Source organism: Aegilops tauschii, chromosome 3 (genome assembly GCF_002575655.3).
Source record: "Aegilops tauschii subsp. strangulata cultivar AL8/78 chromosome 3, Aet v6.0, whole genome shotgun sequence".
NCBI classification, from domain to species: Eukaryota; Viridiplantae; Streptophyta; class Magnoliopsida; order Poales; family Poaceae; genus Aegilops; species Aegilops tauschii.
Genome location: NC_053037.3, coordinates 388,413,380 through 388,485,468, shown reverse-complemented (window position 1 = coordinate 388,485,468; position 72,089 = coordinate 388,413,380).

Sequence of the window (72,089 nt, the reverse complement as noted above, 5' to 3'; positions counted from 1 at the left end):
GTATGATAAGCCGGCAGTGTGAGCAAATATCACAGGTATGATATTTTGTTATGATTATATGAGGTTGTGATTAAGCCGGCCCTGGTTATGAACTTTTATAGTCACCAGTGGTTTTTATCTGGGGTATTGTGACCCGCCATGGGGTAAACCGCCAGGGCACTTGTGATCTGTTTGTGTGTAGGAAAAATGATAAATCTGATTTGCATACTTGATGATATTATGAGCATAAGTGGCAGATTTCCAAATGACGGATCAGCAGTGTTATGCAAACAAAACGTGCACGATGGCACGGAAGATCACAGTTTAACTAGCCTATTACAAGGCCTCCGATGGCCCACAGAGGATAAGTGTTTTTGAGACATAAACATCAAAGCGCTATGACCAATAAAACGGCTCATGAATCTTGGCGAGTTGAAGCCTCTGGATCATCATGCGCCTCTTCTTCTTCTTCAGCTCCTTGATTATCCATCAGCTGGAAGTCAGGCGAAGCCCAGTTGATACCGGTCAACGCTCTAAACACAGCTTCATCATCAATAAGGTTGGATGGATCAATGTCAGGAGCGAAGGTGTGCTTACAAATCGGTGGGATGAGATCTATCTCCTGATGAACCGGCGCCTTCACTTTCTTGTTCTCATCATCATAAGCCGCCTAAGATGTGGATAGATGGTTTCTTCAGCCAGCTTACTTGCTAATGGATGCATTGCTCTTGCTATTTCTGCAAAGTCATCAGCACTGAAGGCAGATCCGTCTTCTTTGACATCTGGGCAACCATTGGCCAAATCTTCTGGATCCAGATCTGCTTGCCACGCCTTTGCCCGGCTTAAAGCAGTCAAATCGCCGGCTCTGGCAGCTGCCCGCTTTAAGTCGTCGATCCTTTGGGGCAGCACTGATAACTTCTCCAATGTATCCTTGATGAGTGTGGGTGGAGATTTCTTATGCATAGCAGCAGCAATGGTCCGTTGAGCGCCAGTATATAACTGTTCTACAAGAGTGTAGACAGCTTTAAGCCTGATGTGCATATTTGAGCCCAACTTGACGCTTCGGGAGCCTATATTAGTAAATTTGTTGATAAGCCGGCAGATGTTTATAATACGTTTATTGGGTTGACAGGAGTTATGTTTGTTACTTACCGAAGATGGCTGATGACATGTTATTGATCTGTTGCCTTAAACCGGACAACTCGTCAGCTACCGGCTTAAGTGCGGCTTCAGCATCCTCTGCTCTCTCCAATAGAGCCGCCTTCTCGGTCTCCCAACCGTTTTTATCAACATTGAAGCTTTGTTTAAGCTACTCAATGTTTTCCAAAGCAGTCTTCAGTTCTGGCTTGGTCTTGGATGTCTCGGATTGCTGAGTTTTCACGTTGGCCCTTAGATCATTAAGCTGCGAATCCTTCTTAGTCAGTTCAGCCTGTGACATGAACAAACATGGAAGGTATTATAATCATGATTAACTTTTGAAGTCCCAAGCACAATACAAGTATTTTCCTTGGCACTTGGGGGCTAATGCCTATTGCTCTTTTTAAGACAAACTTATCTGCTGACCCGGCCAAAATGATATGATCCGGTTTATAAGACTACATGTTGGGTTATTGGATTCAATTATGGTGATAAGTCTCGGTTTATTCATACTGATTAAGCTGGCCCTTGGGGGCTATAGATGCAAAGTTGATTACTGGCAATCGAAGTCCCGACTTAACATAACAGTTAAGCCGGCCCTTGGGGGCTACTAGTGATGATGTTCTTCTATTTACGACTATTTGAAAGTCTACAGAATATTCAAATCCTATCATACTCAATAGACTTGGCGGCTGATAGAAATAAATTTATGAGGAGAATTTGATTGAGTTACCTAATAGCGTTCCTTCATCATGTTGACCAAGCTGGCTTCAAAATCATGGCTGGTATATAAACGGTTCAAATAATCGGAATGGATTTCTTGAGCACCAAATTGGGCGTAGCTCTCTAAGTCTACCTTCCACTTGCCTTTATCAGCAGCAGGTATTTCTTCCTTAGCGCTGTGCTTGGATAAAGCAGTGGGGTTACCTGGTGCTGTGTATGTTGGTAATATGCCCTAGAGGCAATAATAAATGGTTATTATTATATTTCTTTGTTCATGGTAATTGTCTATTGTTCATGCTATAATTGTGTTATCCGGAAATCGTAATACATGTGTGAATACATAGACCACAACGTGTCCCTAGTAAGCCTCTAGTTGACTAGCTCGTTGATCAACAGATAGTCATGGTTTCCTGACTATGGACATTGGATGTCATTGATAACGGGATCGCATCATTAGGAGAATGATGTGATGGACAAGACCCAATCCTAAGCATAGCATAAAAGATCGTGTAGTTTCGTTTGCTAGAGCTTTTCAAATGTCAAGTATCTTTTCCTTAGACCATGAGATCGTGCAACTCCCGGATACCGTAGGAGTGCTTTGGGTGCACCAAACGTCACAACGTAACTGGGTGACTATAAAGGTACACTACGGGTATCTCCGAAAGTGTCTGTTGGGTTGGCACGGATCGAGACTGGGATTTGTCACTCCGTGTGACGGAGAGGTATCTCTGGGCCCACTCGGTAATGCATCATCATAATGAGATCAATGTGACTAAGGCGTTAGTCGCGGGATCATGCATTGCGGTACGAGTAAAGAGACTTGCCGGTAACGAGATTGAACAAGGTATTGGGATACCGACGATCGAATCTCGGGCAAGTAAAATACCGATTGACAAAGGGAATTGTATACGGGATTGATTGAATCCTCGACATCATGGTTCATCCGATGAGATCATCGTGGAACATGTGGGAGCCAACATGGGTATCCAGATCCTGCTGTTGGTTATTGACCGGAGAGGCGTCTCGGTCATGTCTGCATGTCTCCCGAACCCGTAGGGTCTACACACTTAAGGTTCGGTGACGCTAGGGTTGTAGAGATATGAGTATGCGGAAACCCGAAAGTTGTTCGGAGTCCCGGATGAGATCCCGGACGTCACGAGGAGTTCCGGAATGGTCTGGAGGTGAAGAATTATATATAGGAAGTCCAGTTTCGGCCACCGGGAAAGTTTCGGGGGTTATCGGTATTGTACTGGGACCACCGGAAGGGTCCCGGGGGTCCACCGGGTGGGGCCACCTGTCCCGGAGGGCCCCATGGGCTGAAGTGGGAAGGGAACCAGCCCATAATGGGCTGGGGCGCTCCCCATGGGCCTCCCCCCTGCGCCTAGGGTTGGAAACCCTAGGGTGGGGGGGCGCCCCACTTGCCTTGGGGGGCAAGTCTCCCCCCTTGGCCGCCGCCCCCTCCCTTGATGGGATCTTGGCCGGTGCCCCCCCTCCCAGGGGGCCTATATAAAGGGGGGAGGGAGGGCAGTAGGATTACAGCCTTGGGCGCCTCCCTCCTCCCCTGCAACACCTCTCCCTCTCGCAGAAGCTTGGCGAAGCCCTGCCGAGACCCGCTACATCCACCACCACGCCGTCGTGCTGCTCGATCTCCATCAACCTCTCCTTCCCTTTGCTGGATCAAGAAGGAGGAGACATCGCTGTACCGTACGTGTGTTGAACGCGGAGGTGCCGTCCGTTCGGCACTCGGTCATCGGTGATTTGAATCACGGCGAGTACGACTCCGTCATCCACGTTCATTGGAACGCTTCCGCTCGCGATCTACAAGGGTATGTAGATGCACTCCTTTCCCCTCGTTGCTAGTATACTCCATAGATGGATCTTGGTGAGCATAGGAAAATTTTAAAATTATGCTACGATTCCCAACAGTGGCATCATGAGCCAGGCCTATGCGTAGTTACTATGCACGAGTAGAACACAAAGCAGTTGTGGGCGTTGATGTTGCCAATTCTTCTTGCCGCTACTAGTCTTATCTTGTTTCGGCGGTATTGTGGGATGAAGTGGCCCGGACCGACCTTACACGTACGCTTACGTGAGACAGGTTCCACCGACTGACATGCACTAGTTGCATAAGGTGGCTAGCGAGTGTCTGTCTCTCCTACTTTAGTCGGAACGGATTCGATGAAAAGGGTCCTTATGAAGGGTAAATAGAAATTGGCAAATCACGTTGTGGTCATACGTAGGTAAGAAACGTTCTTGCTAGAAACCTACAAACCACATAAAAACTTGCAACAACAATTAGAGGACGTCTAACTTGTTTTTGCAGCAAGTGCTATGTGATGTGATATGGCCAGAAGATGTGATGAATGATATATGTGATGTATGAGATTGATCATATTCTTGTAATAGGAATCATGACTTGCATGTCGATGAGCATGACAACCGGCAGGAGCCATAGGAGTTGTCTTTATTATTTTTGTATGACCTGCGTGTCATTGAATAACGCCATGTAAATTACTTTACTTTGTTGCTAAACGCGTTAGCCATAGAAGTAGAAGTAATCGTTGGCGTGACGACTTCATGAAGACACAATGATGGAGATCATGATGATGTAGATCATGGTGTCATGCCGGTGACGAAGATGATCATGGTGCCCTGAAGATGGAGATCAAAGGAGCAAAATGATATTGGCCATATCATGTCACTATTTGATTGCATGTGATGTTTATCATGTTTTTGCATCTTATTTGCTTAGAACGACGGTAGTAAGTAAGATGATCCCTTATGATAATTTCAAGAAAAGTGTTCCCCCTAACTGTGCACCGTTGCGAAGGTTCGTTGTTTCGAAGCACCACGTGATGATCGGGTGTGATAGATTCTAACGTTCGAATACAACGGGTGTTGACGAGCCTAGCATGTACAGACATGGCCTCGGAACACACGCAATACACTTAGGTTGACTTGACGAGCCTAGCATGTACAGACATGGCCTCGGAACACATAGGACCGAAAGGTCGAGCATGAGTCGTATAGAAGATACGATCAACATGGAGATGTTTACCGATCTTGACTAGTCCGTCTCACGTGATGATCGGACACAGCCTAGTTAACTCAGATCATGTTTCACTTAGATGACTAGAGGGATGTCTATCTGAGTGGGAGTTCATTAAGTAATTTGATTAGATGAACTTAATTATCATGAACTTAGTCTAAAATCTTTACACTATGTCTTGTAGATCAAATGGCCCACGTTGTCCTCAATTGCAACGCGTTCCTAGAGAAAACCAAGCTGAAAGATGATGGCAGCAACTATACGGACTGGGTCCGGAACCTGAGGATCATCCTCATAGCAGCCAAGAAAGATTATGTCTTAGAAGCACCGCTAGGTGAAGCACCAATCCCAGAGAACCAAGACGTTATGAACGCTTGGCAGCAGCGTGCTGATGATTACTCCCTCGTTCAGTGCGGCATGCTTTACAGCTTAGAACCGGGTCTCCAAAAGCGTTTTGAGAAACATGGAGCATATGAGATGTTCGAGGAGCTGAAAATGGTTTTCCAAGCTCATGCCCGGGTCGAGAGATATGAAGTCTCCGACAAGTTCTTCAGCTGTAAAATGGAGGAGAATAGTTCTGTTAGTGAGCACATACTCAGAATGTCTGGGTTGCACAACCGCTTGTCTCAGCTGGGAGTTAATCTCCCGGATGATGCGGTCATTGACAGAATCCTTCAGTCACTTCCACCAAGCTACAAGAGCTTTGTGATGAACTTCAATATGCAGGGGATGGAAAAGACCATTCCCGAGGTATATTCAATGCTGAAATAAGCGGAGGTGGAGATCAGAAAAGAACATCAAGTGTTGATGGTGAATAAAACCACTAAGTTCAAGAAGGGCAAGTGTAAGAAGAACTTCAAGAAGGACAGCAAGGGAGTTGCCGTGCCCGGTAAGCCAGTTACTGGGAAGAAGTCAAAGAATGGACCCAAGCCTGAAACTGAGTGCTTTTATTGCAAGGGAAGTGGTCACTGGAAGCGGAACTGCCCCAAATACTTAGCAGGCAAGAAGGCCGGCAACGCCAAAGGTACATGTGATATACATGTAATTGATGTGTACCTTACCAGTACTCGTAGTAGCTCCTGGGTATTTGATACCGGTGCGGTTGCTCATATTTGTAACTCAAAACAGGAACTACGGAATAAACGGAGACTGGCGAAGGACGAGGTGACGATGCGCGTCGGGAATGGTTCCAAGGTCGATGTGATCGCCGTCGGCACGCTACCTCTGCATCTACCTACGGGATTAGTTTTAAACCTCAATAATTGTTATTTAGTGCCAGCTTTGAGCATGAACATTGTATCTGGATCTCGTCTAATTCGAGATGGCTACTCATTTAAATCCGAGAATAATGGTTGTTCTATTTATATGAGAGATATGTTTTATGGTCATGCCCCGCTGGTTAATGGTTTATTCTTGATGAATCTCGAACGTGATGTTACACATATTCATAGTGTGAATACCAAAAGATGTAAAGTTGATAACGATAGTCCCACATACTTGTGGCACTACCGCCTTGGTCACATTGGTGTCAAGCGCATGAAGAAGCTCCATGCAGATGGACTTTTGGAGTCTCTTGATTACGAATCATTTGACACGTGCGAACCATGCCTCATGGGTAAGATGACCAAGACTCCATTCTCCGGAACAATGGAGCGAGCAACCAACTTGTTGGAAATCATACATACCGATGTATGCGGTCCAATGAGTGTTGAGGCTCGCGGAGGATATCGTTATGTTCTCACTCTCACTGATGACTTACGTAGATATGGGTATGTCTACCTAATGAAACACAAGTCTGAAACCTTTGAAAAGTTCAAGGAATTTCAAAGTGAGGTTGAGAATCAACGTGACAGGAAAATAAAATTTTTACGATCATATCGTGGTGGAGAATATTTAAGTCACGAGTTTGGTACACACTTAAGGAAATGTGGAATAGTTTCACAACTCACGCCGCCTGGAACACCTCAGAGAAACGGTGTGTCCGAACGTCGTAATCGCACTCTATTGGATATGGTGCGATCTATGATGTCTCTTACCGATTTACCGCTCTCATTTTGGGGCTATGCTTTAGAGACTGACGCATTCACTTTAAATAGGGCTCCGTCGAAATCCGTTGAGACGACACCGCATGAATTATGGTTTGGGAAGAAACCTAAGTTGTCATTTCTAAAAGTTTGGGGATGCGATGCTTATGTCAAGAAACTTCAACCTGAAAAGCTCGAACCCAAGTCGGAGAAATGCGTCTTCATAGGATACCCTAAGGAAACTATTGGGTATACCTTCTACCTCAGATCCGAAGGCAAGATCTTCGTTGCCAAGAACGGGTCCTTTCTGGAGAAGGAGTTTCTCTCGAAAGAATTGAGTGGGAGGAAAGTGGAACTTGATGAGGTGATAGTCACCCCTTCCGTGCCGGAAAGTAGCGCAGTGCGGGAAAATGTTCCTGTGGTGCCTGCACCGACTGGGGAGGAAGTTAATGATGATGATCATGAAGCTTCGGATCAAGTTACTACTGAACTTCGTAGGTCCACAAGGACACGTTCCGCACCAGAGTGGTTTGGCAACCCTGTCCTGGAAATCATGTTGTTAGACAACGGTGAACCTTCGAACTATGAAGAAGCGATGGCGGGCCCGGATTCCGACAAATGGCTAGAAGCCATGAAATCCGAGATAGGATCCATGTATGAAAACGAAGTATGGACTTTGACTGACTTGCCCGATGATCGGCGAGCCATAGAAAACAAATGGATCTTTAAGAACAAGACGGATGCGGATGGTAATGTGACCATCTATAAGGCTCGACTCGTCGCTAAGGGTTATCGACAAGTTCAAGGGGTTGACTACGATGAGACTTTCTCACCCGTAGCGAAGCTGAAGTCCGTCCGAATCATGTTAGCAATTGCCGCATACTATGATTATGAGATATGGCAGATGGACGTCAAAACGGCATTCCTTAATGGCTTCCTTAAGGAAGAGTTGTATATGATGCAGCCGGAAGGTTTTGTCGATCCTAAGAATGCTAACAAAGTATGCAAGCTCCAGCGCTCAATCTATGGGCTGGTGCAAGCATCTCGGAGTTGGAACATTCGCTTTGATGAGATGATCAAAGTGTTTGGGTTTACACAGACTTATGGAGAAGCCTGTGTTTACAAGAAAGTGAGTGGGAGCTCTGTAGCATTTCTCTTATTATATGTGGATGACATATTATTGATGGGAAATGATATAGAATTCTTGGAAAGTATAAAGGCCTATTTGAATAAGTGTTTTTCAATGAAGGACCTTGGAGAAGCTGCTTATATATTAGGCATCAAGATCTATAGAGATAGATCGAGACGCCTCATTGGTCTTTCACAGAGTACATACATTGACAAGATATTGAAGAAGTTCAATATGGATTAGTCCAAGAAGGGGTTCTTGCCTGTATTGCAAGGTGTGCAATTGAGCACGGCTCAATGCCCGACCACGACAGAAGATATAGAAAAGATGAGTGTCATCCCCTATGCCTCGGCCATAGGGTCTATTATGTATGCCATGCTGTGTACCAGACCTGATGTAAACCTTACCATAAGTTTGGAAGGAAGGTACCAAAGTAATCCCGGCATGGAACACTGGACAGCGGTCAAGAATATCCTGAAGTACCTGAAGAGGACTAAGGATATGTTTCTCGTTTATGGAGGTGACGAAGAGCTCGTCGTAAAGGGTTACGTCGACTAGCTTTGACACAGATCTGGATGACTCGAAGTCACAAACCGGATACGTGTATATTTTGAATGGAGGAGCAGTAAGCTGGTGCAGTTGCAAGCAAAGCGTCGTGGCGGGATCTACATGTGAAGCGGAGTACATGGCAGCCTCGGAGGCAGCACAGGAAGCAGTCTGGATGAAGGAGTTCATTACCGACCTAGGAGTGATTCCCAATGCGTCGGGCCCGATGACTCTCTTCTGTGACAACACTGGAGCTATTGCCCTTGCGAAGGAGCCCAGATTTCACAGGAAGACCAGGCATATCAAGCGTCGCTTCAACTCCATTCGTGAAAGTGTACAAAATGGAGACATAGATATTTGTAAAGTACATACGGACCTGAATGTAGCAGATCCGTTGACTAAACCTCTCCCTAGAGCAAAACATTATCAACACCAGGACGCAATGGGTGTTCGATTCATCACAATGTAACTAGATTATTGACTCTAGTGCAAGTGGGAGACTGTTGGAAATATGCCCTAGAGGCAATAATAAATGGTTATTATTATATTTCTTTGTTCATGGTAATTGTCTATTGTTCATGCTATAATTGTGTTATCCGGAAATCGTAATACATGTGTGAATACATAGACCACAACGTGTCCCTAGTAAGCCTCTAGTTGACTAGCTCGTTGATCAACAGATAGTCATGGTTTCCTGACTATGGACATTGGATGTCATTGATAACGGGATCGCATCATTAGGAGAATGATGTGATGGACAAGACCCAATCCTAAGCATAGCATAAAAGATCGTGTAGTTTCGTTTGCTAGAGCTTTTCCAATGTCAAGTATCTTTTCCTTAGACCATGAGATCGTGCAACTCCCGGATACCGTAGGAGTGCTTTGGGTGCACCAAACGTCACAACATAACTGGGTGACTATAAAGGTACACTACGGGTATCTCCGAAAGTGTCTGTTGGGTTGGCACGGATCGAGACTGGGATTTGTCACTCCGTGTGACGAAGAGGTATCTCTGGGCCCACTCGGTAATGCATCATCATAATGAGCTCAATGTGACTAAGGCGTTAGTCGCAGGATCATGCATTGCGGTACGAGTAAAGAGACTTGCCGGTAACGAGATTGAACAAGGTATTGGGAAACCGACGATCGAATCTCGGGCAAGTAAAATACCGATTGACAAAGGGAATTGTATACGGGATTGATTGAATCCTCGACATCGTGGTTCATCCGATGAGATCATCGTGGAACATGTGGGAGCCAACATGGGTATACAGATCCCGCTGTTGGTTATTGACCGGAGAGGCGTCTCGGTCATGTCTGCATGTCTCCCGAACCCGTAGGGTCTACACACTTAAGGTTCGGTGACGCTAGGGTTGTAGAGATATGAGTATGCGGAAACCCGAAAGTTGTTCGGAGTCCCGGATGAGACCCCGGACGTCACGAGGAGTTCCGGAATGGTCCGGAGGTGAAGAATTATATATAGGAAGTCCAGTTTCGGCCACCGGGAAAGTTTCGGGGGTTATCGGTATTGTACCGGGACCACCGAAAGGGTCCCGGGGGTCCACCGGGTGGGGCCACCTGTCCCGGAGGGCCCCATGGGCTGAAGTGGGAAGGGAACTAGCCCATAATGGGCTGGGGCGCCCCCCATGGGCCTCCCCCCTGCGCCTAGGGTTGGAAACCCTAGGGTGGGGGGGCGCCCCACTTGCCTTGGGGGGCAAGTCTCCCCCCTTGGCCGCCGCCCCCTCCCTTGATGGGATCTTGGCCGGCGCCCCCCCTCCCAGGGGGCCTATATAAAGGGGGGAGGGAGGGCAGTAGGATTACAGCCTTGGGCGCCTCCCTCCTCCCCTGCTACACCTCTCCCTCTCGCAGAAGCTTGGCGAAGCCCTGCCGAGACCCGCTACATCCACCACCACGCCGTCGTGCTGCTGGATCTCCATCAACCTCTCCTTCCCCTTGCTGGATCAAGAAGGAGGAGACATCGCTGTACCGTACGTGTGTTGAACGCGGAGGTGCCGTCCGTTCGGCACTCGGTCATCGGTGATTTGAATCACGGCGAGTACGAATCCGTCATCCACGTTCATTGGAACGCTTCCGCTCGCGATCTACAAGGGTATGTAGATGCACTCCTTTCCCCTCGTTGCTAGTATACTCCATAGATGGATCTTGGTGAGTGTAGGAAAATTTTAAAATTATTCTACGATTCCCAACAGTGGCATCATGAGCCAGGCCTATGCGTAGTTACTATGCACGAGTAGAACACAAAGCAGTTATGGGCGTTGATGTTGCCAATTCTTCTTGCCGCTACTAGTTTTATCTTGTTTCGGCGGTATTGTGGGATGAAGTGGCCCGGACCGACCTTACACGTACGCTTACGTGAGACAGGTTCCACCGACTGACATGCACTAGTTGCATAAGGTGGCTAGCGAGTGTCTGTCTCGCCTACTTTAGTCGGAACGGATTCGATGAAAAGGGTCTAGGCCTGATGTGAAATTAAATGCAGAATGATGTCATGGCGGTTTAAGAAAATTCTACGAGCTGACGTCATGGTGGTACATCAAAGTTTATCAAGCAAGGCGATGCAAGATTTTGACAAGTCAAGTATTGAAGATTGATATGAAAAAGTTCAAATCAACCTGAGGCCTAATGTTGGGGATATGACTATTGGGTATGAACCGCCCAGGAGGGGCCGGGTCATACCACTAGCTATTTATCAATGAAAATGGCAGATTATGTGAGCCCGTTGGTGGCCCAACACCCAGAGGCGGCTTGAGGCCCAAGAGGGTGAACCGCCATATGTGTATGACTTGTTATGTAAGGCAAGCGTAGTTAGTCACCGAGCCGGACACGTTGTGTATGAGCCGGCCGGGACTCCGTGAGCCGCCGGGCATCAACCTGTGTATATAAAGGGACGACCCGGCAGCGGCTTAGGGCAAGAAAGAAGAGATCAAGAACTAGGTCAAATGTATTTGCTCCCTGGTAATCCAAACCCTAGCAATATCACCTCAAACTGGATTAGGCTTTTACCTTCACCGCAAGGGACTGAACCAGTATAAACTCCCTATGTCCTTTGTCACGATTAACCCCTTTAAGCTAACCTAGCTGCGATGGCTCCACGACTAAGTCCTTCTACTAGGACATCTGCCGTGACAATTCCACGATAGGTATCTCACGCAAGACATATATCAAGTTTTCTCAAATCCATAATAGTATTCAATCCGATAATAGTGAAACCTCGAAGGTAAAACTCAATTCATTACAAGAAGGTAGAGGGGGAGAAACACCATATGATTCAACTATAATAACAAAGCTCGTGGTACATCAAGATTGTGCCATATCAAGAACACGAGAGAGAGAGAGAGAGATCAAACACATGGCTACTGGTACATACCCTCAGCCCCGATGGTGAACTACTCCCTCCTCATCATGGAGACCACCGGGATGATGAAGATGGCCACCGATGATGGTTTCCCCCTCCCGCAGGGTGCCGGAATGGGCTCCCGATTGGTTTTTGTGGCTACAGAGGCTTTCGGCGGCGGAACTCCCGATCTAGGTTTCTTTCTGGGGGTTTCATGATTTATAGGAATTTTTGGCATCGGTCTCACGTCAGGGGGGTTCCCGAGGGGCCCACAAGGCAGGGGGCGCGCCCCTACCCTTGTGGTTGCCTCGGGGCTCTTCTAGTCCATCTCCGATGCTCCGTGGGTCTCTTCTGGTCCATAAAAAATCACCGTAATTTTTCTGCTCGTTTGGACTCCGTTTGATATTCCTTTTTTGTAAAACTCAAAGGAAAAAACAGAAACTTGCACTGGGCTCTAGGTTAATAGGTCAGTCCCAAAAATAATATAAAATAGCATATTAATGCATATAAAACATCCAAAACAGATAATATAATAGCATGGAACAATCAAAAATTATAGATACGTTGGAGACGTATCAGTATGGTGGATGATACGTCTCCAACATATCTATAATTTATGAAGTATTCATGCTATTATATTATCTGTTTTGGACGTTTATGGGCTTTATTAAACACTTTTATATTATTTTTGGGACTAACCTATTAACCTAGAGCCTAGTGCCAGTTTTTGTTTTTCTCCTTGTTTCAGTGTTTCGGAGAAAAGGAATATCAAACGGAGTCCAAACGGAATGAAACCTTTGGGGGAGTTATTTTTGGAACGGAAGCAATCCAGGAGACTTGGAGTGCACGTCAGGGAATCAATGAGGAGAGCACGAGGCAGGGGGCGCCTACCCCCTGGGTGCGCCCTCTACCCTCGTGGGCCCCTCGTGGCTCCCCTGACCGACTTCTTTCACCTATATATCAATATACCCTAAAAACATCAGGGAACAGAATAGATCGGGAATTCCGCCGCCGCAAGCCTCTGTAGCCACCAAAAACCAATCGGGACCCTGTTCCGGCACCCTGCCGGAGGGGGGGAACCCTCACCGGTGGCCATCTTCATCATCCCGGCGCTCTCCATGACGAGGAGGGAGTAGTTCACCCTCGGGGCTGAGGGTATGTACCAGTAACTATGTATTTGATCTCTCTCTCTCTCGTGTTCTTGAGGTGATACGATCTTGATGTATCGCGAGCTTTGCTATTATAGTTCGATCTTATGATGTTTCTCCCCCTCTACTCTCTTGTAATGGATTGAGTCTTCCCTTTGAAGTTATCTTATCGGATGGAGTCTTTAAGGATATTAGAACACTTGATGTATGTCTTGCATGTGCGTATCCCTGGTGACAATGGGATATCACGTGATCCACTTGATGTATGTTTTGGTGATCAACTTGCGGGTTCCGCCCATGAACCTATGCATAGGGGTTGGCACACGTTTTCGTCTTGACTCTCCGGTAGAAACTTTGGGGCACTCTTTGAAGTACTTTGTGTTGGTTTGAATAGATGAATCTGAGATTGTGTGATGCATATCGTATAATCATACCCACGGATACTTGAGTTGACATTGGAGTATCTAGGTGACATTAGGGTTTTGGTTGATATGTGTCTTAAGGTGTTATTCTAGTACGAACTCTATGATAGATCGAACGGAAAGAATAACTTCGTGTTATTTTACTAAGGACTCTTGAATAGATCGACCAGAAAGGATAACTTTGAGGTGGTTTCGTAACCTACAATAATCTCTTCGTTTGTTCTCCGCTATTAGTGACTTTGGAGTGACTCTTTGTTGCATGTTGAGGGATAGTTATATGATCCAACTATGTTATTATTGTTGAGAGAACTTGCACTAGTGAAAGTATGAACCCTAGGCCTTGTTTCAACGCATTGCAATACCATTTGTGCTCACTTTTATCGTTAGTTACCTTGCTGTTTTTATAATTTCAGATTACAAAAACCTATATCTACCATCCATATTGCACTTGTATCACCATCTCTTCGCCGAACTAGTGCACCTATACAATTTACCATTGTATTGGGTGTGTTGGGGACACAAGAGACTCTTTCTTATTTGGTTGCAGGGTTGCTTGAGAGAGACCATCTTCATCCTACGCCTCCCACGGATTGATAAACCTTAGGTCATCCACTTGAGGGAAATTTGCTACTGTCCTACAAACCTCTGCACTTGGAGGCCCAACAACGTCTACAAGAAGAAGGTTGCGTAGTAGACATCAAGCTCTTTTCTGGCGCCGTTGCCGGGGAGGTGAGTGCTTGAAGGTATATCTTTAGATCTTGCAATCAAATCTTTTAGTTTCTTGTTTTATCACTAGTTTAGTTTATAAAAGAAAACTACAAAAAAATGGAATTGAGTTTGTCTTATACGCTTCATCTTTTTAATATCTTTCGTGAGTATGATGGAAAGGAAAATTGTGCCAAAGTGTTAGAAGAAGAATGCATTAAAATATTTGGCACTAAATCTTCGAATGATGAGCATGATTGCAATGTTGTTAGTATGAACTCCTTGAATATCCATGGTACTAATGATGATTGCACTAGTTATGATGAAAATATCTTTTATAAGCATGTCGATTTTTGTGGAGTGCATTGGGTTTGCAAGTACACACCAAATAGGGAAGATAGATATTGCAAGAGGCATAAGCATTCAGAAACTAAATGGTTGCAAGAAAGGCTAAATGTTAGTGCTGAAAATTTAAAATTTCTTAGCCATACTTGTGAACTTTGCAATGAACATGGTCATTTAAATATCAAATGCAAATTGTTTCATGATCGAATCGTGTCTAAAAATTGTGATGACTTGATTTCCCTTGCACATTATAGTGAACTTAGTTTGCTTTTGGGTTATGAAGAAATGAAACGTCAAACTAAGATTATTCCAGAATATAACCTCGAGAAATTCCTCGATATTGATCTAGAAGAAATTTATATGTATTGTGCGGTGAATTGCATTCAAAATCCTTATATTGCCAATTACATAAAGAAAAGAAAACAAATAGAAGATGAAGAGAATACTAACGAAAGGGAAGAGACTTCCCAATATTCTCCTATTATTTCTTATGATGAATCAGGTAACGAGGAGGAGCCTTCTATTTCAACCAATCTCATTAATAAGGAGCTCCAAAAAGAGGATTGAACCCACACATGAGGTGAAGAAGAAGAGAAGAAAAAGGAAGAGAGGTAAAAACATATCTCTCCCAAAAAATGTTGCTCCTATTATTGTTGTGCCCCATGAAAATGAATCAAAAATAATTGTGAAAGATGATGCACTTGATGATGATCTCGTAATGCCTATTGCTTGTTGTGATGATTATGATTGGGAAGATAATGATACTTCTTATGATCTTGAAAATCTTTTTGGCACTTGCTTGGAAGAATATGATAATTGCTATACTATTGGTGCTATCCATACTATTAATAATGAGAGTGATTATGCTTATGATACGAAAAGGCCCAAGCTTGGGGATGCTATGTTTGATGAAGATGGTGTTTTTGAGAATATATTTGCTGCAATTAATGTTTGTCCCAAGCTTGGGGATGCTACTTTTAATGAAGATGATATTTTTAGTCTCCCAAGTTTTGATATGCAAATTTATAATGATGATAGCATGCCTCCTACTTATGATGATTATATTGATGAAAGTGGGTTTGGAAGAGTGTAAACTTTAGGAAGTAATGATCCCACTATTTTGGAGGATGTTGAATCTTATTATGATAAATATGAAAGTGGATTTGGAGAGGTCATGACTTTATTTAGTGATGATTCCACTATCTTGGAAGAGGTTTCAATCGATTATGATGAGAACAAAGTTACTACTTATGATGATTATTGTGATGAAACTTATGCTATAAAAAGTAGTGATGATTATATTTATAAAACTTGTCATGATTATGATTACCTGTTTTCTGAATATTACTCTTTTAATGTGGAAACACTTTATAGTATTCGAGTCTCTTATGATACTCCCACTATCCCGAAAGAGAAGAATTTTGCTTATGTGGAGAGTAATAAAATTTCTATGCAAGTAGATCATGAAAAGAATGCTTTAGGTGCTGGTTATATTGTTGAATTCATTCATGATGCTACTGAAAATTACTATGAGGGAGGATTATATGCTTGTAGGAATTGCAATAATATCAAGTTTCCTCTGTATGTGCTTAAAGTTTTGAAGTTATGCATGTTTTGCCTTCCTATTGTAACACCCCGCTTGTAACTTGCCATATTTGTAACTCCGACTCTTGCCATTTTCGGCTTTGTGCTATGATTATTCCCTCCGTGGTTGGGTTTTGTCTTTCGTTTTGCATTTTGTCATGTCATGCATTTTCATATCATGTCATCATGTGCATTGCATTTGCATACGTGTTCGTCTCTTGCATCCGAACATTTTCCCCATTGTCCGTTTTGCAATCCGGCTCTCCTATCTCCTCCGGTGCACCCCTCTTGTTTTCTTTCGTCAGCGGGTGTCAAACATTCTCGGAATGGACCGAGGCTTGTCAAGTGGCCTTAATATACCACCCGGAGACCACCGGTCAAGTTTCGTTCCATTTGGAGGTCGTTTGGTACTCCAACGGTTAACCGGGCATCCGCAAAGTCCATTTGAGTGTCCAGCAAAACCCCCCTAAAAACCAGCCCAAAACCCACCAAACTCTCTTCCATGCTCTAGGTCGTTCGATCACGATCGTGTGGGCGAAAACCGCACCTCATTTGGAGCCTCCTAGCTCCCTCTACCTATTTATATGTGAGACCTCCCGTATACGAATCGCAGATCAAACCCTAGCGTCTTCCACCTCGCGCCGCCGGACAAAGTCCACCCGCGCCGGACACGTCCGCCCGCGCCGACCGACGAATCGCGCGCCGCCACGTGTCGCCGCCGTCACCTCCACCGCGCCGGCCCGCCCGGCCCGCCGCGGGCCCGCCGGCCCGCACCGCCGCCGCCCGACGCGCCTGCCCCGCCGCCTGCCCGCGCCGCCGCCGTGCCCGCGCCGCCGAGCTCGCCGCCACCGTCGCCCGCGGGCCTCGCCGCTGTCCTCCTCCTCCGGCCTCGCCTCCTCCTCTGCCACGGGTGGCCGCCGCCCCTCTCCCTCCTTCCTCTCCGGCGAGGGCTCCATCCACCGCGCGCCCGGACCCTACCGAGCCCCGATCGGATCTGGTGGTACTGTAGCGTTGACTTTCCCCGACCCCCATATTTTTCTAAGTTTTTGCATTTTCTTATTAAGTGTCCATGTTCATTGTTGCATAACTTCTTGCATGTAGCTCCGATTCGCGCGTGTAATATGTCAAATTGTTCGCCTCATGATGCTCTACATTTTGCTCAATTGCATCATGTTCATTAGAGGTCATCTTGATGCGCAAATATCTGTTGGAAGAGGGCTAGTTGCTGTTATCCTCTGGTTCTTAACAGAACTTGGAGATTTGTCATTTTTGTATCATTTAATCTGTGCATCTTATGGGCATGAGCTCTACATGTGTTTTGTTGTATGCCATGCCATATTTCCGAAGGTGTATGCCATGTATTTTTTTGATATCTGTGGTGACTAGCACAAGCATGCAAAGTAGGCTCCGTAATGTTTCTGATTTCAGGGACATAGTGATTTCTCTAAGACTTTGTCTGCTGTTATTTTGTTGCCATGTAAACTTGATGCTACAGAGAGATCCATGCATATTTTGGTGATGTTCATTAAGGATATTTTGTAGATATAGTTGTAATTGATCCATTCCTGCCCTTGTTTGCAATTATGAAGTGTCATAGCATGACTCAATCTTGCTCTACTTTTGCTATAAAATATTTCTGACAGATTCTTAATATGATATTCATTTTTGCCAAGCTTATTGTAGTTGATCCATTCATGCTATGCTTTTGTTCTTGCCATGGATAGCTTCATAAAGATGCCATCTTGCTGTAGGTATGCTTGTTTTGTCATGCATTGCTTTGTGGTGAGTGCATCAAGCTCACCAACATGCCTACATATTATTGTTTCTGCCATGCTCTGTTTTCTGCTAAGTCTGAAACCTGATAACGAAACTTGCTATGTTTACATGCTTGCCATCATATCTTCTGTTCCTTTTTAGCTTATGGTCAGTAAGGGATTTTTGTCATATGCATTTATTAGAACACTGCCATGCCTTGTTTTGCTATGTTAAATTCCTGTACCATGTTTATTTCGTGCTCTGAACATTGCTACCTGATGCTGTTTTCTGCCATGTCCAGTTTTTCACCAAGTCTGTGATCCTGTTATCTTTTGCACTTTTGCCATGCTTGTTTGAGCTTGATATGTTGTGATATAGCCGTAGCTCAGTGTTCATCTTTTGTCAAGCATCTCCTGTAGATTACTTACATGTGCTTTGTTGCTATGTTGGAATGCTGTAGCATTGCTGTTTGTTGCATTTTAAGTGCTATCATGCTGTTAATCGCAGATTCGTGTCATTCTTGTTTTGCTTGCCATTTGCAAACCGTCCATCCGTTTCCGGTGATCTTTATATCGATTTCGACCGAAATCATCTCATCTTTCCAGTGGCATGCTTGGTTTGCCAAGTTACTGCCTTGTTCATCATTTTCCTTCCGGAGCACGCATATGCATCGCATATCATATCTTGCATATCATACATGTTTTGCATCATGTTGCTTGTGCATTTCTCGTGGTTGATTGTGGTTCCGTCTGTTTGTGTTCTTGTCTTGGGTAGAGCCGGGAGACGAGTTCGTGAACGGGGAACCTATCGAGTACGCTTACGAGTTCTTGGTGACTCGGATATTGATCTTATTCTCGGGATGGACTGGCTTTCTAAGCACAAAGCTCAACTTGATTGTGCTGCCAGGGAAATTCAATTGACACACTCTTCTGAGGATGTGATTATTTTTGCCGCTCGTGATGAAACCATTCGGTTTTTCTCTCTCAATGAGAAGTGCGAATTGAATGCCATCTCTCATATTCCAGTCGTTTGTGAGTATCAAGATGTCTTTCCAGAAGAGTTTCCGGGTATGCCTCCTCATCGGCCAGTTGAGTTCGTTATCGAACTAGAGCCTGGTACTGAACCCGTTTGCAAGCGTCCATACAAGCTTGGACCCAACGAGCTGAAGGAATTGACGAAACAACTCGATGAACAAGAGCGTCTGGGTTTGATCAGACCGAGTTCTTCTCCATGGGGTTGTGGTGTTCTTTTTGTCAAGAAGAAGGATGGCACGGACTGACTTTGTGTCGACTACCGTCCATTGAACAAGAAGACTATCAAGAACAAGTATCCACTTCCTAACATCAACGAGCTATTTGAGCAACTCAAAGGTGCTAAAGTTTTCTCCAAGCTTGACCTTCGTATGGGTTATCATCAGATTCGCATTCGTGAAGAAGATATTCCCAAGACAGCATTCAGAACAAGCTTTGGTTCTTATGAATATACTGTCGTGTCTTTCGGCCTTGTCAATGCTCCTCCAGTTTTCTCTCGGATGATGAATTACATCTTCAACCCCTATACCAATGAATTTGTTCTGGTGTATCTCGATGACATCTTGGTCTTCTCCAGGAATAAGCAGGATCATGCCAAACATTTGCGATTGGTGCTCGACAAGCTCAGAGAGTATCAATTCTATGCGAAGTTCTCTAAATGTGAGTTTTGGCTCGATGAAGTTCTTTTCCTTGGTCACATCATCTCTGCCAAGGGCATCGCTGTTAACCCCGAGAAGGTGTCCGCAATTGTGAATTGGGAACCTCCTCAGAATGTCAAGCAGCTCCGCAGTTTTCTTGGTCTTGCAAGCTATTGTCGAAGATTCGTTGAGAATTTCTCCAAGATTGCAAAGCCTCTTTCCAACCTCCTCCAGAAGCATGTGAAGTACGTCTGGTCTCCTGAGTGTGACGTTGCTTTCAACACTCTCAAAGAGAAACTAGTCACAGCTCCTGTCTTGACTCCTCCGGATGAATCCAAGCCGTTTGAAGTTTTCTGTGATGCTTCTCTCCAAGGTCTCGGTGCTGTGTTAATGCAAGAGAAGAAAGTTGTGGCCTATACCTCTCGTCAGCTGAAGCCCAACGAGAACAGCTACCCCACTCACGATCTTGAGTTGGCGGCAGTTGTCCATGCATTAATAACGTGGAGACATATCTTGTTGGGAAGACAAGTGGACATTTTCACCGATCACAAGAGTGTAACACCCCGAGAATCATGCTACAGTAACTCTCTGTGATTAAGCTAATCATGTTGCTAAACAGGGCTTGATCACATTGGAATCACATTTCTTTTCAAACTCCTAATTCAAACTTCAATTAAAATTAAAGTGGAAAATAAAAGTTTTCAAAAATTTAAACAAAAATGTTCTGTGGGTGCCAAATAATACACTCGTAATTGTTGTGGAGAAAACTCCTTTTTAGAAAATGCCTAAGTATTTTAAAATAGATTAAAATGTGAAAGAAAATAAATAAAAGAAAATGCAAAAGAAAACAGAAAAAAAAAAGCAAAAGCCCCCCCCCACTGGACCTGGCCCAACTGGGCCAACCCCAGGCCCAGCCGGCCAGCACCATTCCCCCCGGCCGAAAGGCCCAGCTCCACCCCGGCCCACCTCTCTCCCCTTATCCACTCCCCAGGCCCCCCCTCCCACCGACACCCCCCCCACCCCCGAAATATCTCACCTCCCTCCCCTGCCTCCCCCGATCTGGATCGGGAGGAGACCACCGTCGCCGACGCACTCGACCCCGCCGCCGCTCGGAGCTCGCCTCGCCGGAGCACTCCCCCCCCCTCGCCGGCCTGCACCCCGACACCGCATCGCCGTCGTCTCCGTCTCCTCCCCGCGCACCGCTGCCACCTCCCTACGGCCCCAGTGAGCCGCACCTTCCTCCCCCCTTTCTCCTCTGCCCCAGCGCGCACCCCGCCGCAGCCGCCAGCCCCGTGCACCAACGCCGCACGCGCGTACGCGCATCGCCCCCCCAGCGCCCGTCTGCTCCCGCCTCGCCGCGCCCTGTGCGTGCCGCCCGCCCGTGCTGCGCCCCTGCTCGCGGTACGCGCCCGCGCCCCGAACCGCACGCACGTCGACCGGCCTCCGTCGCCCGCCCCCTCTCCTCTCGGTCACCGCCGCCCCGCTCGCGCTCCGGCGCGCCCCTGACGCGCTCGCCCGCGCGCCCGCGTCGACCTCGCGCCGCGCGCCCCCCCTTTTTCCCCGTGCGCCCCGCGCCCGAGCTCCGGACGGGCTCGCGTCCGCCGCCGCTCCGGTGGCTCGTCGGAGCCCCCCTCCCCTGGCCCTGGCCGCCGGCGCCTGCGTGCGCCGTGCGCGCCCAGCGCCCCGCCCCGTTGCCCGTTCGGGCCGTGCCGGATGTTCCCCTCCTTCGCCGGTACCACCTACTGTCGCGTTAGGACACACCTAGCACCGCTCATTTTCATGTCACGCATCGTCATGCTTATGTTTGCATTGTATTTACTGTTTCTTCCCCCCTCTTCTCTCCGGTAGACTACGAGACCGACACTGCTGCTGCCCAGTTCGACTACGGAGCCGACAACCCCTCCTACTTGCCAGAGCAACCAGGCAAGCCCCCCCCCCTTGATCACCAGATATCGCCTATTCTTCTCTATACTGCTTGCATTAGAGTAGTGTAGCATGTTACTGCTTTTCGATATCCTATCCTGATGCATAGCCTATCCTTGCTACTACTGTTGATACCTTTACCTGCAATCCTACATGCTTAGTATAGGATGCTAGATTTCCATCAGTGGCCCTCCATTCTTGTCCGTCTGCTGTGCTATACTATCGGGCCGTGATCACCTGGGCGGTGATCACGGGTATATACTTATATACTACATACATGACACATGTGATGACTAAAGTCGGGTCGGCTCGTAGGAGTACCCGCAAGTGGATCTTTGTGGCAGAGCGACAGGGCAGGTTGAGACCGCCTAGGTGAGAGGTGGGCCTGGCCCTGGTCGGCGTTCGCTGTTACTTAACACGCTTAACGAGATCTTGGTATTTGATCTGAGTCTGGCCATTTGGTCTATACGCACTAACCATCTACGCGGGAGTAGTTATGGGTATCCCGGCGTCGTGGTATCAGCCGAAGCCTTCGTGGCATCAGCGACTGAGTGGCGCGCGCCGGATTGGACTGGAACGCCACTAGGCTAGGTCTGCTTCCGGCCGCGTACGCAACGTGCAGGTGTGCATAGGGCGATGGGCCCAGACCCCTGCGCGCATAGGGTTAGACCGGCGTGCTGACCTCTCTGTTGTGCTTAGGTGGGGCTGCGACGCGTTGATCTTACGAGGCCGGGCATGACCCAGAAAAGTGTGTCCGGCCAAATGGGATCGAGCGTGTTGGGTTATGTGGTGCACCCCTGCAGGGAAGTTTATCTATTCGAATAGCCGTGTCCCTCGGTAAAAGGACGACCCGGAGTTGTACCTTGACCTTATGACAACTAGAACTGGATACTGAATAAAATACACCCTTCCAAGTGCCAGATACAACCCGGTGATCGCTCTCTAACAGGGCGACGAGGAGGGGATCGCCGGGTAGGATTATGCTATGCGATACTACTTGGAGGACTTCAATCTACTCTCTTCTACATGCTGCAAGATGGAGATGGCCAGAAGCGTAGTCTTCGACAGGACTAGCTATCCCCCTTTTATTCTGGCATTCTGCAGTTCAGTCCACTGATATGCCCCTTTACACATATACCCATGCATATGTAGTATAGCTCCTTGCTTGCGAGTACTTTGGATGAGTACTCACGGTTGCTTCTCTCCCTCTTTTCCCCCTTTCCTTTCTATCTGGTTGTCGCAACCAGATGCTGGAGTCCAGGAGCCAGACGCCACCGTCGACGACGACACCTACAACACTGGAGGTGCCTACTACTACGTGCAGCCCGCTGACGACGACCAGGAGTAGTTAGGAGGATCCCAGGCAGGAGGCCTGCGCCTCGTTCGATCTGTATCCCTGTTTGTGCTAGCTTTTTAAGGCAAACTTGTTTAACTTATGTCTGTACTCAGATATTGTTGCTTCCGCTGACTCGTCTGTGATCGAGCACTTGTATTCGAGCCCTCGAGGCCCCTGGCTTGTATTATGATGCTTGTACGACTTATTTTTGTTGTAGAGTTGTGTTGTGATATCTCCCCGTGAGTCCCTGACCTTGATCGTACACATTTGCGTGCATGATTAGTGTACGGTCAAATCGGGGGCATCACAAGTTGGTATCAGAGCCGACTGCCTGTAGGAATCCCCCTTTCCACACTCCTTGGCCGAAGTCGAGTCCAGACATTACAAAACTTTTACTAACATGGCTGTGTGTCTTACGGGCCCACGTCGCCATTGGGTGGTACTAGGATCTTTTACTCCTCGACCTTTACTCTGGGACTCTGAACTCTCTTTCACTCGGGTTAAACGAATTTACTAACTATAACACTAGGATCCCGTGACCGCATTCACCCCAAAGTTGGATAAGCCATAGTTGTTTCTTAGAATAGTATTTTGAACAATTCACACACTGTCATTTGACTCCTTTGAAACGTCTTTGCTTTCAGATGGAACCCACGAGGCAGGTCGTTCGCCACACGACGGCCATTGGTTCCTCGGGATCACCTGTGGTGCTAGCTGAGATGATGACCTATCTGGGTTATCGCTGGCACCCTGAGTACACCGTCTACGAGGAGTACCAGGACTTTAACCAGGAGCAGTACCGTGCCATCGTCCACCTCTACTCGCGGGAGTATGACTCCACTATTGTGCTGCACACCGCACATGGTGTTGGTGTGACCATCGATATGGCTGTCCACGATGCTGCCTATGCTGCTCTGACACATCTTCGTGGAGAGTATCGGGAGTTGGACACCTCCCCTTTCAGGCACATTGCTATCGCCTCTGATGTTGGTGCGGAGGGATACTATACGGCTGCCTACTCCACTGTCACCCGAGAGCCCTTCTACCATCAGAACCTGGTTCTGCATGCTGATGGGCTAGATCGAGCTAACCGAGCTCTTCGCCACGAGATGTACACCACCCGTCAGCACCTTTACCGTGCCCTGACGCTGCTGCACCCCTTTGTCCGATCTGGACAGGTACCGCGTACTGCGATCTACCCAGCCAGGACCGTGATGCCCCACGGTGTCGGTTGGCCAGAGGTGGGAGGCTACTCTCCCGCACTTGGTCCTTTTCTGCCACCTGAGCGTCGGGCTCTACATCTGAGTATCCGCGGCCCCCAGTCTGCTGACGTGGAGGGCTATCCGTTGCCTCACTACCAGCTGTCGGGCTACGATTACCTCCACAGTACCTCTTGGGACTGATGTAGGCTTGCTTATAGTGTTAGTTGCATTCGCCGCGAGCCTGTGTGCCGCCTATGATGTTTTAGTCCATGTACTGAACTCTGTGTACTGAACTCTATGCATGCCCCCTTTTGTAAGATATGCCGACTACTATGTAGTAGCTATCGTGCTCCTTTCGTTATGCATGTTTCATCATGAATGATTCTTGTCTTTGCACATATTTCTCAATGTTGAAGTACCCCTGTTATATATTAGCAGGATGGTTAGACCAGGTGGTCGTGGTCGTGGTGGCGATGCCCCACCACCACCTGAGTACATGGCTGCTATGATCCAACAGTTTGAACTGAACCACCAATTCATGGAAAATATGATGGCTCAGTTTCCTCGCCCCAATATGAACCAGCAGCAAGCCCAAGTGAGTCTTTAAGATTTCATACGCCTCAACCCAACCATCTACCGCAGCTCAACTCAGCCTCTGGATGCTGATGACTGGCTCCATGACATCACCTATGAGATGGAGTCTGCTGATGTAGCCCCTGCCAGGTCACTTTTGCTTCCTTCTTCTTGAAGGGACCCGCAGCTCAGTGGTGGGACAGCCACAGGCGTACTCTGCCAGCTGGAACAATCATCACATGGCCAGACTTCCAAGCAGCTTTCCGTGCCCGCTTCATTCCTCAGGGAGTCATGGACCGGAAGAAGCGTGAGTTCCGCAACCTCACCCAAGGCAACAAAACTGTTGAAGCTTATCAGCAGGAGTTTCTGGACTTGTCCCGCTATGCTGAAGAAGACATTGCAACTGATGCACGCAGACAGGAGAAGTTCCGTGATGGCCTTCAAGCTGACATCAAGCTCGCACTTCTAGTGCATGACTTTGCTGATTTCGCCACCTTGGTGAACAAGGCCATCAATGTGGAAACTGGTCTGCAGGAATACCAGAGCTCTGACAGGCGCAACCGTGACACGGGCTCATCTTCGAGCTCGCCCGCACAGAAGCGTAAGATATGGATCCCGAACAGCATGTACCGTCCAAATGCATCTGCCCCAAGGCAGACCTATGCTGCACCTCGTCTGCCTCCACCACCATCTGGGCAGTCAAGACTTCCAGCTCCACCATCCCAAGCTCCTGTTCCCACTCCGAATAATGGCTTGTGCTTCAGGTGTGGTCAACCAGGACATCGTGCTAGAGAATGCAACCAGAACCAGAATCAACTGGCCCTTCCAGCAACTGGCCGTGGTAACAATCAGCCTCGCAACAACAATGCTAAGCCTTATGGTCGTGCTCATGCCAACCACGTTGATCTCAACGAAGCTCAAGACCAGCCTGCTACTGTGATGGGTACACTCCTCGTAAATTCAGTACCAGCATCCGTTTTATTTGATACAGGTGCATCGCATTCATTCATGTCAGAAGATTTTGCATACAAGCACGACGTTAAATGTGAGGAGATGAACACCTCTGTATTGGTCAAAACCCCCGTGGGACAGTGTCAAACCTCCTTGGTTGGCATCAATGTCCCCGTGGAAATCGAAGGGCTGGAATTCTATGCCTCTCCCATTATCCTGAAGTCGTCTAACATCGACCTCATTTTGGGTATGGATTGGCTGAAAGCGCATACTGCTTCTATAGTTTGCGCCACTAAAACCGTCCATCTGCTACACCCTTCAGATGAAATAGTTGCTTACCAAGCTAATCTGGTGCAAAATGCCGAGGCAAGGCTCTATGCATTGAATGCATTGAACGCTGCACCACTCGAGGGCATTGAAAACATTCCCGTCGTTCGTGAATTCCTCGACGTCTTCCCTGAAGAACTTCCGGGGATTCCCCCTGCTAGAGCTGTCGAATTCATCATCGACTTGAAACCAGGCACCACTCCTATAGCCAAGCGGCCCTACAAAATGCCGCCGCATGAACTCCTTGAGCTTAAGGAGGAAATCGACAAATCCCTTCGCAAAGGATTCATTCGCCCAAGTTGCTCTCCTTGGGGAGCACCTTCTCTCTTTGTCAAGAAGAAGGATGGGACTAACCGATTGGTTCAAGACTACCGTCCTATAAACCAAGCCACCATTCAGAATAAATACCCCCTTCCTCGGATCAATGATCTGTATGATCAACTGGCGGGTTCGTCAGTGTTCTCTAAGCTCGACTTGAGGTTGGGCTACCACCAGATCCGTGTTCGCGAAGAGGATATCCCAAAGACCGCCTTCGTGACTCGCTATGGTTCATACGAGTACACCGTCATGTCTTTCGGTTTAACCAATGCTCCAGCCACCTTCTCTCGTCTGATGAACTATATATTCATGGATTACCTCGACAAGTTCGTCGTGGTTTATCTGGATGATATCCTGGTATTTTCCAAGAACGAAGAAGAACATGCTGAACATCTTTGACTTGTACTGGAAAAGCTACGAGAGCATCAACTATATGCCAAGTTCTCCAAATGTGAATTCTGGCTACCGGAAGTAACCTATCTTGGGCATGTCATCTCTAAGGATGGTATTGCCGTCAACCCCGAGCGAGTTCAGGCTATTCTTGATTGGACTCCTCCCAAGAACGTTAAGCAAGTCAGAAGTTTTCTCGGTCTTGCCAGCTATTGCCGTTGATTTGTCGAGAACTTCTCTAAGATCGCCAGGCCTCTGACTAACCTGTTGCATAAGGGTGTCAAGTTCCAATGGACAGACAAATGTCAGGAAAGTTTCCAGGCACTCAAAGACAAGTTGACTTCTGCTCCAGTTCTAGCTCCACCTGATACTAAGAAGGACTTTGTCATTTACTGCGACGCTTCCCGTCAAGGATTAGGCTGTGTCCTAATGCAAGACCGCAAAGTGATTGCTTATGCCTCTCGGCAATTGCGCCCTCACGAAGAGAACTACCCAGTTCACGACCTCGAACTTGCTGCTGTCATTCATGCGCTGAAGCAGTGGCGACATTACCTTCTTGGTAATCGTTGCGAGATCTTCACTGACCACCAAAGTCTGAAGTATCTGTTTACTCAGCCAGATCTGAACCTCCGTCAACAGAGATGGATGGAGCTTGTTGCAGACTTTGACTTGGGTATTTCCTATACGCCAGGCAAGGCTAATGTAATGGCTGATGCCTTGAGCCGCAAGTCTTACTGCAACCACCTCCAGGTTCATAAAGTTCAGCCCTCGCTTGTTGAAGAATTCAGAAAGCTAAACCTCCATATTGTTCCTCCGGGTGCACTCGCTCCCCCTCCTAAGGAGTTTGGCAAGGTGAACCTCCACGTTGTTACCCAGGGTTCCCTTAATACCCTAGTTGCTAAACCAGATCTCGAGGACAGCATCAAAAGGCTACAGAAGTATGACTCTGAAGCCCACAAGATTAAGCGCTACCTCGCAGAAGGAAAGCCCTCATTCTTCACCATTGCTGAGGATGGCACCCTATACTTCAAGGGCCGCCTAGTGGTGCCATGTGCAGAGAAAAACCTGGATATGACACAGGAAGTTATGAAAGAAGCTCATGATACGCCTCTATGTATCCACCCTGGTAGTACAAAGATGTACCAAGACATCCGTCAGAGATTCTGGTGGTCTAATATGAAGCAAGACATTGCTCGTTATGTTGCTGAGTGTGACGTTTGCCGTCGTATCAAAGCAGAACATCAAAGGCCTGCTGGAACTCTGCAACCTATCTCTATTCCTGAATGGAAATGGGACCATGTTGAGATGGACTTCGTCACTGGATTTCCCAAATCACAGAAAGGTAATGATGCTATTCTTGTCGTCATTGACCGGCTTTCCAAAGTTGCACATTTCCTGGCGGTCAAAGAAACGATCACTGCTAGCCAGTTGGCAACGCTCTATATGTCCAGGATTGTTTCACTCCACGGTATTCCATTGGTTATCAGCTCAGACCGTGGCAGCTTATTCACTTCAAGATTCTGGGCAAGTTTCCAGGAAGCTATGGGAACTCATCTGTCATTCAGTACTGCGTTTCATCCTCAATCGCAAGGGCAAGTTGAACGCGTCAACCAAGTCCTCGAAGATATGCTTCGAGCTTGTGTTATTTCCTTCGGCAAGAAATGGGAGGAATCTCTCCCGTATGCTGAGTTCTCTTATAATAATAACTATCAAGCTAGTCTGAAGATGGCCCCCTTCGAAGTGTTATATGGACGAAAGTGCCGAACCCCTCTGAACTGGTCAGAAACTGGGGAACGTCCACTCTTCGGTCCGGATATTATCCAAGATGCCGAAGAACAAGTCCGCATTATTCGCGAGAATCTCAAGACTGCTCAGTCACGTCAGAAGAGTCAATATGACCGTCATCATAAAGACCTGGTCTATCAACCTGGCGAAAAGGCTTATCTTCGAGTCACACCTATGAAGGGTGCTCACCGCTTCGGAATCAAGGGCAAATTAGCTCCTCGATATATTGGCCCATTCACTATTCTCGAAAGGCGTGGAAAAGTGGCATACCAACTGGAGCTACCGCCGAACCTTTCTCAGGTTCACGATGTGTTCCATGTGTCACAGCTCCGCCGTTGCTTCAAGGACCCAATCCGAGCTGTGGATCATGAAGTGCTCGAATTGCAGCAAGACCTCTCCTATAAGGAGCATCCGGTCCGCATTCTTGACCAAGCTGAACGCCGCACACGTCAGAAGGCGATCAAGTTTCTCAAAGTCCAATGGTCGCACCATTCTGAAGATGAGGCCACTTGGGAACGAGAGGATCGTCTGCGCGAAGAATACCCCGCACTGTTTCCTTCTACCTCCTAAATCTCGGGACGAGATTTCTTGTAGTGGAGGAGATTTGTAACACCCCGAGAATCATGCTACAGTAACTCTCTGTGATTAAGCTAATCATGTTGCTAAAGAGGGCTTGATCACATTGGAATCACATTTCTTTTCAAACTCCTAATTCAAACTTCAATTAAAATTAAAGTGGAAAATAAAAGTTTTCAAAAATTTAAACAAAAATGTTCGGTGGGTGCCAAATAATACACTAGTAATTGTTGTGGAGAAAACTCCTTTTTAGAAAATGCCTAAGTATTTTAAAATAGATTAAAAGGTGAAAGAAAATAAATAAAAGAAAATGCAAAACAAAACAGAAAAAAAAAAGAAGCAAAAGCCCCACCCCACTGGACCTGGCCCAACTTGGCCAACCCCAGGCCCAGCCGGCCAGCACCATTCCCCCCCCCCCCCGGCCGAAAGGCCCAGCTCCACCCCGGCCCAACTCTCTCCCCTTATCCACTCCCCAGGCCCCCCCTCCCACCGACACCCCCCATCCCCAAAATATCTCACCTCCCTCCCCTGCCTCCCCCGATCTGGATCGGGAGGAGACCACCGTCGCCGACGCACTCGACCCCGCCGCCGCTCGGAGCTCGCCTCGCCGGAGCACTCCCCCCCCTCGCCGGCCTGCACCCCGACACCGCATCGCCGTCGTCTCCGTCTCCTCCCCGCGCACCGCTGCCACCTCCCTACGGCCCCAGTGAGCCGCACCTTCCTCCCCCCTTTCTCCTCTGCCCCCGCGCGCACCCCGCCGCAGCCGCCAGCCCCGTGCACCACCGCCGCACACGCGTACGCGCATCGCCCCCCCAGCGACCGTCTGCTCCCACCTCGCCGCGCCCTGTGCGTGCCGCCCGCCCGTGCTGCGCCCCTGCTCGCGGTGCGCGCCCGCGCCCCGAACCGCACGCCCGTCGACCGGCCTCCGTCGCCCGCCCCCTCTCCTCTCGGTCACCGCCGCCCCGCTCGCGCTCCGGCGCGCCCCTGACGCGCTCGCCCGCGCGCCCGCGTCGACCTCGCGCCGCGCCCCCCCTTTTTCCCCGTGCGCCCCGCGCCCGAGCTCCGGACGGGCTCGCGTCCGCCGCCGCTCCGGTGGCTCGTCGGAGCCCCGCCTCCCCTGGCCCTGGCCGCCGGCGCCGGCGTGCGCCGTGCGCGCCCCGCCCCGTTGCCCGTTCGGGCCGTGCCCGATAACCCGCGCCCGTAGCCGCAGTGCCCCCCTGGGCCACTGCCTAGTGGGCCTCGCCCCTCTGGGCCACTGCCAGGTGGGCCTCGCCCCACCTGAGCCACTGGCCACTGGGCCCGACCCCCCTGGCCCAATGACAAACGGGCCCCAGCGCCCCAGAACGTTTACTAACTTAAAAAATATATAAATAATAATAATAATAATAATAATAAAACAATAAACTAATTAATAAATAATTAAATAAATAAATAAAATAATAAAAATAATAAATTAATTAATAAAAATTAATAAATAAATAAAGAAAATAAAAATAAAAATAATTTTAATTAGTTAATTAATTAATTAACTAAATTAATTAAGTTAATTAATCCTGTTTAAATTAATTAAACATTAATTAATTAGCTAAACCCTAATTAACCTTAACAGTGAATGACAGGTGGGTCCCACTGGACCCACATGTCAGTTCGACTTAGTCAACCCCTGTTGACTGCTGATGTCATAAATCCAAATTTCGAATTAAATTAAATAATTAATTAAATTCCAGAAATTAATAAAATTTTAGCAAATCATATCTTTTAATCCGTAACTCGGATTAAAATATTTTCAACATGAAAGTTGCTTAGAACGACGAGACGAATCCGAATACGCAGTCTGTTCGTCCACCACACCTCCCTAACCTATCGAACTCGCAACTTTCCCCTCCGGTCCATCTGTCCGAAAACGCGAAACATCGGGAATACCTCCCGGATGTTCCCCCCTTCGCCGGTACCACCTACTGTCGCGTTAGGACACACCTAGCACCGCTCATTTTCATGTCACGCATCGTCATGCTTATGTTTGCATTGTATTTACTGTTTCTTCCCCCCTCTTCTCTCCGGTAGACTACGAGACCGACACTGCTGCTGCCCAGTTCGACTACGGAGCCGACGACCCCTCCTACTTGCCAGAGCAACCAGGCAAGCCTCCCCCCCCTTGATCACCAGATATCGCCTATTCTTCTCTATACTGCTTGCATTAGAGTAGTGTAGCATGTTACTGCTTTTCGATATCCTATCCTGATGCATAGCCTATCCTTGCTACTACTGTTGATACCTTTACCTGCAATCCTACATGCTTAGTATAGGATGCTAGATTTCCATCAGTGGCCCTCCATTCTTGTCCGTCTGCTGTGCTATACTATCGGGCCGTGATCACCTGGGCGGTGATCATGGGTATATACTTATATACTACATACATGACACATGTGATGACTAAAGTCGGGTCGGCTCGTAGGAGTACCCGCAAGTGGATCTTTGTGGCGGACCGACAGGGCAGGTTGAGACCGCCTAGGTGAGAGGTGGGCCTGGCCCTGGTCGGCGTTCGCGGTTACTTAACACGCTTAACGAGATCTTGGTATTTGATCTGAGTCTGGCCATTTGGTCTATACGCACTAACCATCTACGCGGGAGTAGTTATGGGTATCCCGGCGTCGTGGTATCAGCCGAAGCCTTCGTGACGTCAGCGACTGAGTGGCGCGCGCCGGATTGGACTGGAACGCCACTAGGCTAGGTCTGCTTCCGGCCGCGTACGCAACGTGCAGGTGTGCATAGGGCGATGGGCCCAGACCCCTGCGCGCATAGGGTTAGACCGGCGTGCTGACCTCTCTGTTGTGCTTAGGTGGGGCTGCGACGCGTTGATCTTACGAGGCCGGGCATGACCCAGAAAAGTGTGTCCGGCCAAATGGGATCGAGCGTGTTGGGTTATGTGGTGCACCCCTGCAGGGAAGTTTATCTATTCGAATAGCCGTGTCCCTCGGTAAAAGGACGACCCGGAGTTGTACCTTGACCTTATGACAGCTAGAACTGGATACTGAATAAAATACACCCTTCCAAGTGCCAGATACAACCCGGTGATCGCTCTCTAACAGGGCGACGAGGAGGGGATCGCCGGGTAGGATTATGCTATGCGATACTACTTGGAGGACTTCAATCTACTCTCTTCTACATGCTGCAAGATGGAGATGGCCAGAAGCGTAGTCTTCGACAGGACTAGCTATCCCCCTTTTATTCTGGCATTCTGCAGTTCAGTCCACTGATATGCCCCTTTACACATATACCCATGCATATGTAGTATAGCTCCTTGCTTGCGAGTACTTTGGATGAGTACTCACGGTTGCTTCTCTCCCTCTTTTCCCCCTTTCCTTTTTATCTGGTTGTCGCAACCAGATGCTGGAGTCCAGGAGCTAGACGCCACCGTCGACGACGACACCTACGACACTGGAGGTGCCTACTACTACGTGCAGCCCGCTGACGACGATCAGGAGTAGTTAGGAGGATCCCAGGCAGGAGGCCTGCGCCTCGTTCGATCTGTATCCCTGTTTGTGCTAGCCTTTTAAGGCAAACTTGTTTAACTTATGTCTGTACTCAGATATTGTTGCTTCCGCTGACTCGTCTGTGATCGAGCACTTGTATTCGAGCCCTCGAGGCCCCTGGCTTGTATTATGATGCTTGTACGACTTATTTTTGTTGTAGTGTTGTGTTGTGATATCTCCCCGTGAGTCCCTGACCTTGATCGTACACATTTGCGTGCATGATTAGTGTACGGTCAAATCAGGGGCGTCACAAAGAGTCTCAAGTATATCTTCACTCAACCCAACCTCAACCTCAGGCAGACTCGATGGGTCGAAATGATTCAAGAGTACAACCCGAGTATCGAATATACTCCAGGAAAGGCAAATGTCATTGCAGATGCTTTAAGCAGGAAGGCTTATTGCAACAGCTTAATTCTCAAGCCTTTCCAACCGGATCTTTGTGAAGCTTTCCGCAAGCTGAATCTCCAAGTTGTTCCTCAAGGCTTTCTTGCCAACCTCATAGTCTCTCCTACTTTGGAAGATCAAATTCGTGAGGCAAAACTCCTTGATGCCATGGTGAAGAAGGTGAAACGTGGTATCGACAAGGGTCTTTCCAAATACAAGTGCTATCGCATTGATGACAGAGACAATTTATTCTTCGAGGACCGGATTGTGGTTCCTAAAGGTGATCTAAGGAAAGTCATTATGAACGAGGCACACAATTCTCTCCTTTCCATTCATCCTGGAAGTACGAAGATGTATCATGACCTCAAGCAGTCGTATTGGTGGACTCGAATGAAACGAGAAATCGCTCAATTCGTGAACGAATGTGATGTCTGTCGAAGAGTGAAAGCAGAACACCAACGACCAGCTGGTCTCCTCCAACCTCTTGCTATCACAGAATGGAAGTTTGATCACATCGAAATGGACTTCGTGACTGGTTTTCCAAAGTCCAAGCGCGGAAATGATGATATCTTCGTTGTCATTGACAAGCTTTCTAAAGTGGCTCATTTCCTTCCAATCAAAGAATCCATCACAGCAGCTCAGTTGGCAGAGCTTTACACCTCCAGAATTGTCTCCTTGCACGGCATTCCACAATTGATTTCTTCTGATCGTGGAAGCATCTTCACCTCTAAGTTCTGGGACTCCTTCCAGAAGGCCATGGGCACAAACATTCGCTTCAGCACAGCTTTCCATCCTCAAACTAGTGGCCAAGTCGAGCGAGTCAATCAAATTCTTGAAGATATGCTCAGGGCTTGAGTCATTTCCTTTGGCATGAAATGGGAAGATTGTCTTCCATATGCTGAATTCTCCTACAACAACAGCTTCCAAGCAAGTTCGGGCAAGGCCCCATTCGAGATTCTCTATTGCAGAAAGTGTCGTACTCCTCTCAATTGGTCAGAGACTGGTGAACGCCAACTTCTTGGCAATGACTTAATCACTGAAGCTGAAGAAATGTGTAAAGTCATCCGTGATAATCTCAAAGCCGCGCAATCACGCCAGAAGAGTTACTATGATAGTAAGCATCGTGATTTGGCTTTCGAGATCGGAGACCGTGTCTACCTCCGCGTCTCTCCAATGAAAGGCACTCGTCGATTCGGTATCAAAGGGAAGCTTGCCCCTAGATACGTGGGTCCTTTCAAGATCATTGGAAAAAGAGGCGACCTCGCCTATCAACTTGAGCTTCCTTCCAACTTCGCGAACGTGCACGATGTGTTCCACGTGTCACAGCTCCGCAAGTGCTTCAAGACGCCTGAGCGCACTATCAACTTCGAAGAGATTGACCTCCAAGAAGATTTGTCTTATCATGAGCACCCCGTTGCTATTCTTGAAGAAACTGAGCGCAAGACTCGCAACAAGTCAATCAAATTCCTGAAAGTGAAGTGGTCGCACCATTCCGACCGGGAAGCCACCTGGGAACGCGAGGACCATCTCCGTTCCGAATATCCGGAGTTCTTTCAGTCCTAGATCTCGGGACGAGATCCTCTAGTAGTGGTGGTGTGTTGTAACACCCCGCTTGTAACTTGCCATATTTGTAACTCCGACTCTTGCCATTTTCGGCTTTGTGCTATAATTATTCCCTCCGTGGTCGGGTTTTGTCTTTCGTTTTGCATTTTGTCATGTCATGCATTTTCATATCATGTCATCATGTGCATTGCATTTGCATACGTGTTCGTCTCTTGCATCCGAACATTTTCCCCGTTGTCCGTTTTGCAATCCGGCGCTCCTATCTTCTCCGGTGCATCCCTCTTGTTTTCTTTCGTGAGCGGGTGTCAAACATTCTCGGAATGGACCGAGGCTTGTCAAGTGGCCTTAATATACCACCCGGAGACCACCGGTCAAGTTTCGTTCCATTTGGAGGTCGTTTGGTACTCCAACGGTTAACCGGGCATCCGCAAAGTCCATTTGAGTGTCCAGCAAAACCCCCCTAAAAACCAGCCCAAAACCCACCAAACTCTCTTCCATGCTCTAGGTCGTTCGATCACGATCGTGTGGGCGAAAACCGCACCTCATTTGGAGCCTCCTAGCTCCCTCTACCTATTTATATGTGAGACCTCCCGTATACGAATCGCAGATCAAACCCTAGCGTCTTCCACCTCGCGCCGCCGGACAAAGTCCACGCGCGCCGGACACGTCCGCCCGCGCCGACCGACGAATCGCACGCCGCCACGTGTCGTCGCCGCCACCTCCACCGCGCCGGCCCGCCCGGCCCGCCGCGGGCCCGCCGGCCCGCACCGCCGCCGCCCGACGCGCCTGCCCCGCCGCCTGCCCGCTCCGCCGCCGTGCCCGCGCCGCCGAGCTCGCCGCCACCATCGCCCGCGGGCCCCGCCGGCCGGCGACCTCGCCGCCATCCTCCTCCTCCGGCCTCGCCTCCTCCTCTGGCACGGGTGGCCGCCACCCCTCTCCCTCCTTCCTCTCCGGCGAGGGCTCCGGCCACCGCGCGCCCGAACCCTACCGAGCCCCGATCGGATCTGGTGGTACTGTAGCGTTGACTTTCCCCGACCCCCATATTTTTCTAAGTTTTTGCATTTTCTTATTAAGTGTCCATGTTCATCGTTGCATAACTCCTTGCATGTAGCTCTGATTTGCGCGTGTAATATGTCAAATTGTTCGTCTCATGATGCTCTACATTTTGTTCAATTGCACCATGTTCATTAGTGGTCATCTTGATGCCGAAATATCTGTTGGAAGAGGGCTAGTTGCTGTTATCCTCTGGTTCTTAACAAAACTTGGAGATTTGTCATTTTTGTATCATTTAATATGTGCATCTTATGGGCATGAGCTCTAAATGTGTTTTGTTGTATCCCATGCCATCTTTCCGAGGGTGTATGCCATGTATTTTTTTGGTATCTGTGATGACTAGCACAAGCATGCAAAGTAGGCTCCGTAATGTTTCTGATTTCAGGGACAGTGATTTCTAAGACTGTCTGCTGTTATTTTGTTGCCATGTAAACTTGATGCTACAGAGAGATCCATGCATATTTTGGTGATGTTCAGTAAGGATGTTTTGTAGATATAGTTGTAATTTATTCATTCCTGCCCTTGTTTGCAATTATGGAGTGCCATAGCATAACTCAATCTTGCTCTACTTTTGCTATAAAATATTTCTGACAGATTCTTAACATGATATTCATTTTTACCAAGCTTATTGTAGTTGATCCATTCATGCTATGCTTTTGTTCTTGCCATGGATAGCTTCATAAACATGCCATCTTGCTGTAGGTATGCTTGTTTTGTCATGCATTACTTTGTGGTGAGTGCATCAAGCTCACCAACATGTAGTCTGAAACCTGATAACGAAAGTTGCTATGTTTACATGCTTGCCATCATATCTTCTGGTCCTTTTTAGCTTATGGTCAGTAAGGGATTTTTGTCATATGCATTTAGTAGAACACTGCCATGCCTTGTTTTGCTATGTTAAGTTCCTGTAGCATGTTGATTTCGTGCTCTGAACATTGCTACCTGATGATGTTTTCTGCCATGTCCAGTTTTTCACCAAATCTGTGATCCTGTTATCTTTTGCACTTTTGCCATGCTTGTTTGAGCTTGATATGTTGTGATCTAGCCGTAGCTCAGTGTTTATCTTTTGCCAAGCATCTCCTTTAGATTACTGACATGTGCTTTGTTGCTATGTTGGAGTGCTGTAGCATTGTTGTTTGTTGCATTTTAAGTGCTATCATGCTGTTAATCGCAGATTCGTGTCATTCTTGTTTTGCTTGCCATTTGCAAACCGTGCATCCGTTTCCGGTGATCTTTATATCGATTTCGACCGAAATCATCTCATCTTTCCAGTGGCATGCTTGGTTTGCCAAGTTACTGCCTTGTTCATCATTTTCCTTCCGGAGCACGCATATGCATCGCATATCATATCTTGCATATCATACATGTTTTGCATCATGTTGCTTGTGCATTTCTCGTGGTTGATTGTGGTTCCGTCTGTTTGTGTTCTTGTCTTGGTAGAGCCGGGAGACGAGTTCGTGAACGAGGAACCTGTCGAGTACGCTTACGAGGATCAAGCTTTCGACAACTCCGAGAACCTTGCAGGCAAGATGACCACCCCTCGAAATCACTTCTATCTTTGCTTTGATAGTTGTTCGCTCTATTGCCATGCTGCGCTTCCTATCTTTTGCTATATCATGTCTCCCATTTTGCCATGTCAGCCCCTAACCACCCTTTCCTAGCAAACCGTTGTTTGGCTAAGTTACCGCTTTTGCTCAGCCCTTCTTATAGCGTTGCTAGTTGCAGGTGAAGTTGAAGTTTGTTCCATGTCGGAACATGGATATGTTGGGATATCACAATATCTCTTATTTAATTAATGCATCTATATATTTTGGTAAAGGGTGGAAGGCTCGGCCTTATGCCTGGTGTTTTGTTCCACTCTTGCCGCCCTAGTTTCTGATATACCGGGATTATGTTCCTTGAGTTTGCGTTCCTTATGCGGTCGGGTGATTTATGGGACCCCCTTGACAGTTCGCCTTGAATAAAACTCCTCCAGCAAGGCCCAACCTTGGTTTTACCATTTGCTACCTAAGCCTTTTCCCCGGGTTTTCGCGAGCCCGAGGGTCATCTTTATCTTAACCCCCCCCCCCCCCCGGCCAGTGCTCCTTCGAGTGTTGGTCCGAACTGAGTAGACTGCGGGGCCCCCTCTTGGAAACTCGAGGTCTGGTTTTACTCGTAGGATGTCTCATCTGGTGTGCCCTGAGAACGAGATATGTGCAGCTCCTATCCGGATTTGTCGGCGCATCGGGCGGCTTTGCTGGTCTTGTTTTACCATTGTCGAAATGTCTTGTAAACCGGGATTCCGAGACTGATCGGGTCTTTCCGGGAGAAGGTTTATCCTTCGTTGACCGTGAGAGCTTATGATGGGCTAAGTTGGGTCACCCCTGCAGGGTATTATCTTTCGAAAGCCGTGCCCGCGGTTATGAGGCAGATGGGAATTTGTTAATGTCCGGTTGTAGAGAACTTGTCACTTGACCCAATTAAAATACATCAACTGCGTGTGTAGCCGTGATGGTCTCTTCTCGGCGGAGTCCGGGAAGTGAACACGGTCTGTGTTATGTATGACGTAAGTAGGAGTTCAGGATCACTTCTTGGTCATTGCTAGAAGACAACCGTTCCATTGCTTCTCTTCTCGCTCTCTTTTGCGTATGTTAGCCACCATATATGCTTTTGCCGCTGCAGTTCCACCTCACTACACCTTCCTTTCCTATAAGCTTAAATAGTCTTGATCTCGTGGGTGTGAGATTGCTGAGTCCTCGTGACTCACAGATTCTACCAAAACAGTTGCAGGTGCCGACGATGCCAATGCAGATGATGGGGTCGATCTCAAGTGGGAGTTCGACGAGGAACGTGGTCGTTACTATGTGTCTTTTCCTGATGATCAGTAGTGGAGCCCAGTTTGGACGATCGGGGATCTAGCATTTGGGGTTGTCTTGTTTTCATCTGGATTTTGACCGTAGTCGGTCTATATGTTTGTATTCTGGATGATGTATGATTTATATTCATGTATTGTGTGAAGTGGCGATTGTAAGCCAACTCTTTATCCCATTCTTGTTCATTACATGGGATTGTGTGAAGATGACCCTTCTTGCGACAAAACCACTATGCGGTTATGCCTCTAAGTCGTGCCTCGACACGTGGGAGATATAGCCGCATCGTGGGTGTTACAAGTTGGTAATCAGAGGCATCCCCGACTTAGGAGCCCCCTGCTTGATCGAATCGCTGGTGTTGTTGAGTCTAGAACAAAAATGTTTTGAGTCTTAGGATTATATATATCGGAGAGTAGGATTCTTTTTACTCCTCAGTCCCTTCGTCGCTCTGGTGAGGTCTCCTGACGTAGAAGTTTTGACTCTTCTCTCCTCAAATTTCACTAAAAAAAATTTAGGATCACGCGGGTATCTTGGAATCGTTCCGATGGTTTTGTGACGAGAACATTGTTCTTGGTACCTCCTGACATTTAGGGGTTGTGGCAGTGTCCCGGGGAGTTGAGCTCCGAGGTGTTGTCGTCACAATTTTATCGTTGCGGTTCTGGAATACCTGAGTTTCGCCGACATCGAAATCTCTTTTATGCAGTTGTTGGTGAGATCACCTCGACGCCACCCAGTACTGGGGCGGGAGTTCGGGAGTATTGCGATAACTTGTATAACGGATGTTTTTCGAAGGTTGAGGTAAACGATTTCCGAAGGTCTCTTGGTTATGTGTTGACGGATGGATACAGCTGGATCTAGGGATTGCTAGTTTGGATGATATATTTTGTGTCCCCTATATCCCCAACACCAGATTGCATAACCAGAAAGTTTCGGGAGTTTATAAGTGGGAATTCAAGTAGCCTTAGGATATCTTTCCGACAGACGCATGATATGAGATTGGGGTTCGACGTCTAGTGGTCCGCCTGTACACGGTTGATTTTACAGTGGTCTCGTAGTGTCTTAAAGAGTCCTTGGCTATGCTGACTCGGGGACGCTTCGTATGTCATGTGCACAGCCTTGTACATGATGGTGCTGTACGATTGAGCCCATGTGGGCCCCACCACGAAAACTTCGGACGAAATCTCTATCATATGTTTGTTCTGGCTTATTCTGCAAGCCAATACTTTGTTTTGTTTTCAATTGTGGTATTCGAGTTTGCTTCTAAGTCATATGTTGATTCCATATCTTTTTCAAGTGGCTTCTCAACTTATGGAAGTGTGATGATTTACTACGGAATTCATTCGTTCATCTTCGTTCGAATGTTATTTGTGAAGACTATATGTTGCAATTTCTATCCATTGATTCTACTTATCTATTTGTCTATCAAGATGCTAACGGATGTCACCCTCTTCAGGATGGCTCCGCCAACGCGTCAGAATCAGGATCGCAATGAAGGGAGTCAAGCGAACCCTCCGCCACCACCTCCACCTCCGGAGGCATGGCAAGCTATCATGGCAGCCACCAATGCCAATGCTCAGATGATTCTGCAACTCTTGCAAGAACGCACCCAAGGGCAAGGCAATCAAGGCAATCAAGGTCAAGGCAACAATCAGTTTCACTTTGCCACTCTCAACCAGTTTCTCGCAAATCAGCCCAAGTCTTTCAGCTACTGTGCCGAGGCCACGGATGCCGATGATTGGCTCGTGGACATCAACAAGCATTTCGAATGTAGCAATGTCAGGCCTGAGGACTATGTCAAGTTCGCTTCTTTCCAGCTCAAGGACCAAGCTGCTGATTGGTTTCAGCAATACAAAGATTCCACAGGAGGTCGTGTGATCACTTGGACTGACTTCTGTCGGGACTTCAAAGCGCACCACATTCCACAAAGTGTTGTTGAGAGCAAGCGTGAGGAGTTCCGCAATCTCAAGCAAGGCAACATGTCTGTGTATCAATACAACATCCAGTTTCAGAAACTTGCTCGCTTCGCTAAACAAGACGTTCCTTGTTGAGGATATAGACCTTAGAGTCACCCGCCAGGAGGGGCCGGGTTACTCATATGGTCATTGCCAGAAGCCCGGCGCCAAGCTTAAAGACGGTGGGCCAAAGATGGGCTTAAGACCCGGATATGGCTTAAGGCCCGTAGTTACAATCATTATTATGGTAGAACTTGTAGTGTAAGGCAAGAATAGTTGAGAGTCCGAGCCGGACACTCTTATGAGCCGGCCGGGACTCTGAGAGCTGCAGGGCGTCAGCCTCCCTATATAAAGGGACGACCTGGCAGCAGTTTAAGGACGACAACAATCTCATCGAGAGCCGGGCATAGCAGTTTAGCTCCCTGGTGATCGTAACCCTAATCAATACCACCTCAAACTGGACGTAGGCTTTTACCTTCACCGTAAGGGGCCGAACCAGTATAAACCCTCATGTTCCTTGTCCCGCATTAACCCCTTCAAGCTTCCTAGCTGCGATGGCTCCACGACTAAGTCCTAGCTCGAGGACATCTGCCGTGACAATTCCACGACAGTTGGCGCCCACCGTGGGGCCAGCGCACTGTGGATTTGAGTTCTTGAAGGGCAGCTTCGAAGGGCTCAAGGGATACGTTGTGGGCCGGATGACCAAGAGTCGTCGCGGCAAGCTCTACATCGACGATACAAACTGGGGCCCCGACGCCGGCTCAATTGAGTACGGGTACCGGGTCCCCTTCGGCGGAATTCATGTTTTCATTGGCAAGATTGGTGAGCAGGATCTCTGCGCCGATCTCATCAAGGTGGCTCAGCGCGCACGACCCGCCCGGGCCCGGCCTGCCTTAAGGCATGCTTTTGTGGGGTGTATCCACGGAGGACTCTCTGGTCGATCTGGATCTGGTGATGAGACGGCCGCCGGCTCTGACGGCGAGTCGGCCACCGATGAGTCCAACTCGTTGTATCAACTTCAAGATGGCAGGATCATGGGTTGTTTCGATGGTGACAGTATTCCGGACCCGTTTGAGCCGCCAAGTCAGGTTGGAGTCTTTATGGCCGGGGCGCAGCCTGTTCAGAACCCCGCTGCTGGAGCGGGAAACCCGGTGCCTTCTCCGGCTCAGGTACTGATGGATCTCACGGACAAGATGACGGCCCTGTTAACCGCCACGGTTGACCCGGCGGATCAAGCTCAGCATGATGCGGAGGTGGCACAGTTAAAATTGGATCTAGTGAAAGCTAAGGAGGACCTTGCAGCGGAAGGGATCAGGATGGCTGCGGAGAGGGCGGCTCTCGATGCCCAAACTCAGTTGATCCAGGCGCAGTCCTTCCAACTCACGATGGATCAGAATGCGTCCAATGAGGTCATGAGAAGGAGGCATCAAAAGACCCAATCTCGACTCCCTCCGGTTTACGATCCACGCAACCTCTTCAACACGCCAGGTGCAGGGTCTAGTAACCCGCCAGGGGTCATAGTGCCCGGGTCTGGAACCCCTATTCAGCCAATAGTGATGGGGCCTCCCCAGGTGCCCCCTGCCCCGCCTCAGTACGTGCCAATACCTCCGGGTCATTATAATAACCCACTGGAGAACATGGTCGCCGCGGCAGCACGGCTGGCGGCTCTCCCAGTTGACGGCGACTCTCCGACAGCTATTGAAACCCGCCGAGTCAGGGAACTCCTTCAGACAGCACTGGCGCAGCAAGAGGCGTACTCCTACAGCCGGGACAGGATCCACTCGACCCCTCGGCCAGGCCGGAGCCCGAGTTACAGCAGACACATGGTCTCAGCGACCGGCTCAAGTAACGTCCGACGCCATGACCCGCCCCCTGGCCATGGCCCGGTTCATAACGGAGCCTTTCACGCAGCAGACCAGGACGGAGCGTGGCAAGAGGCGGAGCAGGTGCCTCAATTGACGGCTTACCAGACCCCCCCGGCTTACCCGACGACTTCCGTCGACGTGGGTATCCCTACCAGGACTGGGGGTGTCCCTTGTTTAGTACCAGCTATCCGTAATGAACGTTTACCTAAGGACTTCAAAGGCCCTAGGAAGGTGCCTAATTACACAGCTGACTTACAACCCGCAGCCTGGATCAAGAGTTACGAGATGGCCATGGAGCTGCTGGAGGTCAGTGAGGTGGCAATGGCCAAGTATTTCACCATGATGTTAGATGGGACTGCCCGCACTTGGTTGAAAGGGCTACCGCCGAATTCCATTGGGTCTTGGGCTGAGCTGAAGGCCCGGTTCATCCAAAACTTCAAAGATACCTGTAGGCAGTCTATGTCAATTGTGGATTTGACTAACTGTAAGCAGCAGGAGGGTGAGTCTACGACACATTGGGTTCGCCGGGTTAAGGAGATCATACACTCGTCAGACAAGATGGATGCCGGCTCAGCAGTTTTAATGCTGGAGCAGAATTGTCGTTTTGTGCCCCTGAAGATGAAACTCGGGCGGCTTAAGCGCGACTGCAATGATATGGGTACACTAATGGCGGCTCTTGTCAAGTACACCGATTCTGATGGTACCAAGGATCCCCCTTCAGATGATGAAAGGACAGGGAAGGGAAAGAAGAACGGCAATGGCAAGGGTCCTCAGCATAACCCGGGGAACCAAGGAGGAAGCAAGCGCAAGGCTGATGGCGGCCTAGAGTTTGTAGCCAACGCCAGCTCACAAGGTAATAACCAGCGACGCAAAGGGAGGGCCCCCCCCCCCGAGGCGGCGGGTCAGGACCGACGCTGGAGCAGCTGTTGAATGAGCCTTGTCCAAGGCATGGCTCTAGAGAGAAGCCGGCGACTCATCTATGGAAGGACTGTGCAATCATGAAGGCCTTTAAGAATTACAATGGCCCGGGCGGCGGCTCAGGCGCCGGCGGTTTCCATGGCCCGGGCGGCGGCTCAAATTCTAATCCTCAGAACGGTCAAGGGGGTTTCAATCAACAGTCTGGCCAAGGTCATCAACAGCAGCAGGAGGGTTATCAGACCAATCCAAAGCAGCTTAGCGGTGGACAGTACCATGTGTTTACCACCAGCCTGTGTAAGCGAGATCAGAAGCTTCATAAGAGGGCTGTGAATGCTATTGAGCCGGCGGTTCCACGCTACTTGCGGTGGTCTGAGCAGCCTATAGTGTGGAGTAGGGAGGATCACCCTCCCCGGGTGGATAACCCCGGCCACTTGGCCCTAGTGGTGGCTCCTCAAGTGGGAGGATATAAGTTTACTAAGGTGCTCATGGATGGAGGCAGCAGCATCAACATCCTCTATTATGAGACGTTCCGTCGTATGGGGTTGATTGATAAGAACCTCAGCCAGTCCAACACTATTTTCCACGGTGTGGTACCTGGTAAGTCGGCTTATCCAGTCGGCAAGATCGAATTGGAAGTGGCCTTTGGAGATGAGAACAACTACAGGGTGGAGAAATTGACCTTTGAGGTGGTTAAGATAAGAAGTCTGTATCATGCTATATTTGGGCGGCCGGCTTACGCCAAGTTCATGGCTCGGCCGTGTTATGTGTACTTACAGCTCAAGATGCCGGGTCACAATGGGACCATTACAGTTCACGGCAGCCGGAAAGTGGCCCTGGAGTGTGAGGAAGGCGATGCAGCTTATGCAGAATCTGTTTGTGCAACAGAGGAGTTGAAGTTTTTACAAGGACAATGTTGACCCAACAGATATGACCTCTCTGAAAAAGCCGACTACGGAGCATGAGCCAGCGATGAAATTTAAGTCGGCTGATGAGACTAAACTTGTTGATTTCATTCCAGGAGATTCATCTCAGCAGTTCAGCATCAGTGCCAACCTGGATCCGAAATAGGAAAGCGCGCTCATCAAGTTCATCCATGACAATAGGGACATCTTCGCATGGAAACCTTCTGACATGCCAGGTGTACCTAGAGAACTCGCTGAGCACACTCTCAATGTTGATCCGAAATTTAAGCCGGTCAGGCAGTTCCTTCGGCGGTTTAATGAAGAGAGGCGGAAAGCTATTGGTGAAGAGGTGGCCCGGCTCTTGGCGGCCGGGTTTATCGTTAAAGTCTTTCACCCAGAGTGGTTAGCTAACCCGGTGCTCGTACTCAAGAAGAACGGCACTTGGCGGATGTGTGTGGACTACACGGATTTAAACAAGGCGTGTCCGGCTGATCCTTTTGCCCTTCCCCGTATTGATCAAATTATTGATGCTACGGCAAGTTGTGCGCGCTTAAGTTTCTTGGACGCCTATTCCGGATATCATCAGATTAAAATGGCAGTTAAGGACCAGGAGAAGACAGCATTCATCACTCCCTTTGGAGCCTTCTGCTATGTCTCCATGCCCTTTGGACTCAAGTGTGCATAGGCGACTTATCAGCGTTGCGTACAGAACTGTCTTCATAAACATATTGGGCGCAATGTTCATGCTTATATGGACGACATTGTGGTTAAATCCATAAAGGAGGAAACCCTGATAGATGATTTGAGAGAAACCTTTGATAATCTCCGGGTCTACAAGATGATGCTTAACCCGGCCAAGTGTGTTTTTGGTGTTCCTGCAGGCAAACTTTTGGGTTTCTTGGTTTCTGACAGAGGCATTGAAGCTAACCCGGAGAAGATCAAGGCCATCACCTCTCTGGCTAAGCCGGCGTGTATAAATGATGTTCAGCGCTTGGCTGGTCGCATCGCTGCTTTAAGCCGGTTTATAAGCCGTTTGGGTGAGAAGGCCATGCCATTATATCAGTTGATGAAGAAAAGTGATAACTTTGTCTGGAATGATGCAGCTAATACCGCTTTTGAGGATTTGAAGAAGCAGTTGGCAGAGCCCCCAGTCCTTGCTGCTCCGGTTGATAAAGAGCCCTTGTTACTATACGTGGCGGCAAACACACGAGCCGTCAGTGTGGCTGTGGTGGTGGAACGCAAGGAAGAGGGTAAGGAGCATCCGGTTCAGCGGCCGGTTTACTATGTCAGCGAAGTGCTTATTGAGTCCAAACAACGGTATCCACATTGGCAGATGCTTGTTTATGGTGTGTTCATGGCAAGCCGGAAGCTTAAGCATTATTTCCAGGGTCATCCCATAACCGTGGTCAGTTCTGCCCCTCTTGGTGATATCATTCAAAACAGAGAGGCCACAGGGAGAGTGGCTAAGTGGGCTATCGAGCTCGAACCTCATGGTCTCAAATATGTGCCACGCACTGCTGTTAAATCTCAGGCCCTGGTGGATTTCATCAACGATTGGACAGAGTCACAAGTGCCCGAGCAAAAGCCGGATAACACATATTGGACTATTCACTTCGACGGGTCCAGGCAGTTGGAGGGCTCGGGGGCTGGAGTTGTATTGGCTTCCCCTAAGGGTGACAAGTTCCATTATGTGCTACAATTGATGTTTCCTTGCACTAACAATGCGGCTGAGTACGAGGCCTTGCTCCACGGCCTTCGGATGGCTAAGGAGATGAGCTTGAGCCGGGTGAGGTGTTTCGGTGACTCAGACTTGGTGGCTCAACAAGTATCAGGCAAGTGGGACTCTAAGGACCCTCTCATGGCGGCTTATCGCCGCGAAGTTGATGCCATTGCAGGGCACTTTCAGGGCTACCAGGTAGAGCACATTGATCGCCGGAGGAACGAGGCGGCTAATGCTTTAAGCCGGCTAGGCTCTCAGCGAAAGCCGGTGCTTCCTAATACTTTCCTGGATGTCCTGTATATTCCTTCTGTTAAGTTGCCTACAGAGGAAGATTTGGCTGTCCCTGACCCGGAGGCACGACTGGTGGCGGCTCTCCATATCATACCAGACTGGACAATGCCGTATCTGGCTTACATGACCCGGGGCGAGTTGCCTGAGGATGAAACTTTGGCCAGGCAAATAACCCGGCGGGCTAAGTCAATGATTGTTATCGATGGCGAGTTGCATCATCGCAGTGTTACAGGGGCGTTTCAGCGTTGTGTTTCCCCTGAGGAAGGGCAAGAGATCTTGCGTGAGATTCATGAAGGGGATTGTGGCCATCACGCCGGCTCAAAGTCCCTTGTGGCCAAGGCTTTTCTTCATGGTTTTTATTGGTTGACGGCTCATGCTGATGCAGAGGACTTGGTCAGTAAGTGTGATGGTTGCCAAAGGTTCTCGCGACGGGCTCATGTACCGGCTCAAGAGCTGAGGGTGATCCCAATTACTTGGCCCTTTGCGGTCTGGGGGCTCGATATGGTTGGGCCTCTCAAAAGATCCTAGGATAAGAAGACCCACCTTTTGGTGGCAGTTGACAAGTTTACCAAGTGGGTTGAAGCGGAGCCAGTTAGCAAGTGTGATGCAGCCACGGCGGTTCAGTTTATGAAGAAGGTGATCTTTCGCTTTGGTTTTCCACACAGCATCATAACTGACAATGGCGAAAATCTCTCCAAAGGCGCCATGGAGGAGTTTTGTCAACGAGAGCATATCCGACTTGATGTTTCCTCAGTGGCTCATCCTCAATCCAATGGTCAAGCTGAGAGAGCTAATCAGGAGATTCTGAAGGGTATCAAGCCCCGGCTTTTGGTCCCTTTGCAACGGACGCCGGGTTGTTGGGTGGAGGAGTTGCCCTCCGTGTTATGGAGCATCAACACTACACCTAACAGGTCTACAGGTTTTACGCCTTTCTTCATGGTTTATGGGGCAGAAGCAGTCCTCCCCAGTGACATCCATCATGACTCACCTCGAGTGGCGGCTTATGTGGAGGCGGATAATGAACAGGCGCGCCAAAATTCTCTTGACTTGTTGGACGAACAGCGTGATGTGGCGGCAGCCCGTTCAGCGATTTACCAACAAGACCTGCGCCGGTATCATAGCCGCCGGGTTAAATCCCGGGTCTTCCAGGAAGGCGATCTCGTGCTCCGGCTCATCCAGGATCAAACAGATGCACACAAGCTATCCCCGCCTTGGGAAGGGCCCTTTGTGGTCAGCAAGAACTTGCACAACGGGTCATATTACCTCATTGACATTCGGGAGCACAAAGATTCACGTAAGTCGGAGGAAGAAACCCGTCGGCCGTGGAACATAGCTCAGCTTCGGCCTTACTACACTTGAGTCACCGGCTCTCATAATGTACATATTTCCCTCAGCCATGTATATATTATGATAAGCAATAAAGCAGGACCTCTGTCCTTTTTTCTCCTCCATATGTGCACGTGTTGTTTTCATTGCAAGATTACATGATAACTTGAAGGAGGATCCGGCTTATGATCGTATTCGAATCTAGCCGTAGGCAGTAAGGTCACTTGGGGGCTTCCTGTTCAAACATGGGTCGTATTCGAACCAAAGAGAACATAGCTGTCGATACCCATTTGATTGGCAAAGTGCCGAGCTCATTGAGGAGTTTTCTTTGATCATATTTGAATCTTAGTTTAAACCCTTTGAGAACCGACGTGGATCGTATTCGAATCAGCGTCGTTAAACAATTCCTAAAGTCATTTGGGGGCTTCATGTTCAAACATGGGTCGTATTCGAACCAAAGAGAACATAGCTGTCGATACCCTCTTGATTGGCATCGCCACACCCACTGGGGGCTATATGATCGTATTCGAATCCTAGCATAACCCCTTTGGGTCGGGTCTCTGGTCGTATTCGAACCAGAAGCCCCTAAGTTCTTCTGTTTATAGCAAGTTTCTTCTGATTATTTCAAAGTGTGTACGGCCGGGTCTCACTTTGCCGGTTTAACTTTGGTTTACAGTGTTGGTTGAACACAATGGGTGTCATTACGACAAGTAAATCGGAATTAAGGTACCAACCTTATTACCCGGGTTATCTAAACCGGAAGTATGCTTGCAGGCTGCTAAGTGTGTTATTACGGCTGTATTAAGGATATAATTGAGGACCAGTCTTTTTTGATTCATATTCCGGGTTATATATCTAAAACATATGATTCTCAGGGCGGTAAGCCGCCTGGAGACTTGTGATTCGTCTTTCTATGCAGGATAGTTAAAGACAATTATTTGAGACTAAGGAGAATGAATAACCCGGAGAAGCATAAAGGAGACAACTTCAATAAAACTTCAAGCATTCAAGACGTGCACGATGGCACGGCAAAGATAAAGTGTTGGTCCTACTCTATTACAAGACTCGTTGAGTCCAAAAGGGTGAGGCATTGTTTGGTAAACCGCCAGCAGAATTACGACGCTTGCTGGGTTGATGTCTCCGGCTCGTCTCTTTCTTCTCCTCCGGCTGTTCCCAGGATCTGGAAAGTCGAAGACTTCCAGTCGATGTCGCTCAGAGCTTCGAACTGGGCTTCCTCGTCAATTAACCCGGCCGGGTCAATTTCCGGGGCGAAGGTGTGCTGACGAGCCGGCGGGATTAAACTCAGAGCTTCATAGCGAGGGGTCGGGATCCTCTGATTCTCCGCATTGTAACCCGGCTGATACTTGGTCAGATCTGTGTCGTTGCCAATAAGAGTGGCCACCGGGCGTACAGTCTTCACGCAAGCTGCGAAGTCCTTCTGATCAAAGGCGGTGCCGTCTTCCTTCAGGCTTGGGTAGCCGAGGGCGATGTCCGCCGGGTCTAGCTCTGGCAAGAACGCCTTGGCCCGGCTCAACGCAGCAATTGCTCCGGCTCTCGCAGAGGCCCGTCGCAGCTCTTGGATCCATTGAGGCAGAACGGCGAGCCGGCGGAGGACTTCTGCCAGGTGAGTCGGCACCTCGTTGGAGAGGGCCACCACAGCCAAGGCACGCTGAGACCCGGTGTAGAGTTGCTCCACCAGGGTATACACGGCCTTCAGCTTGGTTACCACGCTCTGGTTGAGGTTGGCACTTCTGGGACCTGTTTAATAGAGTCAGATAAGCCGCCGACAAGGATGAATTATGAGATATGAAAATTCTACGCTTGATGAAAGCCGGTGAGACGACTTACCGAAGATTGCAGCAACCATCTGGGACACCTGGCGCTTTAGGCCGGAGAGCTCGGCGGTCTTCTCGGAGAGAGTCTTCTCCGCCTGTTCAGCCCGGGTCACCAATGCGGCCTTTTCTTCGGCCCATGCCTTCCGTTCAGCGTCGAACTCCGTCTTCAGCTTCTCTTGCGCGGCGATGCTGGACACGAACTTGGCGTTTGCCTTCCGGGTCTCCATCTCTGCATCTGCAGCCGGCTCTTGAGATCAGCCATGTCAGCCTCTAGCTTCTTGCCAGCAGCCTGCATACATTTCCGGGTTATGACATGAACAGTTACTATATAAATTTTAAGTCCCAAGCGTTTTCCAAGCAAAGACACTTGGCACTTGGGGGCTAATGCATATTGAACGTATCTATCTACAAGTTGCCGGCTCAGTTGAGTAAGTCGGACCCTAAGTCTACAACATATTTAATCATAAGTCGCCGACTTGGGGCTAGCATGATAAAAGTAACTATGCAGTAAGTAAGAGGATAGCAGAAGGATACCTCAGATTTTTGCTGGATCTGGTTCACCATGGCAACCTCTGCGTCCCGGCTCTTGTGCACTTGGCTGGTGTAGCCAGAGACGAGCTCTCCAATGCTCAGGTTGGTGTGGTCGGAGAGGTCCAGGTTCGCCCGGTGGGGCTGCAGCAACTCCCCCTTCGCGGAGCACTTAGCCAATGCGGTAGGTCTCCCCGGCTCAACAAATGTCGTCCGGGTGATTACCACGTCCGGGTCATTTGTTGGTTGAGCCGAGCCGGAGGCCTCCGGGTCAGCAGAAGCTTCTACAGGTGCCGTGTCCGTTGGAGTGGTGGCTTCGGGGGCGGAGGCAGCTGGCGGGTCTTGGACCGTCACCTCCGGCTCAGGCAAATCCGGCTCTCCGGCCGACTTGGTTTTCTTCGCCCTCTTGGTGAGTTTTGCCTGGGCACTGAAAGAACCACAAAGGTTAGTATAAAAAGTATGAGCAAGGACCAGAACAAATATGAGAGGGTTATCATTACCCGGGCACGGTCTTGAAAGCCGGAAGACTCGACTGCATAGAGTCGCCCGAAGAGGGGGAGGTATCCTGATAATTGGAGTCAGAAGAATTGAGTGGCTGACGGATAACACCCGCCAACGGATGAAAAGGGTACAAGTGGGAAATAACCTCAGTTCGGCGCTTCCTTATTGCGTCGGGTAACCCGGCTGAGAGGTCGGTGTCCTTGTTGGTCCGGGTGTGACGCCGGCTTTCATGAACCTGTCGCTTCAAAATAAATTGAGGGTCTCGATAAGCTAAAGGATGTGAAAAGCTTATTTTCCGGGTTACCCTTCGGACTTTCAGCTTGGGCAAGGGCTCCGAGTCGGAGGAAAGTGACATTACCTCTTCAACCACCGGGTTACTTGCGCCGGTGTCATCCTGTCAATGAGCAAATATTGATAAGGCGGACAGCAACAAACAACAAATACAGCAAGGACTTAAAGGCTCAGGGGTTACCTCTGACTCGGAGCTGTCGCTTAATTGCATCAGCTCCGAAGCAGTAGGCCTGCTTCCTTTCTTGCGAGGGGTGGCTTTCTTGGCGGCTTTCTTCGCCTTCCTGGCCTTCTTGGCCGCTTCATGGTCGTATTTGACCCGCCAGAACTTATCATCAGCCTGAAAAATGCAATGAGGTTTTCTTAAAACAATTCAGATGAAAGTCATGTACAGATAAGATGTTCAGATCAGCGGCTTACCGTTGGGGCTGGGTTGGTCTTGCAGAAGGGGGCTAGCCCGGTCCTTCCGCAGTCTGCCAGGCTCTCGTTCAAAAGAGCCTTGGTCATCTCTTCTGCAACGTCTTCAGGAAGATCGTTGCGGCTGTGTCTCTGAGGGTCATCTTTTCGGCCCGTGTACTCACACATTAAGCCGGGGCGGCGGCTCAATGGGATCACCCGCCATGAGATCCAGACCCGGACCAGGTCGATTCCATTCAGACCATTGCCCAGGAGAGCCTTGATCTTGTTGATAGTGGGGAGCAGAGGTTGGCGCTCCGCTTGAGTCAGCTTGTCTGACAGTGGGTGAGTCGGCTCGAGACGCGAGGGGCGAAAGCTGGGCAACGGACTCTCGTCAGCCGGCGACGTGTCTTGGCAGTAAAACCACGTCATATTCCAGTCCTTGGGGTGGCTGGGCGGCTCTGCGTAAGGGAAAAGGCAGTCCCTACGCCGCCGGATGGAGATGCCACCTAACTCCAGACTTGGCCCATTGGCGCACTCATTCTGACGGTTCAAATAAAAAAGCTCTCTGAAGAGCAGCAGACTAGGTTCTTCTCCAAGGTAAACCTCGCAGAACACTTGGAAATTGCAGATGCTGGACACTGAGTTGGGTCCTATGTCCTGAGGCCGCAGGTCGAAGAAGTTCAGGACGTCTCTGAAAAACTTTGAACCGGGCGGTGCGAAGCCCCGGCTCATATGATCCGCAAAAACCACTACCTCCCCGTCCTTTGGCTGTGGTCTCTCTTCTGACGGGTCGGGGGCACGGTAGGACATGACGTCCTTCTTGAGCAGGTATCCGGACTTAACAAAATCTGCTAGTGTCTCACTGGTGACATTGGACCTCATCCAGTTGCAAGTGATGGAAGCTTTGGGAGCTTTGGGAGGCATGGTGAAAGTCGGCAGTCTATGATAAAAGGAAAATGTCCGGGTTAATTATGAGCCGGAGGAAATCTACAGTTCAATGTCAAGGTGGCGGCTTATGAAGGGGACTAATGGTATACACTTAAGTGCATCGGGCTATTTAAGCCGCCGAGGGATTGAGAGTAATTTCATCGTCTACAGGCCTTATCACAGCTAAGCCGGAAAATTTTATGGTGCATGGTTGCTTTAAGCCGGACGGTTCTACGGCGCGTGGTTTCTTTAAGCCGGAACTGTAAACCGCCGAGATTCAATGATTGCAGTTTTTTACTAAGTGTGGTAAAACAGGTTTCACACATCGCAGTAAAACTTTTGGATCAAAATGGTCGGGTAAAATAAAAAGTTTCTAGACCTAGAAACAGACGCGTGGATGTTCTTGAGCTCGAACGAAGCCGTTATGCAGTGGAAAGAGATCTACTGGCATTTGAAATAAGTACCAAACAACCGCCGCACTAGTTCTATGCAGATCTAAGATCAAAAGGAGCAGTAAGAAAGAAAACTACCGGAGTTTGTGGCAATGGCGACGAACACGAAGAACGCGGACAAACCCTATGGCAGATCTATTCTACAGGACAAGCAGGACTTACAGGAGCTGGAGAGCTGCGGAGGTTGTCGCGTTTCTCTGGTCTGATCAGGGTGATGCAGCGGCCTGAGCTGGTGACGATGAGAAGACCCACGGCGGCGACGGCGGCGGAGCTCGAGCAGCACGGGACAGTGAGAGGAAGGAGATGACAGAGGAAGGAGAGTGAGAAAGGCCCGTCGGGCCGGCCTATTTATAAGGCGAGCTCGTAAAGCGGGCGCGAGAATCAAGGAGACCGTGGCGTGGTTATCTCCCCACGCAACGCCTCGATTTTCGGGATGACAGTAAAGGTAAAGATCCGTTGTAGATCTGGCGGAGTAAAAAACGGATTTAATGGAAGATGACGTCATGGCGGATTACCCGGAGTCCAGAGGATGACGTCACGCCGGGTTATGGCCTTCATACAATTGTAAGCCGGAGGTTTTTCTGCCGAAGGAGTTGAAGATTGACATGAGCCGGCTCAAATCAATCTGGGGCCTAATGTTGAGGATATAGACCTTAGAGTCACCCGCCAGGAGGGGCCGGGTTACTCATATGGTCATTGCCAGAAGCCCGGCGCCAAGCTTAAAGACGGTGGGCCAAAGATGGGCTTAAGACCCGGATATGGCTTAAGGCCCGTAGTTACAATCATTATTATGGTAGAACTTGTAGTGTAAGGCAAGAATAGTTGAGAGTCCGAGCCGGACACTCTTATGAGCCGGCCGGGACTCTGAGAGCTGCAGGGCGTCAGCCTCCCTATATAAAGGGACGACCCGGCAGCAGTTTAAGGACGACAACAATCTCATCGAGAGCCGGGCATAGCAGTTTAGCTCCCTGGTGATCGTAACCCTAATCAATACCACCTCAAACTGGACGTAGGCTTTTACCTTCACCGTAAGGGGCCGAACCAGTATAAACCCTCGTGTTCCTTGTCCCGCATTAACCCCTTCAAGCTTCCTAGCTGCGATGGCTCCACGACTAAGTCCTAGCTCGAGGACATCTGCCGTGACAATTCCACGACATTCCTGATGAGAAGAGCATGATTTATCACTTCAGAGGTGGTCTTAAAGAGGATCTGTAGTTAGCTCTCGTTCTTGTTCAGCCTACTCAGTTTGATCAATTCTATAATATGGCACTGAAGCAAGAGGCTGCTCAGCTCAAGTATGAGGCTTCTAAGAAGAGAGTAAGAGACGCAGTTCAGTCTTCTTCTTCCTCACTTGTGATAGCTAAGCAACAGAAGTTCTGGTTGCCTCCTCCTCCTTCGTTTCGTCAGCCTTATCAGCAGAAGAACAAAGGTGGCCATGGTTCTTCCAACTCTTCCAACTCTGGCTATCAGAACAAGTCTCAGAATCAAGCTCCAAAGTCCAATGCTCCTTATCACCGTCCACTCTCAGAGGTGACTTGCAACAAATGTCAGCAGAAAGGTCACTATGCTAACAAATGCTTCAACCAAAGGTGTCTTCCTCCTCCTCCTCCTGTCAGATCTTCCAGCAATGCAGTGGTCAAGCATAATCCAAAGTCTGCAAAGGTGAACATGATGAATGCAGCTCAAGCGGAGGAGTCTACTGATGTGATAATGGGTAATCTTCCTGTTAATGATATTCCTGCAAAAGTTCTTTTTGATACTGGTGCATCGCATTCTTTCTTGTCATACCCATTTGCATCGAAGCACAATGTTGACACCGAGATTTTATCCAAAGTTATGCAAGTTGTTTCTCCGGGAAAGCTTTTGTCTTCTAGTTTGGTTGCTCCCGATGTTTCCATCAAGATGGGCGACTATGAATTTCTGTCTTCTCCAGTTGTTCTTGGTGACTCGGATATTGATCTTATTCTCGGGATGGACTGGCTTTCTAAGCACAAAGCTCAACTTGATTGTGCTGCCAGGGAAATTCAATTGACACACTCTTCTGAGGATGTGATTATTTTTGCCGCTCGTGATGAAACCATTCGGTTTTTCTCTCTCAATGAGAAGGGTGAATTGAATGCCATCTCTCATATTCCAGTCGTTTGTGAGTATCAAGATGTCTTTCCAGAAGAGCTTCCGGGTATGCCTCCTCATCGGCCAGTTGAGTTCGTTATCGAACTAGAGCCTGGTACTGAACCTGTTTGCAAGCGTCCATTCAAGCTTGGACCCAACGAGCTGAAGGAATTGACGAAACAGCTCGATGAACAAGAGCGTCTGGGTTTGATCAGACCGAGTTCTTCTCCATGGGGTTGTGGTGTTCTTTTTGTCAAGAAGAAGGATGGCACGGACCGACTTTGTGTTGACTACCGTCCATTGAACAAGAAGACTATCAAGAACAAGTATCCACTTCCTAACATCAACGAGCTATTTGAGCAACTCAAAGGTGCTAAAGTTTTCTCCAAGCTTGACCTTCGTATGGGTTATCATCAGATTCGCATTCGTGAAGAAGATATTCCCAAGACAGCATTCAGAACAAGCTTTGGTTCTTATGAATATACTGTCGTGTCTTTCGGCCTTGTCAATGCTCCTCCAGTTTTCTCTCGGATGATGAATTACATCTTCAACCCCTATACCAATGAATTCGTTCTGGTGTATCTCGATGACATCTTGGTCTTCTCCAAGAATAAGCAAGATCCTGCCAAACATTTGCGATTGGTGCTCGACAAGCTCAGAGAGTATCAATTCTATGCGAAGTTCTCTAAATGTGAGTTTTGGCTCGATGAAGTTCTTTTCCTTGGTCACATCATCTCTGCCAAGGGCATCGCTGTTAACCCCGAGAAGGTGTCCGCAATTGTGAATTGGGAACCTCCTCAGAATGTCAAGCAGCTCCGCAGTTTTCTTGGTCTTGCAAGCTATTGTCGAAGATTCGTTGAGAATTTCTCCAAGATTGCAAAGCCTCTTTCCAACCTCCTCCGGAAGCATGTGAAGTACGTCTGGTCTCCTGAGTGTGACGTTGCTTTCAACACTCTCAAAGAGAAACTAGTCACAGCTCCTGTCTTGACTCCTCCGGATGAATCCAAGCCGTTTGAAGTTTTCTGTGATGCTTCTCTCCAAGGTCTCGATGCTGTGTTAATGCAAGAGAAGAAAATTGTGGCCTATACCTCTCGTCAGTTGAAGCCCAACGAGAACAACTACCCCACTCACGATCTTGAGTTGGCGGCAGTTGTCCATGCATTAATAACGTGGAGACATCTCTTGTTGGGAAGACAAGTGGACATTTTCACCGATCACAAGAGTCTCAAGTATATCTTCACTCAACCCAACCTCAACCTCAGGCAGACTCGATGGGTCGAAATGATTCAAGAGTACAACCCGAGTATCGAATATACTCCAGGCAAGGCAAATGTCATTGCAGATGCTTTAAGCAGGAAGGCTTATTGCAACAGCTTAATTCTCAAGCCTTTCCAACCGGATCTTTGTGAAGCTTTCCGCAAGCTGAATCTCCAAGTTGTTCCTCAAGGCTTTCTTGCCAACCTCATAGTCTCTCCTACTTTGGAAGATCAAATTCGTGAGGCACAACTCCTTGATGCCATGGTGAAGAAGGTGAAACATGGTATCGACAAGGGTCTTTCCAAATACAAGTGCTATCGCATTGATGACAGAGACACTTTATTCATTGAGGACCGGATTGTGGTTCCTAAAGGTGATCTAAGGAAAGTCATTATGAACGAGGCACACAATTCTCTCCTTTCCATTCATCCTGGAAGTACGAAGATGTATCATGACCTCAAGCAGTCGTATTGGTGGACTCGAATGAAACGAGAAATCGCTCAATTCGTGAACGAATGTGATGTCTGTCGAAGAGTGAAAGCAGAACACCAACGACCAGCTGGTCTCCTCCAACCTCTTGCTATCCCAGAATGGAAGTTTGATCACATCGAAATGGACTTCGTGACTGGTTTTCCAAAGTCCAAGCGCGGAAATGATGCTATCTTCGTTGTCATTGACAAGCTTTCTAAAGTGGCTCATTTCCTTCCAATCAAAGAATCCATCACAGCAGCTCAGTTGGCAGAGCTTTACACCTCCAGAATTGTCTCCTTGCACGGCATTCCACAATTGATTTCTTCTGATCGTGGAAGCATCTTCACCTCTAAGTTCCGGGACTCCTTCCAGAAGGCCATGGGCACAAACATTCGCTTCAGCACAGCTTTCCATCCTCAAACTAGTGGCCAAGTCGAGCGAGTCAATCAAATTCTTGAAGATATGCTCAGTGCTTGTGTCATTTCCTTTGGCATGAAATGGGAAGATTGTCTTCCATATGCTGAATTCTCCTACAACAACAGCTTCCAAGCAAGTTCGGGCAAAGCCCCATTCGAGATTCTCTATGGCAGAAAGTGTCGTACTCCTCTCAATTGGTCAGAGACTGGTGAACGCCAACTTCTTGGCAATGACTTAATCACTGATGCTGAAGAAATGTGTAAAGTCATCCGCGATAATCTCAAAGCCGCGCAATCACGCTAGAAGAGTTACTATGATAGTAAGCATCGTGATTTTGCTTTCGAGATCGGAGACCATGTCTACCTCTGCGTCTCTCCAATGAAAGGCACTCGTCGATTCGGTATCAAAGGGAAGCTTGCCCCTAGATACGTGGGTCCTTTCAAGATCATTGGCAAAAGAGGCGACCTCGCCTATCAACTTGAGCTTCCTTCCAACTTCGCGAACGTGCACGATGTGTTCCGCGTGTCACAGCTCCGCAAGTGCTTCAAGACGCCTGAGCGCACTATCAACTTCGAAGAGATTGACCTCCAAGAATATTTGTCTTATTTGAGCACCCCGTTGCTATTCTTGAAGAAAATGAGCGCAAGACTCGCAACAAGTCAATCAAATTCCTGAAAGTGAAGTGGTTGCACCATTCCGACCGGGAAGCCACCTGGGAACGCGAGGACCATCTCCGTTCCGAATATCCGGAGTTCTTTCAGTACTAGATCTGGGGACGAGATCCTCTCGTAGTGGTGGAGTGTTGTAACACCCCGCTTGTAACTTGCCATATTTGTAACTCCGACTCTTGCCATTTTCGGCTTTGTGCTTTGATTATTCCCTCCGTGGTCGGGTTTTATCTTTCGTTTTGCATTTTGTCATGTCATGCATTTTCATATCATGTCATCATGTGCATTGCATTTGCATACGTGTTCGTCTCTCGCATCCGAACATTTTCCCCGTTGTCCATTTTGCAATCCGGCGCTCCTATCTTCTCCGGTGCATCCCTCTTGTTTTCTTTCCTGAGCGAGTGTCAAACATTCTCGGAATGGACCGAGGCTTGTCAAGTGGCCTTAATATACCACCCGGAGACCACCGGTCAAGTTTCGTTCCATTTGGAGGTCGTTTGGTACTCCAACGGTTAACCGGGCATCCGCAAAGTCCATTTGAGTGTCCAGCAAAACCCCCCTAAAAACCAGCCCAAAACCCACCAAACTCTCTTCCATGCTCTAGGTCGTTCGATCACGATCGTGTGGGCGAAAACCGCACCTCATATGGAGTCTCCTAGCTCCCTCTACCTATTTATATGTGAGACCTCCCGTATACGAATCGCAGATCAAACCCTAGCGTCTTCCACCTCGCGCCGCTGGACAAAGTCCACCCGCGCCGGACACGTCCGCCCGCGCCGACCAACGAATCGCGCGCCGCCACGTGTCGCCGCCGCCACCTCCACCGCGCCGGCCGGCCCGGCCCGCCGCGGGCCCGCCGGCCCGCACCGCCGCCGCCCGACGCGCCTGCCCCGCCGCCTGCCTGCGCTGCCGCCGTGCCCGCGCCGCCGAGCTCGCCGCCACCGTCGCCCGCGGGCCCCGCCGGCCGGCGACCTCGCCGCCGTCCTCCTCCTCCGGCCTCGCCTCCTCCTCTGCCACGGGTGGCCGCCGCCCCTCTCCCTCCTTCCTCTCCGGCGAGGGCTCCGGCCACCGCGCGCCCGAACCCTACCGAGCCCCGATCGGATCTGGTGGTACTGTAGCGTTGACTTCCCCGACCCCCATATTTTTCTAAGTTTTTTCATTTTCTTATTAAGTGTCCATGTTCATCGTTGCATAACTCCTTGCATGTAGCTCTGATTTGCGCGTGTAATATGTCAAATTGTTCTTCTCATGATGCTATACATTTTGTTCAATTGCACCATGTTCATTAGAGGTCATCTTGATGCCCAAATATATGTTGGAAGAGGGCTAGTTGCTGTTATCCTCTGGTTCTTAACAGAACTTGGAGATTTGTCATTTTTGTATCATTTAATCTGTGCATCTTATGGACATGAGCTCTACATGTGTTTTGTTGTATGCCATGCCATCTTTCCGAAGGTATATGCCATGTATTTTTTTCGATATCTGTGGTGACTAGCACAAGCTTGCAAAGTAGGCTCCGTAATGTTTCTCATTTCAGGGACTTAGTGATTTCTCTAAGACTTTGTCTGCTGTTATTTTATTGCCATGTAAACTCGATGCTACAGAGAGATCCATGCATATTTTGGTGATGTTCAGTAAGGTTGTTTTGTAGATATAGTTGTAATTGATCCATTCCTGCCCTTGTTTGCAATTATGGAGTGCCATAGCATGACGCAATCTTGCCCTACTTTTGCTATAAAATATTTCTGACAGATTCTTAACATGATATTCATTTTTGCCAAGCTTATTGTAGTTGATCCATTCATGCTATGCTTTTGTTCTTGCCATGTATAGCTTCATAAACATGCCATCTTGCTGTAGGTATGCTTTTTTTGTCATGCATTGCTTTTTGGTGAGTGCATCAAGCTCACCAACATGCCTACATATTATTGTTTCTGCCATGCTCTGTTTTCTGCTGTCTGAAACCTGATAATGAAACTTGCTATGTTTACATGCTTGCCATCATATCTTCTGGTCCTTTTTGGCTTATGGTCAGTAAGGGATTTTTGTCATATGCATTTAGTAGAACACTGCCATGCCTTGATTTGCTTTGTTAAGTTCCTGTAGCATGTTGATTTCGTGCTCTGAACATTGCTACCTGATGCTGTTTTCTGCCATGTCCAGTTTTTCACCAAGTCTGTGATCCTGTTATCTTTCGCACTTTTGCCATGCTTGTTTGAGCTTGATATATTGTGATCTAGCCGTAGCTCAGTGTTCATCTTTTGTCAAGCATCTCCTGTAGATTACTGACATGTGCTTTGTTGCTATGTTGGAGTGCTGTAGCATTGTTGTTTGTTGCATTTTAAGTGCTATCATGCTGTTAATCGCAGATTCGTGTCATTCTTGTTTTGCTTGCCATTTGCAAACCGTGCATCCGTTTCCGGTGATCTTTATATCGATTTCGACCGAAATCATCTCATCTTTCCAGTGGCATGCTTGGTTTGCCAAGTTACTGCCTTGTTCATCATTTTCCTTTCGGAGCACGCATATGCATCGCATATCATATCTTGCATATGATACATGTTTTGCATCATGTTGCTTGTGCATTTCTCGTGGTTGATTGTGGTTCTGTCTGTTTGTGTTCTTGTCTTGGTAGAGCCGGGAGACGAGTTCGTGAACGAGGAACCTATCGAGTACGCTTACGAGGATCAAGCTTTCGACAACTCCGAGAACCTTGCAGGCAAGATGACCACCCCTCGAAATCACTTCTATCTTTGCTTTGCTAGTTGTTCGCTCTATTGCCATGTTGCGCTTCCTATCTTTTGCTATATCATGTCTCCCATTTTGCCATGTCAGCCCCTAACCACCCTTTCCTAGCAAACCATTGTTTGGCTAAGTTGCCGCTTTTGCTCAGCCCTTCTTATAGCGTTGCTAGTTGCAGGTGAAATTGAAGTTTGTTCCATGTCGGAACATGGATATGTTGGGATATCACAATATCTCTTATTTAATTAATGCATCTATATATTTTGGTAAAGGGTGGAAGGCTCGGCCTTATGCCTGGTGTTTTGTTCCACTCTTGCCGCCCTAGTTTCTGATATACCGGGATTATGTTCCTTGAGTTTGCGTTCCTTACGCGGTTGGGTGATTTATGGGACCCCCTTGACAGTTCGCCTTGAATAAAACTCCTCCAGCAAGGCCCAACCTTGGTTTTACCATTTGCTACCTAAGCCTTTTCCCCGGGGTTTTCGCGAGCCCGAGGGTCATCTTTATCTTAACCCCCCCGGGCTAGTGCTCCTTCGAGTGTTGGTCCGAACTGAGTAGACTGCGGGGCCCCCTCTTGGAAACTCGAGGTCTGGTTTTACTCGTAGGATGTCTCATCCGGTGTGCCCTGAGAACGAGATATGTGCAGCTCCTATCGGGATTTGTCGGCGCATCGGGCGGCTTTGCTGGTCTTGTTTTACCATTGTCGAAATGTCTTGTAAACCGGGATTCCGAGACTGATCGGGTCTTTCCGGGAGAAGGTTTATCCTTCGTTGACCGTGAGAGCTTATGATGGGCTAAGTTGGGACACCCCTACAGGGTATTATCTTTCGAAAGCCGTGCCCGCGGTTATGAGGCAGATGGGAATTTGTTAATGTCCGGTTGTAGAGAACTTGTCACTTGACCCAATTAAAATACATCAACTGCGTGTGTAGCCGTGATGGTCTCTTCTCGGCGGAGTCCGGGAAGTGAACACGGTCTGTGTTATGTATGACGTAAGTAGGAGTTCAGGATCACTTCTTGGTCATTGCTAGAAGACGACCGTTCCATTGCTTCTCTTCTCGCTCTCTTTTGCGTATGTTAGCCACCATATATGCTTTTGCCGCTGCAGCTCCACCTCACTACACCTTCCTTTCCTATAAGCTTAAATAGTCTTGATCTCGCGGGTGTGAGATTGCTGAGTCCTCGTGACTCACAGATTCTACCAAAACAGTTGCAGGTGCCGACGATGCCAGTGCAGATGATGGGGTCGATCTCAAGTGGGAGTTCGACGAGGAACGTGGTCGTTACTATGTGTCTTTTCCTGATGATCAGTAGTGGAGCCCAGTTGGGACGATCGGGGATCTAGCATTTGGGGTTGTCTTGTTTTCATCTGGATTTTGACCGTTGTCGGTCTATATGTTTGTATTCTGGATGATGTATGATTTATATTCATGTATTGTGTGAAGTGGCGATTGTAAGCCAACTCTTTATCCCATTCTTGTTCATTACATGGGATTGTGTGAAGATGACCCTTCTTGCGACAAAACCACTATGCGGTTATGCCTCTAAGTCGTGCCTCGACACGTGGGAGATATAGCCGCATCGTGGGCGTTACACCTATGCTAGTTGATTATTGTTCCCATAAGTTGTTTGCTCAAAAAATCCCTATTCATAGGAAGTGGGTTATACTTAAATGTGCTAGTCATATTCTTCATGATGCTCTTTTTATGTTTCAAATCTTATCTTTTATGTGAGCATCATTGAAATCATCATGCCTAGCTAGGGTGTTAAACGATAGCGCTTGTTGGGAGGCAACCCAATTTTATTTTAGTTCTTGCCTTTTGGTTCTGTTTAGGATTAAATAATCTATCTAGCCTCTGGTTAGATGTGGTTTTATGTTTTAATTGGTGTTTGTGCCAAGTTAAACTTATAGGATCTTCTTGGATGATAGTTATTTGATCTTGCTGAAAATTCGAGAAACTTTCTGTTCACGAAAACAATTGTTAAAAATTACCAGAACGTGATATAATATTGATTCCAATTGCAGAAGATCAATAAACAAATTATTTAGGACGTCCTATTTTGGCAGAATTTTTAGAGTACCAGAAGTTTGCGTTAGTTACAGATTACTACAGACTGTTCTGTTTTTGACAGATTCTGTTTTTAGTGTGTTGTTTGCTTATTTTGATGAATCTATGGCTAGTAAAAGAGTTTATAAACCATAGAGAAGTTGGAATACAGTAGGTTTAACACCAATAGAAATAAAGAATGAGTTCATTACAGTACCATGAAGTGGTGTTTTGTTTTCTTTCGCTAACGGAGCTCATGAGTTTTCGGTTAAGTTTTGTGTTGTGAAGTTTTCAAGTTTTGGGTAAAGATTCGATGGACTATGGAATAAGGAGTGGCAAGAGCCTAAGCTTGGGGATGCCCAAGGCACCCCAAGGTAAATCCAAGGAAACCAAAAAGCCAAAGCTTGGGGATGCCCCGGAAGGCATCCCCTCTTTCGTCCTCATCCATCGGTAAATTTACTTGGAGCTATATTTTTATTCACCACATGATATATGTGTTTTGCTTGGAGCGTCATGTCATTTTATTTTGTTTTGCTTGCTGTTTGAATAATATCCCAAGATCTGAAATTCTTAAATGAGAGAGAGTCTTCACATGGCTACATAATTATTTAACTACTCATTGATCTTCACTTATATCTTTTTGGAGTAGTTTGTCATTTACTTGTGTGCTTCACTTATATCCTATGAGTAAATAGTTGAATGATTTGAATATCATAAATCTGAAATTATATATGGTTCATATGCTTATCCCATGGGGAGTAATGACTTTACATATAAGAAGTAGAGGTGGTAAATTTATTGAAGGTTAGCAAACATTGTATTGGTCACTTGAACAATTCATGAAAGAATATTGAGGGAAGAGAGATTTCACATATAAATATACTATCTTGGACATCTTTTATGATTGTGAGCACTCATTAAAATATGACATGCTAAAAGGTTGATGTTAGACAAGGAAGACAACGTAATGGGTTATGTTTTCTTATATCCTAAATAAAGTATATTGTCATGGATCGCCCAACACGTTGAGCTTGCCTTTCCCCCTCATGCTAGCCAAATTCTTTGCACCAAGTAGAGATACTACTTGTACTTTCAAACATCCCTTAAACAAGTATTGCCATGAGAGTCCACCATACCTACCTATGGATTGAGTAAGATCCTTCAAGTAAGCTGTCATCGGTTCATGCAATAAAAATTGCTCTCTAAATATGTATGATCTTTTAGTGTGGAGAAAATAAGCTTTATACGATCATTGTGATATGGAAGAAATAAAAGCGACGGACTGCATAATAAAGGTCCCTATCACAAGTGGCAATATAAAGTGACGTTCCCTCGCATTAAGATTTTGTGCATCCAACTATAAAAGCGCATGGCAACCTCTGCTTCCCTCTGCGAAGGGCCTATCTTGTCTTTTACCTTATGCAAGAGTCATGGTGATCTTCACCTTTCCTTTTTACATTTTATCCTTTGGCAAGCACCTTGTGTTGGAAAGATTCTGATATATATATCCAATTGGATGTAAGGCATCATGAACTATTATTTTTGACATTACCCTTGAGGTAAAAGTTTGGGAGGCGAATCTATAAGCCCCTATCTTTCTCGGTGTCTGATTAAAACTTTGAACCCATAAATATCGCGTGAGTGTTAGCAATTGTGAAAGACTAAATGATAGTTGAGTATGTGGAGTTTGCTAAATCAAAGCTCTGACATAGACTCTTCCTGAAAATAAGATGAATTGTAATTGTTTGATGACTAATAACACGGTTTGTTAGTTTTCAAGAAAGTTTATGATCTATACTTTAACATGTGAATAGTTTGTTACTTGATCATGAAAAGTTCAATGAGTTGAGCTACTGTTATGACATATAATGATGCTAGAAAAGGTGATTGAAATTATCATTGATCAAACTTGTGCACCTGCTAGCATTCACACTTCATAAATTATTTCTTTTATCATTTACCTACTCGAGGACGAGCAGGAATTAAGCTTGGGGATGCTGATACGTCTCCAACGTATCTATAATTTATGAAGTATTCATGCTATTATATTATCTGTTTTGGATGTTTACGGGCTTTATTAAACACTTTTATATTATTTTGGGACTAACCTATTAACCCAGAGCCCAGTGCCAGTTTCTGTTTTTCTCCTTGTTTCAGTGTTTCGCAGAAAAGGAATATCAAACGGAGTCCAAACAGAATGAAACCTTCGGGAGAGTTATTTTTGGAACGGAAGCAATCCAGGAGACTTGGAGTGCACGTCAGGGAATCAACGAGGAGAGCACGAGGCAGGGGGTGCCTACCCCCCTGGGCGCGCCCTCCACCCTCGTGGGCCCCTCGTGGCTCCCTGACCGACTTCTTTCACCTATATATATATATATATCAATATACCCTAAAAACATCAGGGAACAAAATAGATCGGGAGTTCCGCCGCCGCAAGCCTCTGTAGCCACCAAAAACCAATCGGGACGCTGTTCCGGCACCCTGCCGGAGGGGGGGAACCCTCACCGGTGGCCATCTTCATCATCCCGACGCTCTCCATGACGAGGAGGGAGTAGTTCACCCTCGGGGCTGAGGGTATGTACCAGTAGCTATGTGTTTGATCTCTCTCTCTCTCTCTCGTGTTCTTGAGGTGATACGATCTTGATGTATCGCGAGCTTTGCTATTATAGTTGGATCTTATGATGTTTCTCCCCCACTACTCTCTTGTAATGGATTGAGTTTTCCCTTTGAAGTTATCTTATTGGATTGAGTCTTTAAGGATTTCAGAACACTTGATGTATGTCTTGCATGTGCGTATCTGTGGTGACAATGGGATATCACGTGATCCACTTGATGTATGTTTTGGTGATCAACTTACGGGTTCCGCCCATGAACCTACGCATAGGGGTTGGCACACGTTTTCGTCTTGACTCTCCGGTAGAAACTTTGGGGCACTCTTTGAAGTACTTTGTGTTGGTTTGAATAGATGAATCTGAGATTGTGTGATGCATATCGTATAATCATACCCACGGATACTTGAGGTGACATTGGAGTATCTAGGTGACATTAGGGTTTTGGTTGATATGTGTCTTAAGGTGTTATTCTAGTACGAACTCTATGATAGATCGAACGGAAAGAATAGCTTCGTGTTATTTTACTACGGACTCTTGAATAGATCGACCAGAAAGGATAACTTTGAGGTGGTTTCGTACCCTACAATAATCTCTTTGTTTGTTCTCCGCTATTAGTGACTTTGGAATGACTCTTTGTTGCATGTTGAGGGATAGTTATATGATCCAATTATGTTATTATTGTTGAGTGTAACATCCCAAATTTTCAATTTGGTATATTATACATAGATCATCATTGCATATCATGTTTTATTGCATTTTGACAAATCCTCGATAAATCCTAAGCAACTCAAGGACCCTCGGAGAGAGTTGGGGATTTTCTCGAATTTTCAAATTTGATTTTCACCAAATATTAAGACGAGGATTTTGGTTTTAATTATTTTCTCTCCGGAAAAATATTTCATCTTATAAATAAATGAGAGGAGAAAACATGAGTTCTCCAAAACAATTGAAATACTGGAGGAAAAATGTTAAAATCATTTATTGGAATTATTTGGATTTTATTTGCTATTTTTATTGCATTAAAATATTGCATATTTTCAAAATATTTATTTTGTGTTAAAAAAATGTTCACCCTATTCTAGATTTTCTAACTAGACGGGGAAAATTTATTTTATATTTTTCTGACTTTTATTTATGTTTCTACGAATTATTTTCCGCGGAACTTATTTAAAAAAAACGTGCAACGCCCGACCGGGCCGCAGCCCAGCCGAGCGCCGGCCCGCCCGCGCCCCTCTCCTTCTCCAGCACGCGCCCGCCGCCGCCGGAGTCTGCCATGGCCACGGGAGCCGCCTCCCGCTCGGCTTGCCCCCTCCCCCAAGCCACCGGAGCCCCCCCTCCCTCCTATATATACCCCCCCTCTCTCTCTCCTCTCATCTCGCCCGTCGCCGCCGCCGCACTTGCCGCCCCGCCGCCGCCGTTTGTCGCCGCCCCTCGCCCTTTCCCCGAGCCCCGCACCCCCGCCGCACCCCCCGCACCCCGCCGGAGCCCCGCCGGATCCTCGCCGGAGCCGCCCCGACGAGGTATACCCGATGCCTTTCGGTTTGCCGGTTTTCTTTTATTAAAAAACCATTCGTTTAAAAAACCCTAGATCGGTTTTTTCGGTTTTATTATTTTGCGAGCGTTCACCGAACCGTTCGTTTTAACGAACGCGTTTGTCGGTTTTTTCTCTGTTAACGAACGTCCGTTTTTTTTAATCATTCGTCCGTTTTTCTTTTTCATCGGATTTTTCTGCGATTATCTCAGATTCGATTTCTGATCGAATCTTCGTTTCTGTTTAACTTCTCGCTCGTTTATCGGAATCAGGCGATTCAAGCGCCTAGAGTTTCGTCTCAAAATTCTCTTTCCGTTTAACCTACTCAAACAAGTTTTTGCTACAGTAAAATTTGACCTAGATCCAGATTAGTAAACGAAGCTACTTTCTTTCGCAGTTTGACTTTCGTTGCTTCTTTCGAGTTGATTCTTTTTGCAAACCGGAGTTCTTAAGTTGAACTTTCTGGTTGATCTTTTATTCGAGTTTTACCTGTGCATTAGATGAGTACTGATTGTATGCTTGTTTGTTTGCGATAGAGTACCCGGAGTGTGCCGCTTGTTACTTCGAATCGCTAGGTTTTGCGGATCATCAGCAAGGCAAGTAACACTTTGATCATACTTTCCATACCCAGTTTTATTGCATTAGATCTATTCCTCAAACAATTGCATGATTAGGATCTGATTAAATTGTGGGAGCTGGGAAGTAGTTGAGGTAGTACCTATTACCTGTTTTCTATTCAAACCCTTGGGAGTTACTTCTACGTTGCCTTTATTATTGCCATGCTATGCTCGTAGACGTGGATGGGTTTGAGTTGCCTTGTTTGAATTGATTGAGTGATATTGATTGATTTGTCTCATGAGCATATGGGTAGTGTTTTCTCTCTAGACCTCATTCTATTCTTAACTCTCATCTTTTCTAAACCTATCAGATGCCTCCGAGACGCGACACCGGATTTGTTTTCCCGCCAGAGATCACCTAGTTGATTCGGCAACAGAATGCCCTGATGCAAGTGTTAGTGCGGAACCAAGGCAACAACAACAACAACAACCCACCGCCACCACCACCTGTTGATCACTTAGCCCGTTTCTTAAGGCTAAACCCGCCGGTGTTTTCCAGTAGCACCGAGCCGATTGTAGCAGATGATTGGCTCCGCAAAGTTGGAAGGGAGTTGACCACTGCAGGATGCATAGATGCGGAAAGAGTGCGTTTTGCCGCACATCAGCTTGATGGACCCGCAGCATCATGGTGGGAGAATTATACAGCCACGCACCTTATTGACACTGTCACATGGGACCAGTTTCAGCAAGCTTTCCGTACAGCTCATGTTTCAGCAGGAGCTATGGCTATGAAGAAGCGTGAGTTTCGCAACCTACGCCAAGGAGGACACACCGTAGGCCAGTATGTGGAGGATTTCAGTAAGTTAGCACGTTATGCACCAGATGACGTTGCTACAGATGCTGCCAAGCAGGAGAAATTTTTGGAAGGGCTGAATGATGAACTGAGTATGCAGTTGATGGTAGCAACCTTCAACAACTACCAGGAGCTGGTAGATAGAGCTCTCATGATTGAAGGGAAGCAGCAGCAGATTGAAAATCGTAAGAGGAAGTATGGACAAGGGAAGTACAATTCTGGAGCTCAGCAGAAGCCGCGATTTACCCCGAAGCCGGGAGGACAGTTTCAGCATACCCATGGAGGAGGTAGTTCGCACAACCATAATGGCTCCAAGAATGGTAATGGAAATGGAGGAGGAAACGGACAGAACCGCACCAACCCATCTACCCCAACCAAGAGGGATCTAAGTCACATTACTTGTTTCAAGTGCCAGAAGACTGGACATTATGCAACTGATTGTCCTGAAGCCCAAAATGGAAATGGCAATGGAAGCTCTGGGAAGAAGCCGAACCCGTTCAACAAAGGACATGTGAACCACGTGAGCGTGGAGGAAGTTGAAGCTCAGCCTGATGCAGTAATAGGTAAGTTTTTGGTTAAGTCATTTACTGCAACCGTTCTTTTCGATACTGGTCCATCGCATTCATACATATCAAGGGGATTCGTGAATAAGTTTAAGATGTCCACCCAAGTTCTCAAAACCCCTATGTTAGTAACCTCGCCAGGAGCAGAGTATATGGCAACCCAAGGATGTTTTCAGATACCGTTGGCCATTGGAAGGCATGTTTTCCCCTCAGACCTCATTGTTTTGGAATCGCAAGGTTTGGATGTGATTTTGGGAATGGATTGGCTATCGTTGTATGGAGGAAACATCGATTGTGCCAGCAAGACGATTTTGCTTACCACCCCGGAAGGAAAAAGGATCAAGTATGTATCCCGGCATATGCCAAAGAGGACTCAAGTAAATTCCTTATCAGGAGTTGTACAGGAGGAAGTACCAGTGGTGAAGGATTATCCGGATGTATTTCCAGAAGAGTTGCCAGGCATGCCACCAGAAAGAGACATTGAGTTCTTGATTGAACTTTTGCCAGGCACAGGGCCAATATCTAAGAGACCATACAGGATGCCCGCAAAGGATTTGGAGGAAATTAAGAAGCAGATCAAGGAGTTACTGGATAAAGGCTATATTCGTCCAAGTTCGTCACCTTGGGGATCACCAGTACTTCTAGTGGAGAAGAAAGATGGATCGCTGAGGATGGTTGTTGATTAACGAGGATTGAATGAAGTGACCATCAAAAACAAGTACCCACTGCCGATGATCAATGATTTGTTTGACCGCCTACAAGGAGCTAAAGTATTTTCCAAGATCGATCTACGATCAGGATACCATCAGTTAAAGATTCCAGAGCAGGATATACCAAAGACGGCATTTACCACCAGATATGGATTGTATGAGTACACCGTTATGTCTTTTGGTCTGACTAACGCACCTGCCTATTTCATGAACCTGATGAACAAAGTGTTTATGGAGTTTTTGGATAAGTTCGTCGTGGTGTTCATTGATGATATTTTAATCTTTTCCAAGGATGAAGAAGAGCATGAGGAGCATTTACGATTGGTACTTGAGAAGCTCAGAGAACATCAGTTATACGCCAAGTTCAGCAAGTGTGAATTTTGGCTGAAGGAAGTTGGATTCCTTGGACATGTTATTTCTGGAGAAGGAATAGCAGTAGACCCTGCCAAGGTTGACACAGTGACAAGTTGGGAATCACCCACGACAGTTGGAGAAATCCGGAGTTTTCCTGGACTTGCAGGATACTACCGGAGATTTATCGAGAATTTCTCAAGGATTGCTAAGCCCATGACTGAGCTATTGAAGAAGGACACCAAATTCAATTGGACTGAGGAATGTGAAGCTAGTTTCCAAGAGTTGAAGAAACGATTGGTTACCTCACCGGTGTTGATTCTGCCAGATCAACGCAAAGACTATGGAGTTTATTGCGACGCTTCTCGTCGAGGACTTGGAGCAGTGCTTATGCAGGAAGGAAGAGTTGTGTCATATGCTTCACGACAACTTAAACCCCATGAGAAGAATTATGCTACGCATGATTTGGAATTAGCAGCCGTGGTGCATGCATTGAAGACATGGAGACATTTCCTCATCGGAAACCATTGTGAGGTGTACACGGATCACAAGAGTTTGAAGTATATTTTCACGCAGAAGGAGTTAAATCTCAGATAGAGGAGATGGCTGGGGCTCATTAAAGATTATGATATGAGATTGCATTACCACCCTAGAAAGGCTAACATAGTAGCAGACGCGTTAAGCCGCAAGAGTCATGTCAACACTCTCATGACAGGAGAGTTACCTCAGGAATTAGCCGAGGACCTTCGCGAGTGATGTTTGGAGATAGTCCCAAGAGGCTATTTAGCGACATTGGAGATTCAGTCTACCTTGATGGAAAGGACCAGAGAAGCTCAGAGGACAGACAAGGAGATTGAAGAGATAAAGGAGAAGATGAGCAAAGGAAAAGCCAAGGGATTTCGTGAGGATGAGCACGATACCTTATGGTTTGAGGACCGCGTTTATGTGCCAAATAATCCGGAGATCAGGAAGTTGATTTTGCAAGAAGCCCATGATTCACCATACTCGATTCACCCAGGAAATACGAAGATGTATTTGGATTTGAAGAATATTTTCTGGTGGACCGGAATGAAGAAGGATATTGCGGAATACGTAGCAGTTTGTGATGTATGTCAGAGAGTGAAGGCAGAGCATCAGAAGCCAGCAGGATTGCTACAACCATTGCCGATACCCGAATGGAAGTGGGATAAAATAGGCATGGATTTTATCACAGGATTACCCAGGACTCGTTCAGGCTATGACTCGATATGGGTTGTAGTCGACCGTTTGACGAAAGTGGCTCATTTCATTCCAGTGAAGACCACTTACACCAGTGCTAAGTTGGCAAAGATATACATGACCAGGATCGTATGTTTGCATGGAGTTCCGAGGACCATTGTATCGGACAGAGGAACCCAATTTACCTCGAAGTTTTGGAAGCAGTTACATGAAACACTGGGAACCAGGCTGGAATTTAGTACAGCTTTCCACCCACAGACAGATGGACAGACCGAGAGAGTCAACCAGATTTTGGAGGACATGTTGAGAGCATGTGCACTAGATTACGGATCCAGTTGGGACGACAATTTGCCATATGCGGAGTTTTCTTATAACAACAGTTATCAAACCAGTTTGAAGATGGCCCCTTTCGAAGCTTTGTACGGAAGGAGGTGTAGAACACCGTTGTTATGGGACGAAGTTGGAGACCGTCAGTTGTTTGGACCAGATTTGATTAAGGAGTCTGAACAGAAAGTGAGGTTGATTCGCGATAGGCTCAAGGTAGCCCAGTCCAGGCAGAAGAGTTATGCTGATTCTAAACGAAAGGAGACAGTTCACGAAGTCGGAGACAGAGTGTATCTTCGAGTATCACCACTTCGAGGAGTGAAGCGCTTTGGAGTTAAGGGAAAGTTAGCGCCCCGTTTTATCGGACCATACAGAGTGTTGGAATGTATGGGAGAGGTTGCTTACAAGCTGGAATTGCCCGAAGGATTGTCCGGAGTACATGATGTATTTCACGTTTCACAGTTGAAGAAGTGCCACGCAGAAATGGCTAAGATACCGCTGAGAGATACTGTGCCACTGGAAGCGATTCAGCTGGAAAGTGATTTGACCTATGAGGAGAAACCAGTTAAGATTCTCGAGTATGCCAGCCGAGTTACCCGCAGCAAGGTTATCATGTTTTGCAAAGTTCAGTGGAGTCACCACACGGAAGATGAAGCCACCTGGGAGCGAGAGGAAGATCTACGGAAGGACCACTCCCACCTGTTTTCTAGCCAACCCGAATCTCGAGGGCGAGATTCATCTTAAGGGGGGTAGGTTTGTAACATCCCAAATTTTCAATTTGGTATGTTATACATAGATCATCATTGCATATCATGTTTTATTGCATTTTGACAAATCCTCGATAAATCCTAAGCAACTCAAGGACCCTCGGAGAGAGTTGGGGATTTTCTCGAATTTTCAAATTTGATTTTCACCAAATATTAAGACGAGGATTTTGGTTTTAATTATTTTCTCTCCGGAAAAATATTTCATCTTATAAATAAATGAGAGGAGAAAACATGACTTCTCCAAAACAATTGAAATACTGGAGGAAAAATGTTAAAATCATTTATTGGAATTATTTGGATTTTATTTGCTATTTTTATTGCATTAAAAATATTGCATGTTTTCAAAATATTTATTTTGTGTTAAAACAATGTTCACCCTATTCTAGATTTTCTAACTAGACGGGGAAAATTTATTTTATATTTTTCTGACTTTTATTTATTTTTCTACGAATTATTTTCCGCAGAACTTATTTCAAAAAAAACGCGCGACGCCCGACCGGGCCGCAGCCCAGCCGAGCGCCGGCCCGCCCGCGCCCCTCTCCTTCTCCAGCACGCGCCCGCCGCCGCCGGAGTCCGCCATGGCCACGGGAGCCGCCTCCCGCTCGGCTTGCCCCCTCCCCCAAGCCACCGGAGCCCCCCCCTCCTATATAT